At 41.7% G+C, this 72,089-nt stretch overlaps 1 protein-coding gene across 4 annotated transcripts; it reads right to left on the reverse strand.

Moving 5' to 3' along the window:
• Nucleotides 1-37,375: 37,375 nt before the first annotated feature.
• Nucleotides 37,376-55,571, reverse strand: meis2b (Meis homeobox 2b). Of its 4 annotated transcripts, XM_034076470.1 has the most exons (13): nucleotides 55,560-55,571; nucleotides 55,063-55,295; nucleotides 54,356-54,497; nucleotides 54,026-54,076; nucleotides 53,706-53,756; nucleotides 53,434-53,580; nucleotide 51,867; nucleotides 49,321-49,428; nucleotides 42,150-42,289; nucleotides 38,916-38,992; nucleotides 37,981-38,039; nucleotides 37,656-37,745; nucleotides 37,376-37,464 (listed from the first exon to the last, which is right to left on the reverse strand). In XM_034076470.1, the coding sequence occupies exons 1-13, from the start codon at nucleotides 55,569-55,571 to the stop codon at nucleotides 37,406-37,408; spliced, it is 1,170 nt and encodes a 389-aa protein (XP_033932361.1). In that variant the 3' UTR covers nucleotides 37,376-37,405. The 4 variants fall into 4 exon arrangements, with proteins under 4 accessions (XP_033932361.1, XP_033932360.1, XP_033932359.1 ...); XM_034076469.1 differs by lacking the exon at nucleotide 51,867 and having other exon boundaries at nucleotides 49,321-49,435; nucleotides 53,443-53,580; XM_034076468.1 differs by lacking the exon at nucleotide 51,867 and having other exon boundaries at nucleotides 49,321-49,435.
• Between the last annotated feature and the right edge of the window lie 16,518 nt (nucleotides 55,572-72,089).

Genomic DNA, 72,089 nt, shown 5'->3' on the forward strand with positions numbered 1-72,089 from the left:
ATGAATAACGACTCTATATAATATAATGATAAAATACACGGAGCCTCTCTTTTTCCTCCTTCTCTTCGGACAGCGTCAGTGTCTGTCTCATGCAGCAGCTGATCCAGTAATGAGTGACCCGGCCGACAGTAAAAAATAAACATATTTATAACTAGTTTAGGGAGTTTGAGAGGTAATTAAAATAGCTAAGGGTGATGATCTGACTTGAAGTGTGTGTTTTGCTGCAGCGGGAGGAGCTGTAGGTGGGCAGAGCTGCGTGTCTCCGTCCTGTCAGATTAGACTTCACTCGCGAGAGAAAGATAAATAATCTGAATTCAGGATGCAGTTTACTTTGACGTGGGGGTGAGCAGCAGAGGTGGGGAGAGGCGGGGCTATTGCCTCATCATTATTGCTGCAGATGTTGCACAAACAACTGTAGCATGGTCAATAGCGTCCGGAGCACGATAGCAACTCTGCGATCCGCCATTGTTATTGTTGTTGGTGGCGAAACACTTCAGCACTGGCGCGGGGTAAGCGGAGGTGAGCAGAAGAGGTGGGGAGAGGCGGGGCTATTGCGCAATCACTATCAGTGATCTGAAAATGTCCGTATAGGGCGCACACACGGAGCTGTTTGACCCCCCAGAGAGTGGCGTATGCATTTCTATCCACCTTGGGACCCGTTGTCGTTTCCTCAGTCGTTTAGTGCCATATTCGGTCGTCCTCGTGTGGCCGAACGGTCTATATGACACTAAACAGTAACGCAAACGACCGAATTCGTCCTCGTGGGGCCGCAGCCTTAGAAAACAAACAAACATTCTCTCCCGATCCCGAGTCGAGTGCCGCGCCTCTTCCGGTTTGTCAGTAATGAAAATGATAGAGGTGTATGATTCTTGTTATGCAGCATGTTGATTATTCTCTCTGAACTAGCTAAATACATGTGTCTGGGGAGAGTTCTTCAGAATTGACGTGGCAACTCTACCGTGAAGTCAGAACCTCTGGCTCTTGGACTTGTTTTGTGAATTCTCCGGCCGACGCTCCAAACAAACCCATCAGTGTTTGACATCAAAGCTCCAGCTCTCCTCGTGTCTCCTTTGAGTCGGTGACTCCTCCTGCATTGCTACACAGAAGTTTCCCCCACAAATTGGCGTTGTCGGCAGGATACCAACACATCTTCAGAACTGGTAAGATGACGCTGAAGTCAACACACTCTCACTCCCTAAGCGTCCAATAGCGACGTTTGGTCAGTGTCCGTGGCGTCCAATTGTGACGCTCCTAGGCTCCTTCAGCGTCATAAAGGGACGCAAATAGCTTTCAACTGATTGCAATGTATTCCCATCTGTGTCGGGATTTGACGCTCATGGAAGCACGGCATTCGTTTGTGTCGGCTGCCCTTAAAGGCAATGTGAGCGTCCATTCCCATTGGATAACGGAGAATTGTACACCCGAAGTAAGTATTCCTCTTAGTGTCGATTGATTTTACAGTGATATCTGCACTACTCATCGACTAAAAAACACCAGATTATCGTTGTTAATTACACAACATTGATTGGTTTAAATTGTCTGCAATGCTTTTGTATTTTTCCCCTTCGATTCGGAGAAACAAATATTTTTCCTGAGTAAAGGATGGCAGAAGAAACTACACTACCCAGAATCTCCAGCTATCGTTTGGACTACAACATGTGCTCTGTTTGACAAACCCCGTTTTTTTCACCATTCATTCCGATGGCTGGCGTCTATGTCACATGATCTTCAAATTTCTCCCTGCAGAAAAATAAAACATGGCCGAACTTCGTTTTATTCTCGGTGGAAAATGCCTATTTTAAAGTTAGTTTGGCCATTAAAATGCCTTTTGATGTCATTTGATGCGAGAAATATGAGTTGTTATTTCAGATTATGTGTGCAGTGGATGTACATGATCTTTAGTTAGCTAGTTATTACGATGATTACTTCAGGAAATCGCGACGTTTTCATTGTTACCAAGGTGGTTGCTAGGGACGCTGCTATCGATATTATTTCTGTTATGTTGTGTAACTGTTTAATGGTGTTATCTTTATTGCTACCCCCTTCCCCGTCAATGTATAGTGTTGGTTCACAGCGCAAACATATTAGTTTAACAAAATCCGCATCTAAAGATAGCCTACGTTATTTTCCCCTGTGCAATTCCAGTCTCACATCTCACAGCACATCGTCATTAACAAATACCGGAAACAGACCGAAAACATTTAAAAAAAAAAAAATAATAATACTTTATTCCGAGTGTGCTTGCTTTTCTCTTTGAACGTCATCACATAAAGGCCATATCTGCCGTAGTTCTGTATTTATAGAGCCCTGATGAGAAGACCTCTAGACAAACATGAGGAACTGAAAACGTGACGTGGATCATAAATATATCAGCCATTAAACAACATCTTACATTTATTTTCACACAATACGTCTCCTTGCAGTATCAACACTAATTCGGTTCACTTTTATATTTGATCCAATTGGTAGATAGGCCGTATTTACACCATAAAGGTGCACAGCTGATATAAAGGGACACCTGGTGGTTAAAGCATGTTATTGAATTTAATTATTTTTATTATTAGATATTAATACGATCCCTATAAAGTATATTCAATACTCGTTATTCTCTACTAATAGTTAATTAAAGACTGTATATAATGACTATTTTGCACATCCCTTTCAAGATTTCAAGATTTTCTAAGGTTTATTGACATATCATATAGGCCTACACAACTGTGGTGTAGTTCTGCACTGAATGAAAAACTTGGGTTGCAGGTTCCTCAGTAGTGCATTACAAGACATCTATCAATATTTGTGCAAACCTCCAGCAATGTTAACTATGTTGAAGCACTTATTTTAACTGATATTATACATAATGTATTATACTCTTATAAGATGTATGTAGATATTTCATCTCCGGCCTTGTCAGGTATTGAACAATAAATAAATAAAGAACACAGAATTGTTGAATATAAAACACAGAATTTGTGTGATTATACTAAATGATTTTCAAATAAACACAACTGCATATTTAACTGTTACACATGCTGATGTAACGCAAATGTTCCAACTTGGGATCAATAAAGTATATCTTATCTTAAGCTGATCGATGGCTACTGCCATATTTGCAAAATGTGCCTCTGAACCTTGACAAGTGCATGTTTCAGGCTTATCGATTAATGTAATGTAATGTTATCACAGGGGTCACAAACATAAGACCAGCTGTTAAATAAAGCTCTTCTGACCTTAGCTGGCATGTGGGTATATATATTAATACTGCCCATAATGGGCACAAGCAATTTTCACCCATTTATTAATTATATGTTTTAAATGTGAGTGTTGGGGGCGGTGGTGGCGAAGTCGATAGGGACTTGGCTTGGCAACTGGAAGGTCTTCCAGGATCTTCAAAAACTGACAGTTTAAACATTGTCATAGCTCACAGGATAGGTACCTGTCAGCCAATAAGACATATGTTGATTTCCATTCAACTGTCTGGTTGATCTGGTGTCTTGCCTCTGTTGCATTCACTGAACACGGGAAGTTACATACCTGCCGTCCTCTCTAGTGTCATGATGAGGTTCAGGTAAAGCACGGTTAAAACCTGTTCCACCCTGAGCCTGTTTTTCAGGTCTCAGGCTCGAAAATGACATTCCCAGAACAAATGACCATATCTTCCCTTCTAAAATGGTTAAATTAATAATCTTTGTTCTCAAAGTAATTATAAACCTGTGAGTTGGATGTAGAAAAGTCAGAATCAATATAGATGTTGTTTATTTTAAAGAAAATTCAGATTGAATATAGTAAAAAACTGTAAATTATAGTGTCCGTCCAAAAAATATTTGTTACTTATAGTAAAAACTACCCTTGGATGATGGGTTAGTAGACTAAAAGCTTTAGGAATCCAAAGTACAACATATAATAAGTACCCTGTATCAAGATTGATGCAAAACAAGTGAAATTTGACCTTTTTAGAGAGATTTAGCAACAAAAAAACCACTTCTGGGTAATTTGGGTGGATTTTCCATATCTCTGGCCCCCCTTGGTCGATTTTGACGATTGAAATCTCTTATTAACGCTAGAGCCAATGGAATCGAGGGTAAGTTCTACACACACAAACACGTTACCAAATAAGAAGTGAGAGTGACGCATAGCCAAAACCGGAAGCTGCATACACTCTGGTGGCTACCATTAGCAGCTAACTTTTTTTCTCCGATTTTTACATAAAAATGGAATTATGGATTATAAATATTGTTTTCAAAGCGACAGGCACATTATTAACCTATGGATTAACCGATTCAGCCGCGTTTTTTCTCGTTTTAATGCCATTGAACGCGCCTTTTGATCAGAATAACAGCTAAGGTGAGACGATGTGCCGTTTTTGCTCCATAATGCTACGTGTTGTGATGTCTGTATTTCTTCCCCTGTCGCGAGTTCGGATCGCTCAGTGATGATACTATACCTATATAATCTGTGGAGCCTCAGCTTTAATCGGATATATTGTGAAGTTACGATAAGTAATAAGGGTATCTTTATCTTGAGTTCTGGGCCAAAGTCAGTTTGCATTTTTTCGCTCAGGGGTCATTTAGACGCTTCTTATGAGACTTGTGTTTTGTTTTGATAAAAACGGTTCATATCTTCAATTAGCTGAGATTCTTCCCGTTAATCTGGTGCTACGCATGAATAGTTTCATAAATGTTAAGAAGCCCTGAGACATAGTCTCGAAAAAAAGACGTTGGGGGGGCTCCAGGGCTTAACAGGTGTTAATGTATTATATTATTGACTCAATAATATAATACATGACTTTGAGGGTAGGCAATCTTGGCATATTAACAACATTAATTAAACATACTTATCACGGCGATGGTGTACTGAGATCATTATTTTATTTTCATTTTTATTTTAAATGTTTCATTTTTTTATTTTTTGCTAGGGGGCCCTTAGTGGCTGCGGGGCCCTAAGCAGCCGCTTATGTCGCTTAATGGGTCAGGCCGGCTCTGCATAGCGCCACTAGAAGAAAATAAGATTATATTGCTTTAAGAATACATTCTTAAATTGTATTGCTGGTATGTTAAGATATGTTTGTGACCTTGTACCTATACCCCGTCCTGCACCCGAGACCCTCAGAGGCATCACTGCTGGTCGTAAACAACCTTCCTGAGGAGGTCAGGGTTGCAAAATCTGTCTGCGCTTTTAGGTCAATGTTGTATTATTTGTTTCATTTATTCTTAAATCTATGTATTGTATAGTAATAATGAATAAAAAACGTAATGTATTGAACACATTCCGAAACAAAGCTGATAAGGCAGAACTAGACTCAGACATAAGACGAATTATTGTAGAAACCTTTTACCCTGTTGCTGCAAAATGGAAACTTTGTTGATTATCTATTCCAACTGGCCACTGGAATCAGATAATTAATATAAGTTGAAGTTCAATTACAGTTTTAAAATTATTTCTCGTATCAACCAATTTGGTATCCATAAACATTACTAAAATTCAAATAGTTGTTAAACTACTGACAAGTTTTCTGAAACAGAACTTATGAACAAAAGAGTAAAGGTCGCTGGTTAAACCAGGATCAATATATTTGTTGACGTTTTTATTGTATGCATAATAAATGTGTTAAATTAATTGAGCAATTCTTTAAAAAGTATAATGTTGCAATCTCTTTAAAATAAGTAATTTAACAAAGTTAAAAAAATATGTTGTTTTCCAAGGGCCTCTCCTTCACAGGCCCACACTTTAAATCATGAGACTTTCAAATCATAACAGACAGATATCAGTATCACTTTGTGTTGCAAGCCAAATGTCAAATGTATTTAATTAATGTACAGTTGTTTTGATTTATTTTAAATTCTCCAGTCGAGCTTCCTTCGAGTTCAGTCTAAGCAACATATTGATTCTCATAACATGTGCCTTACATTCTCACTGCTGTCCCAAATGTGTTATCCTTGTTTTGTGTGTGTGTGTGTGTGTGTGTGTGTGTGTGTGTGTGTGTGTGTGTGTGTGTGTGTGTGTGTGTGTTAGTAAAGTACATTTAAATGTAATCCTGAAAAACAACAGTGTTTTTTGTCTTGTTTTGTTTCACTTTATATAAACCATGCTCTAAAAACTGTGTTTATAATCTGGGATCAAATCACTTTCTCTCAAAACGTCATTGAAAATGCAGTTTTGTTGTACAGTAAGGGAACGTCATTTAAAAAGATAAAAGGTTGGACAGTGAAGAGAACAAAAGCTTATGAATGTGTAACTTATTAAGATGCAGAGAGAGCCAGGTCAGCAAAAAGTGAAATAACAGATAAAATGCATTATGTACATCATCATCGTCGTCGTCGTCGTCGTCGTCGTCGTCTTCGTCGTCTTCGTCGTCGTCGTCGTCGTCGTCGTCGTCGTCGTCGTCTTTTATTTGAAGAGACTCTTGGTCCATGATTAAAAGACATACAACACTCAAATATAAATTGCTACAGTATAAAGATACGTGTAAACTGCCATATTGGTCTTACTATGTGTTGTTTATGCTTTATTGTTATTATATTGTAACTGCACAACTCTTTTGGAAAGAAAGGGAAGACTCAAATGAAAAAATTAAAAATCCTTTTGTAACTTTTTTAAAATGTTTATACACTCCAATAAGGTAAGGCTTAATGATACTTTTCAAGCACCACATCACTTATTTAGACAAACACTGAACACACTGAAACGTTGACTTGAATTAAATGTATCATGTGAACACATTTCACATAACTGTATTAGGTTAGTAGACATTAAGTTGAACCTTATATTTGTTATTTAAATTAATATTATTGCTTGCAACTAACCTACTACAGTTTAATACATTTAATTAAAGTCAACGTTTCAGTTGTTTCAGTTTCGACATAGGCTACTGTATATTCTACAGCAGGCAACCAACATCTTGTGTTGCGCCACACATGATGAGGAAGCTATCCTGATGGAGCAGCGATGGGCTCCTTTCTATTTTTGACAAATTGAAAGTGAGATTTTTGTTTACAATGGAGAAAGAAAAAAAGAAGAAGCTCCCTCCCCACTCCCTCTGCAGACTGCCCGTGGGACATGACAATCCCCGGACTCCATCTCTGTGGAATGATGCAAATGATGACAAATTCCTTCATCCCTCATCATGCGCGTGAGGCTAATCGCTGTAACCCACAGGGATGGGCCGTCTTGGCACTTAGCTGAGGGGCTGATCTGCCTGACTGAATCACTCAGCGGGGAGGAGGGGCTATCAGACCGCTGTCAGGCCGCTCGGCACTCTGGTCCGGGCCTCCGCTCCTTCAGAGGCAGCCCTCACCTCCTCTGTGATGATGGAAAGCATTATTCCCATTTGTCACAGGATGAGCCAGTCGATTCCTTTTAGATGCGACACGTGTCAAAGAACTGTGCTTTTGATTGTTATCAATGGCTCCAAGGCTTTGGTGTCCCGAGCTAAATGTTCCTGTAATGTTTCTACATGCTTTAACAGTGTCTGCTATACTGACTTTATATCTCATATGTAATCACATTATGATCAATCAATCAGTGGAAGTAAATCATTTCAAATGTCTTTCAACGTCATTTTAAATTAAGGACGTGTCATGTTCCATGTTTAGTTTATGCTGTACATTATATACTTTGGTCTAGCTTGTAAATGGTGTTTCTCACATCGTTGAGAAGCCTTGTCAAGTGGATAGAATATTTACACATATGGTTTTTGATTTGATTCAATGAAAAAAAGAAAAAGACCACATGACCAGTACACCAGCAAGTTCTTCCCAAGTAGTGCCAGCTGCTATGTGTGATAAGAAATGTAACACAACATTGTTAGCTAAGAATCCCTTTTCCTTTAATGACCATGATTCATGATGATCCTTTGTCTACTTCTTGTGACATCAGATAACACACAGGCTTCTATTGGCTATCGCTCCAACACATTGGACGTGATGGCCAGCTAACCAATCAGAGCAGACTGCGCTCTGGTTTCAGACAGAGGGTGAAAAGAGGTGCTGCAGCACAGGCAGTATGAGACAAATAAAGAGCTTTTTGAACATTAAAGCATGGAGACATGTCCCGGGTAGAGGCACACAATATAGTGTGTGTGTGTGTGTGTGTGTGTGTGTGTGTGTGTGTGTGTGTGTGTGTGTGTGTGTGTGTCAGCCGAGAGGTTGTGGCCTGCCTGAGTAAAACACCGGTGGCAGGAACTTGGCAGTGCACAGTAAGCATTTAAAAGTCCACTGAGAGCATCTTCCATACGTCACACAGACTCTGTCATCTCTATTTACCTTGATACCGTGCTCCTGCCGCACAGACGAAGAAGCCTTGAAAGCACCAAGACAGTTGAGGGTAGAAATGTAGGCCATGCCTGAGCCCTCCAATGTTCAAAATGTTGTAGTCTTTTTGATTGTTTTAGCCTTTACCAATAATTCAGTCAGATGCTCCATAACATTACACACAAAATATGTTGCAAAAACAAAACTTTCTCTTCCATTATTATTACATATATGTTTTTCTTTCACATGAACTTCAAGACTTTCTATGACTTTCTCTCTACTGGTTCTAGGTGCAGGATTGTACAGACTGATGGTGTAGAAATAACACGTATTTTCTTTATCCTGCACAGTCATGCTGCTTAGTTCTGTTTCGAACAAGATTGCTTTTTTGCCTTTGGGCATATAGTATTGTAAAGAGAAATTCAATAGCTGCCAATAATGGACACTTTGCTACAGGTTGTACACACTTTTGTTATCTTTACTAAGTCATGGACAAGCTTGGCTAACCCTAACCCTAATGGTGTTAGCATACAACATACTTGTTATTGTCAAGCATACTTTGAGTTTTATACCAAACCTAGGTTTTTTTTATTATTAATTTGTTGTTTATTTTGTATCATTTGACTTTATTTAAAATATGTGTCCCCTTGCTTCAGGTGCAGGACTCGGGACACGTGATGAACCTATGTTGGGCTTCACAGGCAGGATGTATCACCAGAGGGCAGCAGCAGGACGTCACTGAGAGCGGCCTGCACTCGGATGAATCACACAAAGATAATGTCATCATTTAGAGTGAAGGAGAAAAAGCCACTGTCTCATTGCTTTATCATCTCTCAATAAGTCTCTAAAGCAACAATGGGAGAAGTTATTGCACTTTTAATGAGATCTCACCATTTATAACACGAACACATCATTTGTGAGGAGATTTCTACCAGCTAAGGAACTGTCCTTTGCATGTTGGGGTCTCACACACTGGCTCCACCCGATCAACTCACTCTTGTCCTTCCAATTAATTCTCCCCCATGACCAGTCTCATCTCCTGCGACATGGCAGGACAGGGCCGGTCGTGATGGATGTGACATTAACGGGAAATGAAGCCTGGGAGATGCAACGCCCCAGTCCAATAGTGGCATTCGTCACTGCCCGGGTCATGCAGATTGGGCCAGCCTCGCCCGCTGACTAAGATTAATGATGACTGTGGTCCTGTCTTTGTCTCCATGTGTGACTTCCCCAAGCATGGCACCGTCTCCAAACATGACCCGCCTGATATTAACCCCGCACTGATCGGAGGCACAACACGCACCCTGACATGGAAATATTGGCTCCTTTCACATCTGTTTCTTTCACATTAGCTTTGGGAGAATGGGGACGGGGAGATGTTACCCTGAGAACAAGAGGATAGTTAGACCGATCTAACCTTTAAATGGTTTCTGTATCCCGTGGGAGGCAGTCCTTTGACAGGCTGTAATACAGGAGTAATATTGGTATTATATAGGCATACTCTTAGTGTTATAAGTGTGTTTTGGGTGTAATAATGTTGATATAACAGTGAAATATGGGTATGAAATAGATCAAAAATGGGTTTAATAATAAATAAATGTATGACCTTAACGTCACATTTTTAAGTAAAATCAGGTCTAGCCTATACATTAGAACAGGGGTGTCAAACTCAAGGCCCGGGGGCCAAATACGGCCCGCGACTTCATTGTATGTGGCCCACAAGAGTTTGCAAAGAACATAATATGTTTATTATACACTTTAATAAACATATTAAAGCGTTTAATATGTTTATTAAACTGTTTCTTCATTGCAGGGTCCTTCACGTTGACTTGGCCATATGGACAATGTCTGCACGCGCATGCACGTTGCCCATGAACTACATGTCCCACAATGCATCTCAAATTTGACTTTTTTTCTCAGAATTGACATTTTTGTCTTAAAAATAATCCTTATTTCTTAGAATTTGTCTTTTTCTCAGAATTTGCCTTTTTTTCAAACTGTCACTTCTTTTTTTTTATTTGGCCTTTTTCTCCAGAATTTGGCTTTTCTTTTTAAATCATTTTGTGACATTCTCACTGAAGAGACTTGCAATGACTTGCTCGAGACTTCTGCTTTCAGACGTAGTTAATTATGAAGTTATTACCGTATCCGATAATGATCCAATGCAGAGGCAATACTGTCATATAATACATTATTGTTATATATAATATATATTTATATATGTATTTTTATATAGTCTTGAAGTTACAACCGGCCCTTTGAGTGCGACCTTAAAGCTGATGTGGCCCGAAATGAAATTGAATCTGACCCCCCTGCATTAGAAGAAAGCCATTGATTCATTTTCCAAATTATTTATATTATTAAGGTTTAATTGATTTATTACAACTGATGAAATGGAAATAGAATGATTTTTTTTTCTAAATACATAAACAACAACATGTAATCAATTGAGATGGACCATTTTACATCTGATATGATTCAGTATTTGTATATAACAAATATAATTTACATGCCACACACCTACCTTTTTTTTTAAAGTCACTGTAACTCTCGCTGGACGTTGAAGCAAATTCACTTAGTGGAAAAATAGTGGTAATACACAACCGTTCTGTGACATCCTCTGTGCCCAACAGCTTTTTTCCCAGGCACGTATATTGGGAAAACGACGTAATATAATCAGTGAATGATCTTTTTGGAGCCTAAAAAACTAGCCAGTGGGAACATTTTTATAGCCGTTATTTAAACCATTAGAGTCTAAATGTTGTAAAATGCGCTGAAAGCTGAATCCAGAGTTATTTTCTATTTCCATTCATTTAGATGTTCTGCCTCTAATGTGACATGTCTCCATGCTTTAATGTTCAAAAAGCTCTTTAGTGTTCTCACACTGCCTGTGCTGCAGCACCTCTTTTCACCCTCTGTCTGAAACCAGGGCCCAGTCTGCTCCGATTGGTTAGCTAGCTAGCTCTGTTGTGATTGGTCAACTGCTTAGAGATTTCACGTACAATGTGTTGCAGTGCTAGCCAATAGAAGCAAGAGTGTTAAATTGTGATTTCACTATGTTCGGGAAGTAAAACAAGGAGTCAAATGGAGGTGTTTCAGGCAGGGTGTGGGAACACTGGGATTATTGCCTTTGCAGACATCAACACAAACCTATAGAACACGACAGGACAGGAAAAACCCCAACAAGAAAAATCTCCTTTAAGGAAAACTAAAGTGCGCATGCTCTATCGGCCCAAGTCCCCGGATGATCCGAGTATACTTTTTTTAATCTACAGTCGATCCATTCTGGGCTTCATCCGCACTGAGCAACTACCCTCATTGGACTAACTGGGGCCCACCTCTGAAGATGTATCCAGTTCTCTTGATCCATCCACGTGTCAGACGCACGCTACCAATGGAAACATAATGGATTCACGTTTACTGATAAAATAATTTGAGGTCAAGGCAACAAACTATAATATTACATTGATATAATCCAAAAGTAGACTGCGAACCCTGGAGCACATAGCTACATCAGACTCGTGATTAGGGTTGGGTACCGAGAACCGGTTCCGGTTCGGAACCGGTTCCAACATTTCGATTCCAACGGTATCATTTAGAAATGTGAATTTCGGTTCCGCTTTTCGATGCCTGAGGAAATGTTTCTCGCTGCTCTCCGTAGCCTACTGGATGACTGCAGCGGGGCGGGAAATGTAGCGTTGTACCTACACTTCCTACAGTGTAACCTGAGACCAGGGCCGGCCCGTTGCACTGGCGTTATAGATGTTCGCCTAGGGCGCCAGATCTGTGGAGGCGCTGCGCTGGCAGCTCTGGGGAGGAAAAAAATTAGTTTTGACCGTTGGTGCTCATCCTAATTTTCGGCCTTGATGTAACAACATTCATAATTAAGTAAATGTAACACCCTTTTCATCCCGGTTACAATTTTCATTTCCCCTGTACGATGGGCGCTGTAAGTGATGAAAATGGGGGATTTTGGCTTATCTGGCAACCGCAGCTCACAGCCAAAGTGCCAGTGAGCGAGGGAGAAAGGGAGGGCGCTGTTGTTATTAGCATCTGGTGCCAGCTGCTCTAACGGAAGAAGAAGAATATGTTTCTACAATAATATGGAGGGAGAGTCCTCTCCAGTCAGACTGAGGCTGATAACTACAGCTCAGTGAGGTAAAGGACTCTCAGTGTTTAGATAGTTCACTTTAGTCTAAGTTATCTCAGTGGGTCTCAAACGTTTTGATCACAATTTACGTAAACACATATTTCCAAGGCTCTCCTTTATAATTATTGGGATAAAACAGGTTTGAAATCATTCCAATGTATACTATAGGACAGTAAACCAGACATATCGTTTTAAACTGGAGAGATACAAAAAATATGCATAAATAAAATAGTAAAATAAGATATGAATGAACAACACAAATAAAATACGTTACATGTATTTGTTATTGGCTATGGTAGGTTACTGGTTATGCTCACATACTTATTTAATTATTAAAATGTTTTTTAAATCTTTTTCATATGGGTGTTTGGAGTTGTACCCCCTAGATCTAGTCTCTAGTAATTCTGCTTAAAGAGCACCAGATTGAAGCATTTTACTTTAAAATGTTCAAACCTTTCTTCCCGGTATGCCTGAGAAGGCAGATGCTTGTTTTTCTCAAAAAGAACTGTTCTTTAAAAGTTGGACTGTTGCACTGTTGTAGCTTCAGTGGTTCTCAGGTTACAGTTACATAGCAGTGAATATAAACAGACTGATTAATGTGAATATTACTGTAAACTAACCTGTGTAAAAGTTTCTCGAATAAATGTAATTTTTTTGGTGGAAGAAGCATGTATCATTTTTTTTACCCTGCCCCTCAAAGAACCGGAATCGAGAACCGTTAAGAACCGGAATTGAAAAGTAGAATCGGAATCGGAATCGGAATCGTGGAAATTCAAACGATACCCAACCCTACTCGTGATGTTACTATACTCAAATACACAATTTAGAGTGTAGATGTAATGAATATATTTAGAAATATCTAATTTCAATATGGCAATTGTGGCTGAATAAGGGTCGAAACACAGAAAGGCATAACAGAATTAAAGGTGCTTTATGAAGCAGCCGTGAGTATTTGAACGAGAGTATACCAGGAGGACCACATCCTGGTTTGCAATAAAGAAATGGAATAACCTTAAGCACCATGCGCCGCTGCACAGAAAATGGCTTTTCCCTGACAGATGAGGTGGCCGGGGAAGGCTCAGACGGATGGGGGATTGGGCCGGTTGTATCAGACTTCAGGGATGCAGCACATTCCCTTGGTCATCCATCATTCGCTGACACATCCACTTATATCCGCACCACACATACATACAGATGGATCCTCTGTTTGATCAGCAATCTAGCCATTCCTACACAACGCACGCCCTGGCCTGCTCTGCCCTGCATCTGTCTGAATGTATGCATGATTTGCGTTGCATTCATGTTAACCAATCAGAAACAGTTTGACTCGTAGACATGGTGTTTCCCATACAGTAGTTGTGCTTTTTCTTATTTATTTCACCAATTTGTATTTAAATGTTCATTTTACTTTTAATTAAATGTTTTCTTCTTTGTTGCAATTTATTTGAGCTGTATGTCTATTGTCTATTTCCCTCTTAATGTTTTTCGAACTGTGAGCAACAAAAACATTTGAAATGATTTGTGTACAAATACTGTCATTAAACCTGTTTCGGAAGAATCAAAATGAAAGCAAAGATACTTGCTGGTGTTGATTAGCATTTCTTTTTTAAAGTTACATTTGACTTAATCTATGCCATAATAATATAAGCTAAAATAACTAAATGGAATCAAAATCAGTCAATTAAAATATGTAAATATCTGTGCATATTTGTTTTATATTACAGTTATTCTTTAAGTTATGCGTGATACTGTTGGCTCTGCTTGTTTATGATAAATATGTGTAATGTGTATTTGTAAAGCGCTTTGAGCATCTGGAAAAGCGCTATAATAAATGTAAGGAATTATTATTATTATAACTTAAGATGCAACCGTGGATACAGTTATTTCCAAAAGCTCAATTATCCACACACCTCCTGTGTGCATGAGTGAATAAAACAATGTCACTGCCTTAAAAAAAGGTATATGAAAAATGACCAATGACTAAAACTGTCAATTGACGGCAGCTTCTGTCTGAGGAAACATCGCCATTACAGAAACGGGCTTAATGACAGGTTTCTCTGGTTTTCAACTAGTTCAAAACATTTACTTTAAAAGTATGTGTCTCTTGCCAAGTACCGGTATATCTAATATTAGCTCGTCAGCATGTGCTAGTTTGAGGAACTTAAGTTTGAATATGTGTCTTTTGGGGGAACTATTATGCTTTATGGAGTTTCTCTTTCCTGTAATGTGTTATATGTAAATGTGTGTGCATGTAAATGGTCTGCAAAGGCTAAAAAAAGCCCCCCCCCCCCCCCTGCCTGGAACTCCTCATTTGGAGTCCTTTGTTTACTTCCACAACATAATGACAATACAATAACACTAATGGCCTGTCCACACAGCTTCAACGCTTTTGCCCAGTGACTTTGAATGGGGTGACGTCACGCTTTGCCGAACTGCATTGTGGTCGCGTCGCTTCGCGTTGCTCGCTTCAAAAGTAGAGCAATGTTCAACTTTTGCGTCAGCCAATCAAATCATATGCCAGTACAAGCTCTAGCCAATCAAACCGCGTGCTTGTGTGTCCGGGGCGGGAGATTCACGTGATTGGTTGTTGGTCGGGTTTCAGACACGCCCGCCGGCAAGCTTCAGCGCACGCCGCCGTGTGGACGCTGCGTAAGGAGTGGGACATCTCCAAGCAGTTCAACAATCACGACACAGCTAACCAATCAGAGCAGACTGGGCTCTGGTTTCAGACAGAGGGTGAAAAGAGGTGCTGCAGCACAGGCAGTATGAGAACAATAAAGAGCTTTTTGAACATTAGCATGGAGACAGCATTTGGAGTCACAGTAGAGACACTACATACTAATATGAACCTGAAAATAAGCAGTATGTCACTTTAAGGACAGCTATGTAATTGCCAGATGTGACAGATGTCCAAGTCTCAAAGGACTGTTCTGTTGCACTGAAACGTTGACTTTAATTGAATGTCAACACATTTCTTGTAACCGTATTAGGTTGGTTGAAAATAACATCGAGTAACGGGATGTGACAAGCCCCCTAAGAGATGTTGACCACACTATTTGTCTACGTTTACTAAATAAACAGGTTCCTACCCAAAGATAGAGTCGAACACCCACCTTATTGTAACCCTCACCCCACTGGGCGAACTTCCTCAGGGAATGGCAGCGAGGGGAAGAGCTGCGGAGGGGGGGAGGTTCTTAGTATTCTTGACCTCTTTGTGGTAGGTGGATCGATCTTTCTCCCCAACCAACATTACCCCTGTGCGGATGATTTGCCACCGCCATGTGCACTGCAGGAAAAGTGGAGGGGGGAGAGGGGGGGTGACACCATCTCCAGCAGAGTTTGGGACAAGGTAAACAGAGACGGCTGCCAAGAGGGCCCAGGGGAAGAGGCGTAATGCGGCTGAGGTGGTGGAGCAGAGAGATCCCTCTTTGTCCCAGGGGGATATGAATGTTGATTAAACATGTGCTCAACCTTGGATATTGAGTAATTGGACGTGGAGCAAATGTCAAGCGTTTGTTAATTTCGGCGTTGTGTGAGGGGTTTGTAGTCTGTGATCAGTGGAGGGAGCCGGGCTGAGAGCCGATGGAGCATGACTGGGGCGTCAGAGGGCCTGACAAACGCTCGCTTATAGGCAAACTCCTGCTGCCCTAGGTCGTTAAAAATGTGATAATTGTGTAGCGATACCCTGAATGAAAGTACTCTGTGTGTCTCTGTTACATATCTGTTCACCACCGGCCACTAACGGAATACTTTGACTTGTACTTTGGGCATTTTATTGAAAGCTGCTTGGGAAAAAAAGAAGAAATTGTACAATCTTACCCAAAGTGAAAGCCTGTTACTAAAGGCACATTTCCCTGTTCTCATGCAGTCCGATGCTGCCGTACCTGGCCTGGTACTGCTCGGTCCACCTGTCTTGAGCACATTGACTGACTTTACTGTTATTGTCATATGTGGTCGTAAGTCTTCCCAAATGGCTCTTGCTCCTTTACTTGCGATTTCATTTATGGTATGTTAAAGAAATGGATTGAATATTTTGAAGTGGGTTTCTATAAGGTACTCATCTATGATCAGTGTATTCAATTGAGTGTATTTTTCTAAATAAATAATATTGTTAAAATATGTTTTCAGCATATTTCAGTGAATATGCGCTTTTTATTCACAGAATATGATGTTAAATATTCAGACAGAGATAAATACTGTATGTGTGCTATGTGTACACAAATATAATAATTATTCAACTATAGAAAGTATTGTCTTTGTGTTCTTTGGGCAGAATGCATTTAGAGTGTAATTATAATTCAACCGAATGCTACAAAAGAAAAAACAGTGCAACTGGCTTATTGAATGTACTGATCGGTTACCGGGACTCCTTGTGCGCAATTCACTGCAAAAAGTTAAACAATTTCCAACTTTGAGGTTGGTTGCACATCGCCACGGAATACAAATGGTTTCTTGGTAAACATACTTACATCATGTGGCGGCTTGCCAAGTGTGAATTCAAACCTTTCCTCCTTGATAAAGTCTATAGTTGGGCTTGGTTTTGGTTGACATAGGACCGGCCCATAGTTTGCTTCTTTAGGCTTATGGCACATTTCCACTGCAGCGGGGTAGCCCCGTTTAAGCGTCCCTAACGGTAGGTCCACACAGCAGCTTTTCAAAAATCTTGAAAAGCTTGGAGCTGGGCGTGTCTGACAGCTTGGGGATTTTTTGCGAGCAATGCGACCAACAACCAATCACATGAATCTCCCGCCCCCGACATACAAAGCAAAAAACCCCGGGGATTTTATGCGAGCAATATATATATATATATAGACTCCCCAAACAGGTGAAAACCTACCAGTTCCACCCACTGTCTCTGCCACCTCCCTCCATGCCTGGTTCCTCCGGTTTGTATCCCGTTAATAGTTCTGGTCGTAAAGAACCGGGTGATTTGCTACCGTAACTTCTCGTTTGGAATATGAGGAAATGATCTGCGGTCTGGTTCTCCCTGCTTACACGCGGTTTGATTGGCTAGCGCTTCTACTGTCAGATTTGCATAAACGTGTTTGATTGGCTGACGCTTCCAGCTCAGCTTCAAAAGTTGAACATTGCTCAACCTTTGAATCCTGGAAATCCTGGACATCCTGGAAATCTTCGCTTCGCTCCCCCACAATGCAGTTCGGCGAAAAGCGAGGCAAAGTGACGTCATCCCCATTCAAAGTCAATGGACAGAGAAGCGTTGGAAGTTTCTTCTGAAGCTGCTGTGTGGACGTACCGTAAGCGTCCTCGCTCAGGCCTCTGGCTGCCACGCTGGCCGTCCGAGGCCGTGGCGCATTTCCATTACAGTTTAGGACCTGGGGTAGCAACGCAGTGTAGGCTCCCGCTGGATTTTATCATCCCCAATGAGATGTAGGAACGTCGTCACCTCCTCGGTCGACCACGGTGTGCTTTTCTTTGACGTTGCCATTTTTGTAGCTCCTCTGTTTACAAAAATGCTGCAAGCTTGCTTCTAGATCTATGCGACGCTAGGGATGATCTCGCGCGCGATCTTGTGACGATTCTCTCTGACCAATCAGCAGTCGAGAGAGTTGACGTCACTAGTTCAGCCCTGGCCCTGGTCTGATAGAACCACGATTTGATGGGGCCGGAAAAAAGGGAAAAAGTACACGCTAGCCGGTGCTGCGCTATATGGAAAGGCCACCAAAAACTGGCCTGGCCGCTTGAGGACGATTAAGGACGCTTAAACGGGGCTACCCGCTGCAGTGGAAATGCGCCATTAGACTCCCGGGGGACTTTCACTGAGCTCCTCTCCCCTCCCTTCTCTCTCCATGTGTACTCCCAGCGTCCCCCACTGTGCCAGGCTCTGCTCAACGTGTCTTCCCAATAAGGTTCAGTTTGTTCTCGCCACTGTTCCCATTAGGAAATCCTGTTAGGGTCTCTGTTAAATGATATTGCCTCGACCCTAGGGTCCTAGCCAACTTCTGTTTTCCTATGAAGCAATATAAATCAAGTGTACGAGAGAAGTAGTAGAAATGTATTTGATGCTAAGATTACTGGAGGACCCCGAACTGGCAGCATCACTTTACAATCAATGTTATAAGTGTCTGGAATGTAGTGTTCACATTTCAGAACTGGGGACACGCACTGAGTTCTCTTGGTCACCTTACAGGAGCTTTAAATAGGACACACAACGTGTTACTGTCTTTTTGTTTGGAGACTACAATAGAGATATTTACAATAGTCCAGACTGATGGGAATGATCATCTCGTCTGCACATGAGACCTCTAATGGTTTTTAAGGATGTATATCAGGCGAGTTATGCTTTAGTTGAATCTGTCATTTTCATGTAATACCTTTATCAGTGCAGTGTCTTCCACCAGATTGGAATCTGCCCAAAAGAACAATTAGCAAGTTCTCTGTTTAATAACGCTCATTCTTAAGTTAATTATAACTTCAATTCTTTAATAATGAACCACTCATCAAAAAACATGGATCACTTCTTGATTTATTAGGAATCATTACGACTTGTAACTGTTATCTCTGCACATAGTGTGCCGTGAAGCTGCTCACATGCAGGTGCACAAAAGGGCCTGGTTGCTAGATGTCTATTCTGTAATCTGCATCTGGGTTATCATATTTACTTACATTTAGCAGAGCTTTTACACAAAGAGTCTTTCAATAAGTGCAATAAACCAGATACAAGTTCATCCATACCTTTGTTACTGCTGGTATTACCTTTAAAGTACTGCATCAGTTCGCTGGAATGTTCCAGGTCCCGGTGTGTTTCCAGTCTGGAGGAGGTTGTAAAGACTTTCTGTCAGAAACTTCCTTTAACATTATCTTAAGAGCTTTGCAACCAAACATCTTCTACATTATGTTCTTAAGAAGATCCTGCAGCGACCCTTCTGCGTCCATGTTTAGCCCCAGTGGGAATAATTAGGGATGAGGCCTCTTCTACTTCCACCTACAGAAGTGCACGCTCCTCACATTTCTATTGTCTCTAATGTCTCTGGGCTCTGCGTTCTAAATGTGAACCCTGGACTTGCTTTTCTTCCAGTCCAATCTAATGAGCATCATCTCTGTCTAGGGATGCTGGCTGAGGCTCCCCGGTCTCCTTTGTGTGGCTGGACAGGTGTCTAACTGAATGATGAATGACCCTGTTTCTCCGCACATAATTGGCTCCTCGCTGTTTGGCCTTAGACTGGCTACATGTCTGCTGGGCAGCCACCTCCATCTGTCAATCAACAACCTGCTGCTGCCTGGCTGGACCTCCGATAGCTATGCTAATGCGCACTCCTCGCGCCCCATTGGCTGGAACCGCGCTGGTCCAAGCTAATCCATTAAAGCTGTGACAGTAATAATCTCCCCCCAAACACAGGGTTCCCAGTGTGCTAAACGTTATTTGACCGTTCCTGTCACGTTGGTGCTGCCAGGCACACCGGCGGGGTGATGGATGAGCCTGGCCCCGGCTCGCTCATTCATCACCTGCTGACTTGTGTTTGTGTGCTGTTTCAATAATTTAATGATAACTGTGATTTTTGATTAGTTTCATTTAAGACCTGTCCTCTCACCGTTGTCAGATCTGCGAAGCTCTTTCTTGGGTTAAAGTCGCTTATTTCCATATTCATTCAAGGATAAGGATTATACATTGGAAGAATGTTGTTTTTGATAGAAGTCGAGGTTTAAGTGTTGAAATATCAGTGGCTGGAATCAAATGTTCTGACAGGCAATAACCCCAAATGGACTGCTGACATGTTTAGGTTGCGGAGTAATGGCGCTGGCTCACTGTGAACACTGGCATCAGGATCAAATGGCCTCACCTGACAAGACCACATATACAACCTGTGCACTCTGGAGCACACCCATTAACTCCACTGGTTTGTTTTGCTTTCTCTTTCAGCAGCTGGGAGGGACGACCCCACTGTTCCCTACAAAGACTCACAGGCTGCCATGTGTGACAACGGATTTGACCGTTAGTGTTGCTTGAAAAGTCTTAAAGTGTTAATCAAAGCAATAATCGACACTATAAAACAAATTAGACTCGTAAACTGCCGCAGTGGTTCAGTCTGTAGGGACTTGGACTGTGGACCAAAGGGTCGCCGGTTCACGTCCTGATCAGGCCCAAGAAATACGGAGTTTGGACTGGTTCTGGAGAGGAGCCAGTTCACCTCAACGCCGAGGTGCCCTTGAGCAAGGCACCAAACCCCCTCCCTGGCGTCGGCTAGACTGGCTTCCTCTACGCTCTGGATCCTCTGTGCATGTGTTCAAGAACATTACTGTGTATGTGCGTGTACTTACTTGCACGCAAAGTCCACCTTCTTCTTCTAGATTAGGACATATTTCAATAAACCATGTTTCTCATCTTTAAAAATGGTTCTCACAATTTCTTTACATAATTATATGCATCAGTATTTGGAGAAACCTTCTGATGTACTGTCACTTTCATAGGATGTCAATCTAAAGGTTATTACCTAACATGAGTTTGCCAGGACTGTTCTTTTACGCCTTTATTTATATAACGTACTAATCGCTGAAGTATTTGTTACCCTAAATCAGGGGTTCTCAAAGTTTTGATGAGTGAGGGCCAATTTAGGTACCCAATATTGGATTGAGGGCCGCCCAAGAAAAAACGGAACACAAAATAATTCCAAAACAAATCCTTTCTTTATTGTACTAACCAATTACCGCAACTCACGAGATGCCTAGTTGCCATGCAACCAGTAGTCTAGCAAACTTTCCACAAGCTGTCATTCATAATTTAGGAATGACAACCCAGGGGGCGCAGTTTTACCATTCTTAAATTCCATTCTAATTCTTACTAGATACAACCATGGAGGATTAAAATATAACGCATGCATTTCAGCGTGTCACGTTAACTATCGCGGGCCGCCAGAAACATTTCCGAGGGCCGCCATTGGCCCGCGGGCCGCACTTTGAGAACCCCTGATCTAGATGAACTGAAACTGACTCAGGGCATGGTTCAGCAGATGAACAGGACCAATGATTGAGCGTGACGACCCCTCAGTCACACGTCCTGTAACACTGTTCTACTTACGACAGCATTGCTTTTTTGTTGATTGATTTGTGGACTATTAGCCTTAGTGGTCATTAAATCCCCAGACCAATAACAAACCATTTTATAAACAGTTGACATGACTTTAAATACACACTGCTGATCGCGATGTGTTGTTTATTACAGGCCTGTTTGTTCAATGTGTGGTGGTTGGCGTTCTCTATCATTCAAACACATGATGTTGCAGTGTGTGTGTGTGTGTGTGTGTTTGTGTGTGTGTGTGTGTGTGTGTGTGTGTGTGTGTGTGTGTGTGTGTGTGTGTGTGTTGTAGTTGGGCTTTGGTATAAGTCAGGATATGTATGAAACAAAGAAGCTTAGCTTAATTATACATAACATGAGTTACAAATATGCCCAACCACATGCCTTTTTAAAGTGTCGGAGCAATGTTTGGGGCCTGAGTTCAGTGCCTTGCTCAAAGACACACCCCCAGGAAGTGCCTCCTCCAAATAAAGAACCAGAACTAGACCAGATCCAATTGGTTTTGAATTATGTTTGGTAGTCGAACACATGGGAATTTTCCCATTAAAAAATCCCACCTCCCACATAAGCATTACGAAGGAACCGACCATGGGCTAAGCAATGCTACGGCCCTGGTCAGAATGCAATAACAATATATTTCTAAAATTGAAACAACATTGCTAAACCAGAATAACTTTCATTCAGACAGGTTGGAAACACGTTTTATAGTTTACCCAGATGATCTAAATATGTATTTTTAATGGGTCAAATGAAAGTAAGAGCCCCTATTATGTCCAATTAATCGAACAAAGTATACATGTATTTTTTGTTTGTTTGTTTTGATTGATGAAACCCTCATTTTGTTTTGTTCCCATCACTTCTAAACTCCCAATAAATAGCTTATTGACTGTGTTTTTTTGTATTGTAATTGTAAATAGTAAAGGGATAATTTATGGGTAAATATTTGAATTGCGTCAACATTTGCAACGTTTTTGAAGATTTATTTTTGGTGAGTTTTCTGTATCGTAAGACACTGTAATAAACTAAATAACATACGTCTGTTACTGTCACGATCATTTAGAAAATATTCTGTTGAGCATGCAATAAATGACGCAAAAATGCACACACTGATTTGATCCTTAAAATAAAACAACGTCATATATACAAAAGAGCAGTAGAAAGTGTATTAATCTGATAAGAATGTGAGATTCATGTGAAGAGAGTGGTCAAGACGCACGTCCTCTCTGAGATGACCCTGTCAGGTCTCATTGCAGGCAGAGGGCGGAGGCGTTGCCACCCGTGAGAGATTCTCACTAAGGAACTTCATTCCATCCAAAAGAGGAGTCATGGTTGATTCTGATTTCTCCCAGCACGAGTCCACCCGTGACTCCCCGGGTTGAAACCGGAGCAGTTCTGAGGACAACTGGCAGTTCCTCCACGTCAGAGTTACAGCACAGAGGCCGCTTTCTGCTGCAGAACTGTCTGAAATCTAATCTAATAAGAGCCGAGGATTTGGTAACACTTCAGTGCAATGTAATCACACCGACCCGGACGGCTGCGTGTCAGCGTGGCGAGCACTGCTGAAATCTGAGGATGGAGAGGCGGCTGAGAGTTTAAACAAAGTGTTCCACAAAGTCAGACCACATTTTGAACTAACAAAAAAATAGCACTTCACCTTGATCTTGTAAAATCATCTTGAGCAATGTTAATGAAATGAGACTTGTGGGCTGAATATGCAAAATATGATATTGTATCCTATCAGGCTGTATGGCTTCGTATTGTATCGTTCTTTATCGTACTGTATCGTATCATATGGTACTGTGTATAGTATTGTACGGCATCACATTGAACTGTATCGTATGGTACTCTATCATATGGTACTGTATCGTATGGTACTCTATCGTTGTATCGCATGGTACTGCATCGCATGGTACTACATCGTATGGTATACTGTGTCGTATGGTACTACATCGTATGGTACTGCATCGTATAGTACTGCATCATATGGTACTGTATCGTATGGTACTGCATCGTATGGTACTGTATCGCATGGTATACTGTATCGTATGGTACTGCATCGTATGGTATACTGTATCGTATGGTACTGCATCGTATGGTACTGCATCGTATGGTACTGCATTGTATGATACTGCATTGTGTGGTGGTTTTGGCGCAGTGGTTAGAGCGTTGGTCATCAGATCAAGGGGCGTTGGTGAACTCCAGTTCGAATCCCGTTCGAAGACACTTTAGCCGCATTGCTCCTGTGGGTAAAGTCCGCAGTAATGACTCTTACATGTCTAACATGTGTAATGTGTACTTGTAAAGCGCTTTGAGCACCTGTAAAAGCGCTCTAATAAAAAATGTAATAATGCATTACTGTATCGTATGGTACATGGTACACTCAAGTATTTTATTAGGGTGCTATTTTTGAAGAAATTACTTTTAGATTTGTTTTGATGATTTAAAGTTAAAAAGTCCTTTCCGATTGCAGATATAAAACATTGACCCTTACCTTACCCCTAAAGTAAGGGTTAGGGTAAAGATCAGGACTTTGATCCACTGTGTATAAGCTCCAGAGTCATGAACATGAAGAATGATCCTGGATGATGTGAATGGAGTCGTGTGATAGAAACCTGAGAGAAATTCAAATATGTTCCCACAGTTGTGAAAGCCTCCACCTTGAACTTGTGATAGATTGGTCTTTTCATCATGGTGAAAGCGACACTGTGCCTAAACACGCCTCACATTCAGTCCCTAGCCTCACCGTGGACTCGCGAGTCTGACTGTTCGTGACAGATTCAGCCAAACACAGGGTCCCGCTAATCACAGTTGTATGTGTGTTCACGGTTGGCTTCGCTCTGACCTTTAATTTCTCTTTCATTTATGCTGACATACGATATCTCATTTGTCAACGCTTAGTCAAGGCACCCATTTCCACATATGATAGTAATTAATGTAAAGTATGTTAAGTATATTCCTCAAAATCAACGTCAGTTTCTAAATGCAAAATGACCCTCTGGTGGAAAAACTACAAATGATGACACACTGCTTCTGATGCGATGTCCAGCGTTCCCAAAAGAGTGGGGCGGTTCTGATTCGTAAAACCCAGAAACCAGTTTGCATTTTAGTACTTCCGCTTCCCTCGTCTCAAAGACAACGGTTCTTTGAACTTATTTTGTATAGGGTCTGTGGTAAATACAGGCTTAAGAGATTCTCATGTTAAGTTCTACGACATAACATTTGTCAGTAAATAACCCCATTGAGGACATTCTTAAGATTATACTTGGCTTAAAAATTGCAGCTGGTAACAAGTGACAAAATGAGACTCCTTAACGTCATCACGCCCAACATTAGCAGTGGGGACGTGAAGTCATGCAACCCCTGAAAGACCAAGTGTTACCGAGGTGTCCCTGAGCAAGGCACCGTTCCCTACACTGCTCCCCGGGCGCCGTACATAATGGCAGCCCACTGCTAGGACACTAGGATGGGTCAAATGCAGAGAAACCGTTTCGTTACATGGTACCTGTACTACGTAATGACAATAAGTTGAATCTATCTATCTATCTATCCATCTATCTATCTATCTATCTATCTATCTATCTATCTATCCATCTATCTATCTATCTATCTATCTATCTATCCATCTATCTATCTATCTATCTATCTATCTATCTGTTGTAGTTCTGTATATCCTGCCGTTAACTTTTTATATGGTGATTGCATTTACTCTTCAAAAATCTCAAAGTGGTGTTAATATGTGGAGTCATCGTGCAGAACAAAATGTGTAAGTATTATAGCCACGTGTTTAAAAGATTTTACGCAATATTCAGAAATTCCTTTCGTTTTTTGTCGGGGGCACCACTGAGATGCTGACTTTCAGGTTGGCATACAAACACATGTCATCACTGACCATAAGAGTGAATGAAGGAAGAATAGAGACCTTATGAGTGAACTTGTTTGCAGTGTGCCCTCTCACCGATACATCTAGTGGTGATTTGCTCACAGGCGGAAGAGCAGCAGAGTTGGTGGGCAGCGGCAGCAGCAATGGGACTTGGATGTGCTAGCTCTAGTGCGAGGCGCTGTCACACAGGCTGGACAACAGTGGCAACACACATGTCAGGTGAAAAACCTGGGACGACATGTGTCACTTTGATTCCAGAGCAGAGGCCAGTGCTGCAAGTTCAGTGTCCGGCGTGCCTGTCCGGATCCTCCTCTGCCTCGCTCTAATCCGGAGGAAAACACTTGTGTCCAGAGTGAGATGGACAGAGCTGCAGGGAAGAAGGGCCGGCTGACAGAAAACACTGATTTCTCTGTGAAACTAAGGGAGTGGGACACTCTGGGTGGATTTCAATCCATCTGCTTTTATTCTCAATAACACCTGCGCGAAAATATAAAAATTCTCTTTATATCACATGTTATGCTTGGTTGAAAGGCGACACAGTGCAATGGAAAGTCACTGTGCAAATACATCTTGACTGACAGCATGCGGAGTATCTCAAATGTCCACTCAATCTTACTAACTTACTAATGCTCGAGAAAGGGTCAGTAAGTAAAGATTGAAATGTTTAAAATATCTTTATACACTTTTGTTTGCACTGGGTATTTCCATGATGTAAAGGTAGCAATGCCTTAGACGGCAATACAATTAGCTTAAGGAGTCAATAGTAAAGCTCCATGTTGAGTGTATAGTCCAAAGTGACACACATATATCTTCATCTTTTTTATTGGTACAAAACCAAATAGTCAGCGGCAACAATGGAATTTGACCAGTTATTAATTTAGCTTTCTCGATTTTGACTTCATAACAAAACACAAACTTAACAGACAATCCCACCTGTGGGCTGCCGGGCTCTGTCAAGAACCCCTTTGTTATGCCACCTTCAGAATAAGGGTTCCCTATTTCTGTCTTTGCAGGTTGAGAGCATCCTATTGTGAAAATCAATATTCGATTTAAATAATTATGTAAAGTTATAAAGCATCACAATCTAGTCCGTTGACATTGAGCATTGTGCCTCTCATCACACACAATTACTTTCACATGTTAAGGTCCTCTTAACTCAAATCCAGTGTTTCACTCTAATGGTTTAGACCTGTTTCAAACCTTTTTTGTATTAACGATAGTAAGTTCCTCTTGCATATCTTCAAACAACCTGCTCTTGCTTTTAACTACACGTGACATATGGAATATATATGTATTAATTTGTGCATGAGTCAGTTGGAGTGAGATAAGAAAGCCTACGATGGTGTTGTCTGCACTGTAAAATATTACCACGATTTCACAATATTTAGCTGTAATATTTTACAATAAATTACTGTTTTACCACTTTACAGTCTTTACCTGTAATCTTCACAATATAATACTGTAATTTTGAATTTCACAGTGAAATCAATGCAGGCAGTTAATGACTGTGAATGTACAGGATCAATGATTACCAGGATTGCACAACATGTTATTGTATTACTTCACAGTACAATACTGTATTCAGACCATCCTCTGTGATAACACAACAAATTAAGTGATTTTCTTGCTTTTATCGCTCTTGCTTGGCTTTAAATACTAATTTCTTTCTTTGGTGCAGGTTTTACTTCAATTGAAAGGGGCACCGCTGCATGTGCCTTAAAATAAACGATGCAACATATCAATCTATGTAAAATTGAAATTGTTGTCTTGGCTTATTGTTTTCAGGTGCATCCTGGGCATTAACCCTGAGACGGGCTCGAAAGCCAAAAAGAGGCATGGCAATTTAAACCCCCATGTGAGCACATTCTTCAGAACAATTGTTGACTTCGAGTGGATGTCTGTGTAGACAAGTGTTAAGTGCTCCCCTCCTTGTTTTCTGTCTCCCTGGCTCCGCCTCTGCCCAGGTGCACCTGGTCTGCCCCTGGCTCCGCCTCTGCCCAGGTGTTCCAAATTCCACTCAGCCGTGTATATATAAAGAGAAGCTGGAGGAGAACGATGTCTCGCCTATCCTAACGCCGGGAGACACTCTCCTTAGAATACCTCTTTGCCATTTTGAGCTGGGGGCCACATTTTTGCAGATGTGTTTATGTTTAGCCTGGAGGACCTGGTAGTCCAGTTTTCGCAGCTTTATTTTGTTTCCCATAGGGTTTATAATTGATTTCTGGTTAGGGGAGGTAAGCTCTGGGTCCTACGGCGTGTGGCTGGCTCGGGTTCCGTCCTTCTGTTTGTTCCTTTTGGCCAGTCCTCCAGACCTCTTTTTGTTTCCCGTTTCGCTTGTGTGAGCAAACGGCTGATTATCAATAAATGCTCGTTACCAAGTACCGGTTATTGCGTGTATTCTTTCATGTTGCGGGTCTCAGCACGAGCCACTCGCGGAGTAGAGGTTGGGGCCGTAACAACATTTCCAAGACACTGTGAAATGTACTTTGCACTTCAATGGAGTAATACAAAGTTTAAATGGGCATTTTCTTTGTTTTTCTTTGTTGAGTGAGCTGATTGAATTGTGTAGTTATGGTACAATCCCAGTCAAATACAATATATTATCGTATTATTTAGATTTGTATGTTTACAGTAAATTACTGGCTACTGTGTTGCATTACTTCTACAGTAATAGTGTGAACATACAGGTAATTACTGTAATTTATGTACAGCAAGGTACCATAATACCACAGCTCTGTACTGCTATATCACAGGGCATGGCAACTGTAAAGTCACAGTATTTAGTTGTACTTTTATTACTGGTAAATATTTACAGTCAATTACTGTGAAATATTTACAGCAAATTACTGCGAAATCAATGCAACTAGTAGCCAGTACTTTATTGTAATTTTACAGCCAAACATTTTCCAGTGTGTGAATGTGTGTCTATGTACTTCCATGTGTCATTTTCTCTGTATTTTTAATGACCATCTTGCAAAGGAGAGGATTTATCTCAACGGTTTATCCAAATAAAAATCTCTCTATTCCAACTTTCGATTCCTTGATTGATAAAGGTTTAATACATAGGTTTGAAATCGTTGTGACTGTGTCGGTGTCCATACATCTCATCCGATTGAAGACAGAGTCCAGAAACTCTCACTTAGTTTTCTGAAATGCCAAACATAGCCTGAAGAATTTTGAATTATTATTACAGACACATTTTTGACAAGTTTCAAAAAGGAAATGCCAAGCAAGTTTATCAAACATTTTAACTGCATCAAAATCAAGAACAAGACCTAAGATTTCTATATGTGGTCCTTTTTTTAAATGATAAAATATACTTTCTATATATATTTATATTTGTCATTCTGGACTAACCCATCCTGCAGTTCAATTGAAGATAAGAATTCTAGATAGGAAAAGAAAAAGACATAAACACATTTACAACATATGGTTTCCTTCCTGTTGGAAATGGCTATACTGACATTCATGTAACATTATAATATGTCATTGTTGAGAGGCTATGAGACATCGACAGACTGAGTGTCTAAAGACTCTGAAACATCAAGTATGCTTCCCAATGAGCCTAATCACTGTAGAGAAGAGCGGTGCCGTGATGATGTTTTTTGTAGGTCAACCCGGAAGTTAGCATCACGAGGGATCCTTAGACAAAAAATAGGATTTCAGAAGATTGCAGAAAGTAAGCTTTGTGGCAAACACGCGTTTATGACACTTATATGTTTTTTTCAGCAGGAGAATCAGAATTTTCTTTTTCAAGCCTAATTGCAACCACCACAAGTAAAAAGTTGATGTTGGGCTTTCAACGAACTGCATCAAAGTCTCATGGCATCACATCACCACCGCTAAGCTAAAGGCGGCTAATGTTCTGCGTGATGATGGTGAGTAGTCTCATTTACTTACTTGTTAGCAACCTTCGTTTTTATGACACATAGAAGCTTTTGACTTTCACCACTGGGGTTTTTATGTTGAAGAACAAACCGTTCAGATCTCTTCAGCTTGCGTTGACCACAGATCTTGCTTCAGGCATCTAACCAAAATCGTTGACTTAAATACGGGGAAACCAAAGGTGGTGAGGTTCTTTTCACATAAGGGTTTCGGTACTCATTCCTGCACCACTGTATCTGCCACTTTCTCAACTCTGACCTTTGACCTCCTGCATGTGGTGCGACAAATAAAACATTGTAAAGAACTTACTTTGCTCCTGATTCTCTTGGTTTTAAGTGTAAACTGTGAGTAGCTTAGCCAAAGATCCATCTCTTGTGAGTTTACGATCATCCATGCTCAGAGTGGATCGTGCTTTAGAGGGGGGGGTATAGTTCAGATGTAAAATAGTGTTTGACAGGGCTGACCCGGAGCTTTGGTCACGCCATGTCTCCAGACATTAGCTCCATTTCTCCTACCTGCCACTAAGGTGAAGTAATCAGGGAGCTTTTGTTACTCAACACTAGAACATTAAAGCCATTAGTGTTGAAGGGAATTAGTTGGTCCAAATGAGATTTGAGTGTGATTTATATCTTCGCTCACTGACAGAGAAAGTTTGTCATTACATGGAAACCAAAAATCTCTTTATTGATTTAGGGGACAGAGCTCAAGAGGCCTGGAAGGAACAGCAGAGGACACACAGAGGGAAAGAAAAGAGACCCAGAGAAGAGGGAGTGTGTAGCAGCACACACACCAGTACCTGGACGACGAGGGACGGAAAGTAACTGTCAGGTTTTGAGGTACTTTAATTTCCATTTGAGTTGATTGTAACTTTGTAGATTAAGACTTAACAAACAAAGTGTATTATCATTCACAAAATACGACTCCCTGCTATGGATAAAATATATTTAAAAGAATAAAAAGTAGTTATTCAGCATAGTATTTTTGGAGTGGTATCACTACTTTACTTCTACCTTTGTATTTTTTTCCCTTACCAAAGTGAAGCATTTTATTTTATTTTGAAATAAATTATTCCGCTGACAGTATACATATTAAAGGAACATTTCTGATAATCAAAAAGTCCTCTTAACATATTTGTAGCTATTGTTCTGAACATGTTGCTCTACAGCAAAGCTGGGAACATAGCACCACTGAATATATGATGTGTACGAGGATATTTAAAATCACTGCCGCCTTCAGCTCCCTGCGTAGAAGGTGGCTCTTTCTCTGGTGACAAGCAAATGGAAATGTAGACTTAGAATTATTTGTAATTTGTGAAGTCACACAACAGTCATTTTGACATTAGCTGAAAGTGGTGTCTTTAAAACGTTCACACGACAATTCAACGGGTTATATAAAGAGCTGTACTAACACTGTTAAAAAGTCTAATGTATTGAATTCGTACTGGAATCAGCTATTTGCACAAAACACATGGAAAGCATTACCTCAATGTCTACAGCCGGCAAGACACGTTGGAAGCCTAAACAAAGGTGAATATTTATAATATTCTGGCCACGCGTATCCATGTAGCCATTATGCCTTATGTATAATGACAGTGCCTCTGTTTTTAATATATACATGTTTCTTATATGGTTGGCCTCCCTCTTAATATCACACACATTTTAGCAGTTTATGGTTACCTTCTCGTAGCTAAAGACCAATATTCATGTAATAGCAAAATAATAATGTGTTGAGACCATAGACTGTATATGTAAAGGTTGAGACCATACATACAGTATTCGAAAGCATTGTAGTAATTGTTTCTATGATATTCCTGTTGAACTTTTTGGGAATGTGATATTTCAAATGCCAAAAAGTGCATCAGAAACATGATGACACTCTCCAATAGCGTGGGTGCGCTGCTGTTGTTGGGAGGGAGTGTGTGCACGAAGCAGAGTTTGTGCATCATGTGATGCAGCTTCTGCGGGAGCTTTGACCCATATTTCAAGCGGAGAGGCGCTCGTTTCCGGCAGCCTTCAGAACGCGTTTATCTTCAGCTCAGTCGGCAGCGCTGAGTGAATTAGGCCTGCTCATATGCGAGAGAGATGCAGAGAAACCCATTCCACTCTGCATTTGTCTTTATTCTGCTCTTCGCTTGAAAGAGATCTATGATCCCAACGGACCACTCTGGTTAAATAAAGGTTTGAAATGAAATGAATTGACCTCTGTGTTGCACAGAAGATGATCCACATGTGTCCGTTTGGCACCGTAACAGATGTAATGTGTAGTATTTATCTGCTGAAAATATCGAAAGGGGTAAATTGTGAGGAAACTGCAAACTATTGCTGTTTTTTACAATCGAATTATGAACGCCTTTGAGACAGCACTGAGCAGAAAAAAGAACCAGCATCGTGTCATATTTGTCGAAACTAAATGTAGTTGTGTTTTCGATTGCATTCAGCCATCTGTTTCTGGTGTTTACACTCAGGGAAGGAGAATACTCGTTTTAAATGTATTACTCATTTTATGTCGCACCATTTAAAGGGCCGAACGGAATGTAAACAGCCTCGGAGAAGGCCCGGTACTCATCCAGGCCTGCAGCTCAGACTCTCCGAGGCTAAACATCACGCTTTAAGCAATCACTATTTAAGGCACAAGTCATTATGTGCTCAATGGAACGATTTAAAAGGTGAATGTGGCTCAGAGGCTGTTTATGGGATGGCAGTGTGACAGCACCTGGCGGCAGGAAGTGGCCTTTAATTGGACAAATTGTCATCCCCTGTAAACATCACTTTTTTAGTTAATCAAAATACAATAACCAGTATAGTAATCACAATAATAGTAGTAGACCTAGTAATAATAATAATAATAATTATAATTATAATAATGACAATAATATTACATATTTCTTCTCCCTTTTTTTAAATGTATATAGACAGCTTGTAAAGCAGTACATCTCCGGATATGAAGGTCTAAAGCTATGATGGGTCTGATCGATTTTTTGTCGATTAAAATTCATATTTATTAATACGCATCCAGGGACATGTAGGCCTCCTCCCGCCCAGACAGCCTCCTCTGGCCCGGCTCTCTTCATCATGCAGCCCGGAGGATCGTTACCGGCTGACAGTGATTAATGAACCGGCCCTGGTGCCTTTATTTATTCATTTCCCGGAGTTTCTGTGTTCATTCTGAGCTTAGAAAATACTTGAAAAAATCAGCAGTGTTTCTTAAAAACGAAAATGTTTTAATTTCTATGGAACAAAGCACCGTTTTTTTGTTCATCTCTCTGAACCCTTTTTCTCCTGACACGGATTCCCTCATCCAGCCTGAATAAGCAACAACAGTCAGTGAAAGCTGCCCGCTCTGATTTCCCCTGAACTCTGGAGCCAGGCCATCCATCATCCCTGTCACCATCAATCGAATAACGCGAGACAATCGCAATCCCGTCTCATATCGAACCGGAGAACGTGACCTGCAGCACAACTAATGCCGCTTTAAACCGTTTTCTCCGACGCCTACGCTGACCTTTCTCCTCCGGTTTTTTTACAAGTGAGACCTCAGGAAAATAACCAAACGAAAACAATCAGACCGATCTGCTCCCGCCATTAAATCACGCTGTGTTTTGTCTTCCTCAATTGAGTCTTTATTTTGGTTTTTAGTGCAGACTTCTTCTGTGTTTTGGTGCTAAAAACTATTTTTAAAAAAAAAGGAAATTCCATGTTTCCTCAGAAAGTCTTTTTAAATGTATAAGAACACAAGGAGAATGAAACGGAAGAAAGAGATGCAGTGCACGGAAACAGAGATGACTTCCTTTAAAAATCCTAATTGATCTTAGAATAAAAAACAACATGTCATTGGTGAAAGCTCACTAGTGATCACAAGCGCAAACATGGATGGAAACAGCCAAATAAACACACAACTATACAGCACAACAATTAAAACTCTCACCGAATACTCATATTTAAAAAAAAAAGATATTCACAGTGTTTTTTGTGTTTTGTCCTTTAAAGGAGAGGTGTGTTTCTATGTACAATGTTTATTTGGAAGGGGTAGGCTATTTAGGGGTAAAGCTTTACCTAAAAAATAGGAAAAAGAGAAAGAAAAGTCCCCGTGGTCCGCCGTTGTAGAAAAATAAATAAATAATTTAAAAGGGAATGGAGATGTGTCACACTGCTTCACTGAAGTCCTTTCTCTTGTCCCGTAAAAGCCCCCCAGTTCAGGGGGAATGTCAAAGTTTGTGGGCGGCCTCGTGCGCAGGTTTGGCGTTTCCATGGTGATCCTCTGCACACGCACCGTGCAGGTTAAGGTGGAGGTGGGGGGAGGTGGTCAGGTGGGGTTGACGTGCAGAGGCAGCTCCGGTACTGAGCTCCACAGCCCGGTGGAAGAATATCCCTGAGCCCACCATGGAGGCCTGAAACCGGACAGAGGGGGGAGGTTAGCACGGTACAAACAGAAACACCCATACACTACATTTAATAAATAACTAATATTTCCATAACAATCAGAATACTTTATTTATCCAGAGGACATTTGGGTTTGAGACAGATCCTTCATTTTATTATTCTGCAGGTCTCCCTTGAAAAAGAGATCTCTAATCTCAAGGGACAATCTGGATAAATAAAGGTTTGAAATGAAATGAAGTAATTACAAATATATTGAAAATAATTGTAAAGATAATGAGGTAAAGTAAGAACAAACACATAAAGATATATAAATAAAGAAATCAAATAAAATGACCAGATAAAAATATTATATTGTACAGTAATAATTAGTGGATCTTTCCCAACAATCCGAAATCCACTCTTTTGTTAAACATAAAAAATAATATTGTGTCATTCATAATTGCCACCATTGCCAAACACATTATTTATGTGTTTGGCAATTATGAATGACACAATAGTATTTTTGTAATAAAGAAGATTCCGGTTTATACCCAGTTTAAACAAAGAGTTATTATTATAATATATTTTTTCAAGGTTAATGTAAAAGCTGAATGTATTTTCACCTGAACCTATTATTGCATGTTGCATTTTATTCAGTGCTTTGGAGAGACACTTATTACAATAAAATACATAATCAAAACATTTACATATTTAAATTGTGCATATTAGAGTATTTCAGGGTTTTGTAAAGCCATATCATTAAAACTGAGACTGTTCAGTCATCCATAAGAATGGTTACTTCTTTACCTCTTAAATCACAAAACTATATTACACATCGACAGTATCTTCCTCTTGAATAGTGCTGCTCACAATACACACAGAATAGCAGTTCTGAGGGAAGCAACATCTTTTGTCTCTAGATAATTAAGATGTGAACTGTGTTGTCAAATCTGACCGATTGACTACTTTCATCAATCATAACTTTTTAGTTTTACATTCGATTGCATTAAGGCTTCATGATATCCTTCACAGCAGACATTTGAACATATACAATTGCTGATCACCACTTTCATTGCATTTTGGATGATTTAGTCAACTTTGTAACACACACACACACACACACACACACACACACACACACACACACACACACACACACACACACACACACACACACACACACACACACACACACACACACACACACACACACACACACACACACACACACACACACACACACACACACACACACACACACACACACACACACACACACACACACACACACACACCACACACACACACACACACACACACACACACACACAGAACAATTTGACACATTTCCCGCTCTTATGTGCCCCTCCCCCCACATGGATCACACCTGGCACACACAACACATGTTCAGTGTCTATTCTTTGTATATGTACTGCAGTTCTTCATGTCTACCAGTAGTCTGATACAATATGTACAGTTTGAAAGGGTGTTAAATGAAATGTGGTGATGATTAATGGTTTTTGTGTTAATGTAATAGCAGTTAAAACAGGACACCAAAGTAAGGGGGGGTACGGAGACAATAGGAGGGCTAATATACATGTGAGTTCTATAGGGGAAGTTACAATGCATGTATATGTACATAACAAATATATCTATAAAATATGAAATAATACAACCAATGCCATTATAAGATACTTAAAGGATTTGATTACCATATACATTTACTTTTTTGAAAACCATTGCATTCTACATTCTCTTCAAAATGATGATGTACATTCGTGGTTACATTTTGTCTGACAGTCCATTTTTTTCTTAATATTAATATAATACAAACATCTGTGCCCCATTCCTCCTCTATCATATTGCTTTTGAAATGTGCTTTCTAGCTATTCTCTCTAAAACACAGACACTTGAGATGAGCGGCAGATGAAAAGCATATGGTGGAGTCAGCTGTATTGTGCGATGTGCAGCAGAGAGGAGAGTAAAATAGTGCAGCTCCAGTCATGTATTCCATAATGGTTAAATGTTATGGCTCGGGTTTTATCGTGCATGGAAAACCCTCATATTACTCCAAACACGGCTTCCTGCCGTCCTGGGGAGATTTACTGCCGCAGTCAGTCACAGATCAAATTAGGGGGAGCAAAAACATCCGGCTCTACTGAGCTATTACTGTAACTCAATGATCATTCAATGAGAAATAATTAGATTAAATACTCTCCAAAATATATAGGCAGCATTTATTCAGCCTGATGTCTCTATGCAGATCTATTTTTTTTTTTCCCGAGATGAAGCGTCACAATCTGCTCTTTGAACTTCATTAGCAAAGCTGGGGGGATTATCAGACAGGGGACAGGGGGCTGTGTTGGCGAAAATTGGCCCTAGTGAAAAAGAGAATGAAGCAAAAGCAGCCCCTATTTACATATAAAGAGCTCTATTAATCAAGGTAAGTGTCATTACAGCGTGGCTCATTGAGCAGTGGAGAGTGGGTGTTAAATAAAATTCTCTGTGCTCGGGTGCCTCCGGCAGGCGATACGTCTTGATTTGAGAACTGTCAGCAGAGGTGAGGAGCTGATAGTGGCTGGAGGAACAGGGGGTGGAGGAGGAAAAGTACCCCGATTCTTAATCAGATTGCCAGGGGAGAAGAGATGGAGGAAATAAAATGGAGGAAGAAGAAGATAGAGTGATGGAGAAAAAATGAAGTGGTGTGAGTGATGAAGAGGAATGTGAATCCCACACAGGGTTTTTCTATCTTTAAAGATAGTTCCCCCCACTTTGAAACAGAATCTGTTTATAGGCCAGGTATAATAATCTTAATTATTCTTCGATTTGCTAGTCAGGACTTAATATGGTGCAGTGAGGACATACTGTATTTGTGTAGGCCAGGGTTTCTCAAACTTTTTCATACCAAGGACCACTTAACCAATAAAAAACAGTCGCGGACCACCTAACTCTACAAATATAAAAAACACATGGTTTTTCTAGAACAGATTACAAATCGCCTGAAAATGGTACAAACAGGTGGCAACATGTGTGACGAAGGTGTTGCACTGGGCTATATCATGCAATCAAAAGTGTAACTTAAGCTCGCTCCATTGCGGAGATATTCCCGCGAGAGTGCGGAAAACTTAAATTTATTTATTTATTTCAAATGTGAAATGTTACCAATATACTTACGGACCACCAGTGGTCCGCGGGCCACACTTTGAGAAGCACTGGTGTAGGCCCATCAAGAATTTAGCACCGCAAAGCCCCCTCAACAAAAAGCAATGGTAATTTTCCATTAGATTTCAGGATATTGCTGAAAAGCCGGATAATCTCCACTTATTAACAATCCTTTTTATCTTTTTCAAAGCGTAAATGCAATCCCCAGAAGTTAGAAGCTAATGTTTGGCCATAAACAAACTAATGGTGGCTAATGTTTGGCGTGATGACGTTTAGTTGTCTTATTTACTTAATTAGCAACAGCTGTTTTTATGACACATAAAAGCTTCATACATTTACCAGTGGGGTAGTTACTGACATATTTTATGTTGTAGAAAAAAATCTTAACCCTAGAACTTATTTCAGGAGTCTAACCAAAAACACGTCCGAAACACAGTTGACTTCAAGACGAGGGAGCAGGAAGTGCTAAAAGGCTATATCTTTCTCCGGGTTTTAGGACTCATTCCTCGACCACTTTATTCTAGTGGGGAGATAATTCATCCATTAGTGGTTGCATTGGAGTCAAAGTATGAATGCAGTATGAATGCAGTGGACAAGTGAGTGATAGTGAAATTGGTCCTTTTGCTACAGATGAAGCCAGAGATGGAGTACTCACTTCACCCTGCTTTTCAGGCGTGCCTCAGTGGAGTGGATTTACATGTAGTGCCACTGTCCATCCATTCCCATGTTCATACCCATGCCACCTATCGGCCCTGGAAGGAGGAGTTGAAACAAAAGCAACAAGATGACGGACTACTCAGAACCCTGTTGAGGCCATTATTCAGCTGTAACAGTATACTACCGTATGCATTTAGTCATTATAGTTTGTAACCAGGCTGACCACAAGCAGAAGATAATAGATGTTGCCTTTGACAGTTTGATACATGTACGAGCGATTGCTTACCTCCAGGTCTGAGACCCATGTGCTGCTGCCCATCAAGAACAAAGCCTCCCATTGGCTGGCCATCTGGACTGTAGGCGTTACCCTGACTCACTGTGAGAGGAGAAGCAAGACTGTTGAGTGAGCAAAGCCTCCTCCACTTTCTGTACCGCCTCCTTCATACTATCCATACTCCAAAGTTCATATTATTACAATTATCTCTTGTATCATTCTTTATTTAACTCTAGTAGCCACTCTGTAGCTGCAGTGGATTCAACATTATATCATTAAGACAACTCGGTTGTACACAAATACACATTTTACAACACTTGATGGACTGCATCTTTACCTGTTCTGTTGGACTGGTCGATCATAGGTTGGACTATTCTCCTCCTTGCGTTGATAAACCTGTGAAAAGAAAAACAGTATAACTATGCTGAGCAGGTGAACGAGTCTCAGGTGGAAACAAAAAAAAGTCAGCATACCTACATTTGGAACGCACATGATTAAATACTGTGAGCTTAAGGGTTCTGGGTCTTTACAGTATCCCACCAATTCACTTTGCTAATATGTCATAACCCTGTTCCCAAAGAATATATTTTTGGTGATAATTACAAGTTGAATTTACTAGGGGCCCTACGTAAGTACACTCTGAGATATAATAGTACCCATATTACAGCCTTAAACTCTCTATGTACAGCTTTTGTTGAAGGAATCAGATCATCAGTAAAGGTCAGCTGAACCATCTAATATTTCTGAAAATAAGACATTCAAAATAAGTTTCACATTCGATCACATCAAATATTTTAACAGTCCCTTTTGTTCTTTTTGGCACACCCTGCTTAGTCGGATATTGGTCTTATTGTAAAAAGAATATCTGGCGTTTACAAAAACTGTACATTTTATTGGGCAGCATTTGAAGAACTCGACCCCACTGTGTGTCTCCAGGGATGTGAGTAGTAATCGACTTCATTCCTATCGACATAATCTGGGGCATTAGGAGAAAGTGCTCCCTTAAAAAATGTATTGATTTGGGTTAAGCCTTATAGCCTTAGGCTGTGATGAGGCTAACTGCTTTGCCAATGTTATGCCATCGATACAGTCACCAACAGACAGGAGGCAGGGTGCATGCTGGGACCTGTTTTGGAGAGAGTCTTCACTGAAGCCAGTGGTTGCTTTCAGTAGTGTAAAAGAGCTGATAGACTTAAAAAGCAAACTCTTCGGTAGATTTTGACAAAGGATTAGAGCGGCACAAAAATATCATCTCAAGTTGTATGGATTTACCAGTTGTTCACTTGAAGGATGGTGAGGCCTGTGTCTTGTGCTAGCTGCTTTTTCTGTTCCTCTGAGGGGTACGGGTGCTGTGGGACACACACATATAGAACTTTTAATAATTGAAAATCAACAAACGTCTCCATTAACCAATGAGGATGCGGCTTGCATTCATCCAGGTGTGAATACTCCCACTCAGGAAGAGCGGTATTATTCTGTACCAGTCTGTATCGTGCACAGGTACTCCTGAAGTTCACAATTTGGCTCTGGAGAAACAGACGCTGGGCACGGTTTGGCCCCCCGAACACTTCATGCAAAAAGCGCGTGCCATTGTGTGACAGTATTTGACATTATTTGACATTGCTTGACAAACGATCGGGTGGGATATAAAGAGGCACAATGGTGGCTTTTGTTCGGGGCCCCGATAAGGTTAGGCCCCCTGTCGCCCTCCAACCCCTCCCCGCCCGGCTTCATGTCCCTGTCCTCCGGCCCTGATCCCATGGCTTCTGGCTCTATGTGGGAGTGTGTGTGTGTGTGTGTGTGTGTGTGTGTGTGTGTGTGTGTGTGTGTGTGTGTGTGTGTGTGTGTGTGTGTGTGTGTGTGCGTGTGTGTGTGTGTGTGTGTGTGTGTGTGTGTGTGTGCGTGCGTGTGTGTGTGTGTGGGCAGTGGGAGGAGGGCGGCAGATGGTAGACAGAGGTGATCCCTGTACTGGGAGTAGGGTCGTGGGCCAGTCCCCATTCTGCTGCTGTCAGGCCAGCAGCCGCCTCCTGTGGTCATCGGTGAAGGATGAGCTTCCAAGCACTTCATTTTTAAACCGCCTTTCAGGCTAAGTGCACACACACAACACACAAACACACACACACACACACACACACACACACACACACACACACACACACACACACACACACACACACACACACACACACACACACACACACACACACACACACACACACACACACACACACACACACACACACACACACACACACACACACACACACACACACACACACACACACACACACACACACACACACATACATACAGACATGCATATATATCAATACACTTGCATATGCAGACACTCATTATCGTGCATTCATACACGCCAAAGCACACATATGCATATAACAAAAGCAAGAAAAGGTGTTCAAATAGACACACACGTGCGTACACACTAATGTTAGCTATAAACACACGCATAATGTGATGAGTGTATTCTGGAGCAAATCAAAAAATGGCCCCGAGCTCAGCAGCTGACAGATTACTGGGAACTCCTCCCTCAAGTCAGAGGTCCAAACAACGGAATGAAAATATTCCCTAAAACATTTAAAGACACACTATTACTTTCCTAAAAGTGAGCTTTAGATCTTCAGTCTTTAATACTGAGTTTTTAATTCTTTCATATGTTGCTCGTTTATCGTTGAACATCAAACATACTGTATATTCTGAGCCTTGAAAGTCAAAAAGCAAGAAGATAATGAAAGCTACAGTAGTTCTTAGTCCTACCAACTCCTAGCACACTGGGCGCTCATTGGTCTCATCCTGTCGCATGTTGATGACATGTCAGTAAGCACAACAGCTGCACATGCACACGTGTCTGGTCCTTCTGTATCCTTCTCGAGCCGCGCTCAGATCTCTGACGCATCAGGATGGATGACTCACATGTATACACAATAACACCAGGGTCTGTTTAAACGGCAGCACGTGTTCAATATACAACACTGTCTTCCAGCTGTCACACACACACACACACACACACACACACACACACACACACACACACACACACACACACACACACACACACACACACACACACACACACACACACACACACACACACACACACACACACACACACACACACACACACACACACACACACACACACACACACACACACACACACACACACACACACACACACACACACACTCACAGGTGTCAAACATGAAACCTCATGAGCACATACAACATAATGCTGTTAGGAAAATACTGCAATCAAAATTTGGTAAATTTTTTTCTCAAGATGCCGCCAGAGACCTCGTCTGACGTTTGATGGTAAAACCAGTAACAACACGCATGTAATCGTGTTTAATCAACTGAGCGGCATCCAAAACAAATCTGGTATGTCCTCCATGTTCTATCTAGATGCATGACTGTTACAGAAAAACAACCAATTACATCTTTGATCTGAAGTGAGAAAACAATGGCGTTTCAGCTGACTCTGATACCACACTTGTGACCTCGAGGGGATCCCAGGTTTGCTCCCCAAACTCTTTGGCATCAATCCTTTAATGTGGATAAATGCAGGGTTGCATGGAAACCAACAGTTACGACGGGGCTAATGGGCCGGTAATGAATAATATAATGAATCGAAACCTTTCACAGCTGCTTTCTCTATAGCTTCCTCAGAAGGGGATCTGTTAAGGGTCTTCAGAATGGACAACAAAGGCAGGAGGCTACGGCTAAAGGTGGACAGAAACAGCCCCCAACGGCCGTCCAACTGCGGGCCTCACACTGCAACGTCTGACAAAACATAATCCCGCTCTTTTCACACCCTCAACGACTGATGAATGCTTGATCGCTTGGGTGTTGCAATGGGCCTTTCAGGGGCCAAAGTCCCCGTGCACACTTTTCATAGACACATCCTGCCATGGCAAACACTTGTGCTTAACAAATTAGGCCTGAAAGGGAATGGGGAACAGAGAGGGGATAATTCAATTATCCCCCTTTTTCATCTGGAAAATCTAAAGGTGGGTTTTGGAAAGGAAAGGATTACTCCGAGTACAGGACCTGTATGGGCCTTTTACCAACCAAACAACTGAGGGGTTATAACACATCTAAAGCGGGACAGATAGAACACTGATGGGGCCGTGACGGTTGTATCTTTTGGACTTTGGATAAAGGGTAGCGCTCCCCTCTTTGCGTCTTGCTCCCCTCATCTACTGAATCAAAGGCTTCTGATGTTGATTTCTGTTCAAACCGTACACCGGTATTCCTCAAAGGACCGGTGGTTGTAAGTTTGTCTTCGTTCTATTACAAGATTATGCAATTCAAGAAATCCAACCGTGGCTTATTCTTGGCTGATGGAGATGCTAAGTCGAGACAACATTTCTAGCATTTAGTTGAACCAATTCAGATACAAAATGTTGTTGACATTTCTAAGAGGCGATAGCCAGATGTAGCGTGTATAGGACAGTGATTTACACAAGGGACTGGGGTACATTCCCTTACCGTGAGGTGCTGGAAGAGCCACGCTCTCATTATATTTGTGGCTACTTTGGGGAAGATGCCTCGTTTCTTCTGCCGCTTCTTGTCCTGGTCATCCTCGTCTCCCGTGCCCGGAGATGCCAGGCTGTTGTCGAGGGCGTCTCCTGGGATCAGAGAGAAGAGGAGTCACATTATGAGGAAGCTTTCATTCGGCCCTGTCGCCTTCATCCTCCTCCACAAAGCGTGCTGAGGAAAGGGCAGAGGAAGATTGCACGGCAGCACAAGACTCTTCCTCTCACCTCCTCTTGACTCCCCGGCCATCGGATAATGAAGAGGAGTTTGTAGTGTGAGAGCTCAATAAAACCCTGAGCTATTAATTCAATCTGAGCCACGCGTTTGACATGAGGTAATGACTGCGGGAGCTGCGCGCCTGACATGAAATAATGAACGTCCAAAGTCTGACTCAGTGCTATGTACTGATATTTTTACGTGACCTTTGTTTGAAACAAGAATACTCATTACCTTAAAAGGAAGGACAAACAAAGCCTGTGATGAAATACTAATCAAACCTTGTGCTATTTGATATCAGAAGCAAGGAGTTCATTTGAGTTACTAAGGCAGAATAGAGTGGGGGGTGGGTTCCCATGTGTGTATTGCCCCCCCGCCCCGACCCCAGACTGACAACATCAGTTTTGGATTTCATCCCGGGCTTCCGATCCTGCCATTAGCAGCATCCCTGTTTGATTTCAGCCAGATCGAGGCTTCCTTTAAACTCAGACTTCCGCCCCTGCAAGCTAACGCTCTCCCTCTCGCAGCACGGGGCGCTCCGCTCCCGCTCCCTCTCCACCATTAATTGTGCATCAGCCGAGATGATTTACTTTTAACAGTGGTGGTTATTTTTCTTGCCCTCGAGGCAGAGAAGCCTTGAAAGCTTGCCTGGAGGGCATGTGAATAATGCATCTGAGAGACTCCTCCCCCGAGGCGGGACAGGAACCCTACTTTTCTTAAGATTTGCCCTAGCATGTCTTTTTGTTTTTGGAGATGCATCAATCAAACGCGCCTATATGAGCCATATTCATGCATAAATATTTCAGCTAATGAATATTGACATTAAAAAGGATGAGTTCTCGGGTCGTGGGCTCTGGGGGTGGTGGGAGTTTTGACCGATGGTAACCAGCTTGAAGTCCCGGACAGGGTACAGGGTTTACGGTTCCTCTGTCCCCTAGTGTGTTCTGTCCTCCACCTCTTCTAGCCTGTGGATAGTCTTTCTGGGCAAATGTTCCCTTAGGTAAGTTAGAGATCAACAATAGGGATGTCAACTTCGTAAACACTTCACTATTGACTTACATCAATGCTAGCTAGCATTAACATTGACCGAGCTAGATCAATGTAGAGAAACACAGACATTGCAACTCACAAAGATAGCAACTTTAAAATGTAGATATTAGTTTAAACACTATGTCAAACGTGATTGACATATCAATACTTTTAAATTGAATTAACCACCACACTTTTTTTCAAAACCTTTTTCATAAAATTCACGAGATAATCAGTTAGCATCTAGCATGATTCTAGCTAGCATCTCGAGTTCAAGAGTAAAAGACCACTTGCATTCTAAATTGAGCTATAGGCCTACTAGTATAGTCTTTGTTCATCTTGATCACACAAAGACAAAGTTCATGGTTACACAAAGGATCATAAAAAGTAAAGGATGGGAAGAAAGAAAGAGAAGATGAAACAGAACTTGCTCAGCCTAATTATATCTGAGGAAGGCACGCTGTCCTCCCCTCCAACCCCCACCCTCGACACCCCACCCTGGTCCACCTCCTCTCCTCTCTTCATCCCTCTTTCTTCTGCTCCAGAGAGGGGAGAGCCGCAGGGCAGATCCTCCGCTACACTAATCGCTACTGACTGTTCCCCGGCAACTCGGCCAATCTAACCAGTGTGTGACGGTGCAGTCTCAAAGTCATACACCCGTGCAAGTGTCCCCTGCCCCCCTTCTCCCCTGCCCCCCTCTTCTCTCTCGAAACCCCCCCACCCCCACCTCCCACTCCACCATGCCTGCCAGTGTCTGCACAGTAGGTGAAGGGGGGGGGGGGGGGGGGAGATGGAGGGCATTACCGCAGGGATGGCTGGAGTATTGCCCCGGGGCTATGAAGAAAACACGCACACAAAAACAGCACCTCGAGATATGAAGGGTCTGCCTACTCGTCCAGCCTCTGCTGCTCATATACCTCTTTTCTAGTCTCGAGCATTCCATCTCAGTGTTAATACTTGTTTCCTTTTTTTGCCATTTGATATTATAAACACTACAGAAATCTACGTCTTCATTTTGCTTGATTTCGATAAAGAATCTCTTACTCAATTAAACATTGTGGCTTTTTGAGCTATGTAAAGTCTTTGCCTAGGGGCTGATGATGATGATGTACAGGTCTGACTTCACCATCAGCAAGCTAACGTCTTTAAACTGTGCAATTTAGCATTTATTGATACCAATACACTGCTGTAAATATTGTAATATACCTGTTGTAGTGCAATACTATACATATCTTTGTTTTATTGTATTTTTAGTGCATGCTATTCTTATTTAAGTTCTTATTTTACATAAATACCTTTTATGATGAATTGTATAATAAATATAAAAAATAAAAACAATTATTCCAAAATGGAACAACTGTCACGAAAAACCAACTTCTCCCGGGATTAATAAAGTATTCTCATTCTGATACATAAAGAGACTATAATATATATGTTTGTATCTTTTAGTAAGCTATTTATTACATAGTATGTGTGTCTTCAATTGATGTTTCTTTTTCAAATGTTCAAGAAAATGAAAATCTATGAATGCACATGCAGGGATGAATGTGTTGCATACTCTTGACATTTGAAACGGTTTCATTTCCTCTCTCGTCTCCTCTCCACTCTGTGCTCTGTTGGTGCTGGCTGAGGTATCGGTGGATGAAGCGTCCGTAAGACGGAGTGCGGAGCGGCTAGCCGAACTGATTGCGGCTCTCCGCTGCATCAGTGATGCAAAGCCAGCGCAGCCTGTCTAATGAGCTCAGCGGGGCATGATCCATCATCAGTGACACCTCGGGGCTCCTCCCCTTATTAGACATGATACACAGCTCTGAATGGAGCAGCCTGGAAGGGTTCCAAGACAGGAGGAATCCTCTGTTTGAGAAACATGACGATAAGACGCAGCTGATGGGAAGATGCAACTCTTTAAAGCAAGCGGATGATGCTGGCATATTTAATTTATAAATCCAATACAAATTGAATCTATTTGCATTTGTCATTTAGAGATGTATCACACTTAAGGGCATTATTGGGCAAGTATCATAAAGACAAGGATTTATATAAATATATGGGAAAATCTAATTTGGGCATACACAGTAATTGTACAGCGGACGACAGGTCATGAATTTGATTCTTTGGAGAAAAACTGACTCCCTGTTTAGTTTTTCTATGTAACAAAACATTCATAATTGGGTTTGAAAGGATTGGTTAAAATAGACAAATTACTTGAATCTGTATCCCTAACCTAACCCTAACCCTAACCCTAACCCTAACACAGAAGTACGTATGTGATGTTTTTTTATTTTTTTTTAATTTTTTTTAATTTATTTATAGAAGGACCATGCATACAAAAACATTCATCTCAGCAAATTGAAGAGATGCAATATGCCAGATTATAGCTAATAGCTCATTTCCATCTGTGGTCCTCAGACAGGTTGACGTTGATGTTGATGTTGACGGCATTGAAAACCCTAACCCTGCACAAATGAAATTCCATCCCCATCCAATGCATTGGAGTTAAAACAATACATATCGCTAAAAATGTACTAAAAAGATACCCTCAAATAATGGTGAAGACCAAACAAGCCTATCAGACATCAGACTTTAAGTCAAATACAGCTATTTATCCTTTGTTTTCTGTGGGAGCATTCACAACAATGTGCACATTTCTTTCCCTTTACACCCAGCATTCATCCCTTTCTCTTCGCTCCCTTTTGAAACATTTCTGACATCCTCAGCATGACAGATGCTAAAGGGACATTAGCCCGCGGTGTCAGTGGAGCTGTGATGTCATCGGCATGTCAGCACCTCCACCTCCCCACATTCCTGCCCCTGACCGCGCGGGCTCTGGATGTGACACAAAGATGCAACACATCCTGTTCCTCACATCTCATTTCTCAACGCGAATGTGCAGGATATTTCCGAGTCACTCCCACTGCCTTTTGTTTTATTTGGGTCTTTGTGATGGACATCTCCAGCCCCCCCCTGTTCTCCCCCCTTCCACACATTCCTTGAAGAGCTCTGCCCCCTTTTGCTGTGGTCAACAGCCGTCACCCTGGGGGTTGAGCTATCAAAGAGAGCCCTCTCTGCATATCACACAGCTTACAAGGCAACAACCAGAACCTGTGAGCTTCAGAGGAGCCTCAGCCCAAACCACCAGCAACACATCGAGGATCCTCTACTTGTGGTTAGCCGGGCTGGGAGCCACATCACCACCACTGAAGTGTTCCCTAATGACAGTGGCTTTTAAAAGGTTGCATCAGACCATGGGAGCATTACTGACAGGCCACTCGAACAAACTCGACAATGACTTCCTGTGCTCTGTCGGAGTGACATTACATTTGTAACTTTAATAATGATTTTGGATGAAGCCTTTTGAGGACATCGTGATCATGACTGTTGTTTGTGATGGCCCACGTGAAGCTTGACGACCATCCAACTTCTTCGAATTTACACAACGGCACACTATTTCCTGCACTGGCAATTCAATTGGATCCGATTTGTTTTATTGCAGTTTGGTGAAATATGAATCAGATTTGATCGAAATAGCAATATGGAATAGTGCAGTATTCAACTCACGACTCACGACTTTTTGTCGCTGCTTTTAATTGAACTATTCATATTTTAGACTGCACTGTAACTTTTATCCATGTATTTTTCCTTTTAATGTTTATTTTATTAGCTTTTCTTTTTTAATGCTTAATGTCTTTAGCACTTTGAATTGCCTTGCGTTGAAAAGTGCTATATAAATAAACTTGCCTTGCCTCACAGGAAGCATTTGTCAAAAGCCTTAGTGTTTAAATAGCCTTTTTGAATAAAGTGTGTGGAGCCGTAGAGATATCCTGGCATGTATTTGTGTTTGGTACAGATGTTACTAAAGATCAAACCACAATCATGTAATATAAAACTATGATAGTAACTACTTACTAAACAGTATTGCAACATCACTCAAAAATAATCGCCATTAGTTTGTTTCTCCAAATGTTTAAGCACTAATATGAATGCAATTTCGTGAAAATGTCAATGCTTTACTGTAACTTCCTATACTACATTTCATTATATTTAAATATTTGTATTCCATTTTATTTATTTCATTCTAACATGGAGCAACTGTCCCAACACCCAACTTCCTCAGCGGTTAATAAACTACTCTGCTTCAGAATCCTTCAAAGCATCAAACTCCCCTAAACATGTGATGATCTCCAGATGACCTCTATCAATAGAGGCCATCTACCTGCTCCAAATGAGATTAGCACGGCACGCCTCTAACTGTCCTGTTTGGGCCTTTCAGGGTGTGTGTGTGTGTGTGTGTGTGTGTGTGTGCGTGTGTGTGTGTGTTCCCCGGCATGAGAATAGACTGGAAACAAGGCAGAGAGGCCCGGGGAGAAGCAGCAGGTAGCATGCAGCAGATCCTGGAGCAGCAACCACAGCTCTGATCATTCTGCCTTCTTCTCTCCCTTTGTTCCTCATACATAAAGTACTCTGTCCTTACATCCCTTCAGGGGGCCTTCTGCACTCCCATCCCCTATGCATTCTCCCGCAGGTCAAAAGGGCAGAGACCTTGGGTTTTCCCCCTCTGTTGTTTAGAAGAAGCCCAAAGGAAAGAAGCTATTCACCCTGTGGCCTTTCTCGCCTCGCCTCAACATACACATCCTGGAAACTGAATAGTTGGATTAAGATTTACCAAAACTAACATGTCAAATTCTGAGGGTGACTTGAGTTGAGTTGGGAAGGTTGGATCGTTTTCAAAAGATCCCTTTCGGATGTCTCTTAATCCTGAGTTTCTCTTGTCTTGCAAAGCATCCTCCTATTGTTCTCTGCAATGCTCTGCGCCTTGATGCCTGATGGGCACAGGGTGGAAAGTTGCTTCTATCCAGTTGCTTCTAGTCCATTCTATTTTTACTGCGCCCAAAGGGGAGAAAAACAAAAACAAGCCATAAAACCCTTATAGCCTCCAATTAGCACATCAGAAATCACATTAAGCGCAGGAACAGCCGGGCGACCCAAGGAGGAGCGGGCTGATGCTATCCCAGGGACGGTCTTCATCAGCGCTAACTGACCTGTCATTGAGACCATGCCATTGTAGCCACAATTGCATGTTAAAATCAACATGAATAGACCTGTTGATGTTTTTATTACGTCAAAGTATAAATCATGTTCTTACTGTCAACACATCCCATTAAAAAAGACAGATTGTTTCGTAATCAAGAGGTTTCAGAATGAGAGGTGTGATAAATCAAATCATGACCAAATAAAAGTTAGAAACGATTTAGAAGAATTACCAGGATTACACTTTAGGGAGAGTAGGGAATCTTTTGTGCATTTTTGTCCATGTGTTGCTGTAGAAAGTACATTTGAAAGCAATGAATCTAAAATCACGTTTTTTTACCAGCTTTTACGAAGGAATTGGTATTTACAATGTAAATGTTTTCCTATATGATACAATGTTGCTTGGACTCCTAACCTTGCATACGAATATATAAATGCCTTTCTGTCCTGATTGGTAGAAGTTATCTTGATACTTCTTTACTTTCTCTTAGCGGTAGCACTCAAAGCCTATTGGTATATACAGAAGAAAGACATGTATAACATATACAATATACAGCTTCCTTTGAAAAACAAAATGCCTAGTCATTTCCTGAGGCAACGGCAGTCTTCAGCAAACAGGAAGACATGTATCAGCGACTTCTTTCAGCTGCAGATTGACGCATGTCAGGGTTACAGTAAGACTAAAGCCCTGCCTGGCTTCCGATGATCTGTGTCTATCAATGCAATCAAGATAAAGTGATTAAGTGAAATGAGTGCATGACCTTTCTTGAAAAGGACCCCCCCCAGTCTCAGAGAGAGGTCACAGGAAAGTCAAAGCTTTGATATGAAAGAGGACGCAGGAGGCTCTTACCGAGTTCACTGGTGTTGTCCCCGCTCTGAGAGACGTGTCCCCCGCTGGACGGACCCGGGGTGCCCACAGAGGGCGTGGAGTGGGCGTCATCCATGTCTCTCCAGGACGCTGGGTTCTGAGGTCAGGAAGAGGTCCGCACACCAGGGGACAGGAGATAAGGAAACAGGGGAGAAGAAGAGAGGACAGGGGGAACAAGATGAGGAAGGTCCATTAGGGTCCAGTATGAGGTCCATTATGCGGTTTCCCAAAGACACAAATACAGCTGCTTGATTAGCATGGACTGAAGACACAGAAATGTTGACTTCAATTAAATGTATTATGTCAACAAATGTCACATAACTGTATAAGGTTAGTTGAAAGCAATAATGTGAAGTTTACATACAAATAATGTAAGTTCAACTTAATATTATTCCTTTCAACTAACCTGATACAGTTTTGTGAAATGTGTAGGAAATTGGTCAAAAATCGAAGACATTACCATTCTGTTGCAAAATGAGCTTCAAATGTAGTTTCCGAAAGAGAATCAGCAAGTCTTTAGAGGATGGTAAACCTGCAGCATGTGCACCCTTCGGAGTCTGGATGTGTCTGTGACCTGAGTCGGGGACAGACCCTGTATTTATTGTGCCGATGGGCCTGGCCACTCAGACAGGCTGAGCCCAAACCAAACAGCAGATCTGCCTCTTCAGCCTCTCTCCGTCAGCTGTTTGCCGGATGGTGATCAGATGAAGAGCTCGGCAGATGACAACAAGAAGCGCGGGGACAATGGCGCAGTGTGAACGAGGCCTCTCAATGATGGCCCCTCTTTTCTTACCCGGCCACCCAATAATTACAACTCCTAAGTACACACAGCTACTCAAAGAGGCGCCATGTGTTTCCACGTTTATCAAGCTAATGAAGGTCTTATTTCTCAACACCCCATCTGTTAAAATCCAATTAACAGAAATGGAAAGTAGTGTACTGCCGGGATCTGAATGTGTATAAGATTCATTCACAAATGAAGATAATTCTACCAAAGAATAGTGTTAACTATACAGTGGCAAATGTCCTCTCTTTGTTATCCAGCACACTCTCTGTAAAGACATCAGCAAACTAGAGATAGTAAATGTACTAATGATAGTATACACAGGCTTTATCTTTTTTTCCAAACATGGCAAATATTGTGATTAGAGGTATGTTTTTATGTGAGCAAAATCCCGACTCAAACTGGGTGGGATTACACATTATTAATCTGCCATGTATGAAAACTATGTTAGAACTGGTTTATACTGTTCTTAATGATTAATAAAGTGTTTACAACCTAATTCATAACCTAATTATAAACCCTTTATGAATCCTTTATAAGCGTAGTCTTATTGTAAAGTGGTACCCATATTTCTTGTAACCAGGAAATGGTTGAAATGTATATTTTTCAAATATTGAAACACGGGCCAAAAAAGTGTTGAATTAATAATCATTTCATCTGTCAGGTGTATTTATTTTATACCAATATAAACTAACTTTGTACACAGTGCAGTTTCTTTTGATTCTGTTGTTTTCTAAAAAATAATTACGCCCTCAATTAGTTTCTTACTTGTTTACAATTGGAAACCTACACACAGTTACGGCTGGACTTCTGATTTGAGGAAATGACATTTGCAGACTCAAGAGAGTAAATGTTTCAATTGGGATTTTTTGCTGGGATGGAAAAGTGAACAATCAGCTCTTTCAGGCCAAATGAGCCTTTGCCGTGACGACGGGTAGCACCTGGCCAGGCCATCACACGCATCATCAAATGTCGCTTTTACACACAACCATACCTGTAACCTGAAACACGCTGCTCTAGCCCTTGTGAATGATTAGCAGATTGTGGTACACTTAACGTTAGCATGCATGTACGTTACACAGATGTGTGTGCATGTCTTTGGACCCAGAGGAGAGCGGCGGCACGTCCATTATGCAACAGCCGTTAGGAGGAAGGCACTACAGCAGGAGTGTCCCGTCACATCAACTGGTGGCCTCACACACACACACACACACACACACACACGCACGCACACACACACGCACACACACGCGCGCACGCGCGCACGCACACACGCGCACGCACGCACGCACACACACACACACACACACACACCATGTATACATCACTTCAGGGGACATTACATTGACTTACATGCATTTCCTGGAGACTTATCCTAACCTTAACCATAACCAACACATGCCTAACCCTAACCCTAAACCTAACCCTAACCCTAACCCTAACCCTAACCCTTAACCTTAACCTAACCAAGTCTTCACCCTAAAATTATTGATCCCCCTCATGGGGACCTCCAATTTGTCCCCATAAGGGAGGCGAGTCCCCACACGTGACTATGTAAACAGATTTAGGTCCCCCCAAGTATAGTAATGCTAGGACACACACACACACACACACACACGCACGCACGCACGCACACACACACACACACACACACGTAAAACATGTGCACGGTGTGTGGCTGCTTGATGCATTCTGAAGAACAAAGAAAATGCATGTTGCTGAAATAACCAAAGTCCATGCTGACGCTTCCACTAAAGCTCCAGACTTTATTTTGTATCTTGTTTAATTCAAAAGAGTCTAAAACAGCCTTTCAGCCAGGGTTTTATAGCCTCTTTTCTGGCACGTAACATAGCGCTACTGTAGGTTTCATAATTCTCTTGTTTTTTTATTCTATTTTCAAGACATCTGTAAGTAGCGTTGACATTCATTTTACAGAAAATATAGCTTTTTTCAAGTGTTACACTTATTATCCCCATCCTGAATATTTAAAAAAGGATTAAGATGAACTAAAACACATTACTCCATTCAAAACTGTAGAACCAGAGCTCAGATTACAGTCTATCATCTATGGTGGGATTTCCCTTCAAAAGGGAATGATTCTAGAACCGCTATCCGACATGAAACATTAAATATAAAGTTTGAAGTTTTCAGTGTGAGTTATAGCATTGTGCCGAACACTGCTGATGCTGCACTGTAACTCACAATCACTTCAACATCTGAATTTGGTTCTTTGAACACAGGTGCCAAAAGTAGGAAGGACTGTTGCCCACAGCGGGGGGGCCGCCTGACAAAGAGCCCCCGCACTGTCGCTATAATAATCCTATTGGCTGAGAGGGGACTGAAGCCCAACAGCAAACGCAGCACTTGCAGCTGCACTTTGTGCTATATATACAACAATCATCATCAACAACATCATCACCATCATCATCATCATCATCATCATCATCATCATCATCATCATCATCATCATCATCATCATCATCATCATCATCATCATCATCATCATCATCATCATCATCATCAATTGTGTCTACCTTATAAATCAATAGACAAATAAAGTTGCAACACCTCATTCAAATAGGATTCAAACCACATCTGTACTGCTCCCGTGTGCTGGGGCTCAGTCCCTGCTGTGACGGATGCAGGTTTGAATCCAGCTTAAGGCTAAACTGGCCCAAAATAATCGTGAACAAAATAAATCTCAACTGTCCATATTATGATTCTTTTGAACAGAGCTGAGATCTCCGGCTAAGGCTCTGCACAGCACTTGGTTTCATTAAAGCCACCAAGACCACCCAACCCAACAACTGCACCCTGTTTCATTACAATGATCAGATATTGTAATAGGTTCAAATACCTTTTGGTGTAAGGGTAAATATTTAATTCTAAAAATAGATGCTTCAGGAGATTAAAAAATAAAAAGGCAGAAGGAAATGCTCGAGTTGAGAAATGCATTGGTCGACAGCGAGTCTCAAGCCTTTTGCTTTATGACCTCCGAACATGAAGCAATGTCTTCTTGCACCAGAACAGGGGCTTTTCACAATTTGTAGAATCTGAATCTCTCTTTGAGGCCTGGAGCATTTAAACCGTGATGTAAGCGAGTTAAAGCAGAATATTATTCAATGTGGCAAAGCATCCCCAAATTGCTCACAAGTAGTCATGATAACATTTTAGTAAGGACCACTTTGCGATCAGAAGAAGGCCCGATGCAAAACAAAAAATCCTCTTCTGCTTCTCAAGACCTGCTACGAGAGAGCGCAGTGAAGTAGCCTGACACTTTGTATGCATGCTGGGCAGGCAGGTTGACTCACATGTTCTGCGAGGTTGGTGGAGGACCCGGAGAGGTCGTCAAAGTCAGACTTGCAGACGTCCCGGTCCTCTATGACCAGGTCGATGGGCATCTTGCCTTTCAGGCAGCTGATGTACCGGTGGCAGAAGTTATCGCAGAGCTCATGCACCTGCAACATCCAGTGTTCATTTAGATTCTCAGTCTGAGCATCAGGACCATTCAATATGATATGCAATGATATGATTACATATGGCACTATTTTCATTTATAAAGCTTAACCAATAGCCTGTATACCTTCTCTAGTTCCAGGAGATGAAACCGTAAGACTTGAATGGCTTGAATCATCTGAAAAAATAAGGAAAACATTTTTTAAATGAAACTCCAGAAGAAAATGAGATGATAACACAATGAGAAATGCTATGAGAGAGGTGCCTGGGGCGCCACGATACTTACGAGTGTGTGCAATACCAGCATCATGTAAATATGATTTGGTTTTAAAAAACCTGTGGCAAATTAAGATATGATGAGGTTGCCTTGAGCCAGTCTGTGAAGTCCAGACCAACACATAACAGGAGGATGACACGTGAAAGAAAGAAAGAAAAGGAAGTGCTCACCAAGTTATCCAGCTCTGGATTCGAAGAGAATAAAGGTTTCTCTGCGCGGATCTGAAGAAAGTAAATAAATAAAATGCGTCAGTTGGTGTCTTTTATACTGATTTACTTTTTAGATTCACCATCATTTTCAAGGCTTCATTATCATTTCCACATTAGATACAGTGTAGATGGAAAATAGATAAAATAGTGCAAGACAATGTTTTGAGATGTGCAAGTAAATAGAAATGCAATAGATCCATATCCAAGTAAATGAAATATGGTGTAAATAAATAATTTGGAGGTGTTTCTTGCGTATTTGCGCACTTGGCCCCGATAAGTGTCGTCTCCTACCTGTTTTGCAAACACAGCTATGTCTTCATTGAAGGAGTCCGAGGAGCACACGTCCCCCCCCGCGACCCCCGGCTCTCGGGGCGTGCAGGTCGCCAGCTCGCACTTCTCGAACACCAGAGCCAGCAGCGGGAACAGAGGGTGTCTGCAGCAGAAACACAGGCCGTTAGTTAGTCTGCAGCCATTGTGAGGCCTGAACTATCGCCTACTGTACAACAAAGCTGCGCAGATAACAGCTCACATTGCGCTGGGGTTCGCAATAGAACAGCGCTTTGCAAACTGAAACACACATGTGTATTCCTTCTTAACTCAAGAGGAGAAATGCAGCGCTGATACGGGAGGTTATATCTCATTTGTTTCCAATGCAAACAACCTCTTCAGATATTACAGTTTGTCTATGCCACTATTGGTATTTTGTCTCGTTTTATGCAGTGAAAATAATGATATAATTACAACAGGAAAGAAAAGTATTTGACAATTCATTTTAATGAAAACAAATTACTTAAATATAAAAAATACGGGAAAAACTAAAATGTTAACGCGGAATGTTTGGCTTTCTGTGCCTATTTAATTATATAAATCCAACATGTGCAATTGTTAAGTTTCTCTCATAATAAAAATAAACACATACAATAATAATAACAATAAATAATACAAATAATAATAATAATAATAATAATAAAATATAAATAATAATAATGTGTCCATACCCGTAGATTTGGTCCTTGTCTCTCTTCAGTGCGTCGTTCACGGCGCTGCCCATGCTGCTGGGCATGATGTTGTGCGGCGCGTGGGCTCCGTAGTGCTGGGTCGGGTGGGGGGGCGGCCCGTGGTTCAGGTGGTGGACCTGGGGCAGCGGGCGAGGGGCGTGCGGGTCTCCGTACATGGAGGCCGGGACCCCGACTCCATCCATGGCGCCTCCGTAGTGAGCCAGCTCATCGTACTGGGGTGAGAGTGGGAGATGACATGATGTGACCGAAGAGGTAAAACAATAACAACGGTAACAGCGTGGATCATTTTATTATTAAATGTGTGTATTACATCGTTAAAGGCATTGCATTTGGGTTTCATGAAAACACGTGAAAATATGAGTAGGCTATTGGGTGAGCCACTTGCTTAAGGAGCTTTGTTTGCATCAACTATACATTAAACGATGCCCGTGTTCAAAACATTTGATAAAATAAAAATGCACCAATATAGGATTTACCCTTTGCGCCATCTCCAGACGATCAGAAAAGTTTGGTGTTGATGAAATAGATGACTTTTAAAATCCAAGCGGGAGTTATAATCCTGCCCTGTTCTGTAGAAAATCAATAACGCTTGAAATCAGAGCAAAGTGCTCACAAACAGCATTTGTCCTCGCGTCACGAGTGCCAAAAGGCGCACTGGGAAAGTGGCACGCTGCTGCCCTGGTCCTTCAACGGGAGGATCAGAGCTAATCTGTCAGATGTGTTTGATGTTAGTTCCGAGCATCAGTTGTCTCTGTCACAGGAATGCTGGCGGTCCGCGGCTCAGTCCTCTGATCAGTGCGCTCTCGTGTCCATGTCTCTGCGCGACACGCTCTCTGTCCGCGGCTTGGAGAGGGAGCTGCTTATAGCCCGCGCTGATCTGCAGGACGCGCTGATGACGGAGCGTGGAGGAGAAGGGTGGGCGCAACCAGTCCCTGGCAAGTTACTGTGTCTTTAAAGGGGGACTTCCGGTCATTACTTTCAAAATAAACCCGGACGAAGGTATTGATTCTGTATAGGAAAGATACATGTTGATCGGATTCATCAGGGAATCAACATGTTGTATTCATCCCGGTGGAAAGTGGGTTTTGTGACGTCATTTGAGAATAATAGATAGTGAAACATAAGGAGTAATGTGTCATAAAAAGACCAAAACATAAAGATATATGAGAAGGTAAGTCAGAATGTTTCATAAGAAAATACAAATAAAATCACAAGGAATTAAAGAAACTCAATAAAAAAGATAACAAATAAATAAAGATGTGAACAAAAACAATAGAGTTGAAGTAAAAATATAAAAGGAAGAACAAGAACAAGAAGAACATTGATCCCTTATGAAAACTGTTTAAACACTATGCATTTGAAAGAGAGACACAATGTTTCAGTGTAATTGTATCCACCATGCTCTTCATGCCATCAAGTCAAATGATTTCACGTGTAGAGTAGGGGTTAGAGTTATCTTGACTGACATCCGGTTCCAGGGATCAGACCATCAGACCCTGATCCTGTAATATGCATTCAAAAAGCTAGAATGTGCAGTGTCTGTTTGGACTGCATGTATCCTTTTCTGATGGCAACCCCAACTAAATGAAAAGGACCAAAGTGCTGTTATGCAGTAGGTATTGATTCTGTAGGAAATGGTTGATTGATCCATTATTTGGAAAATAATTTGTGCTCAACATTAACACCGACACTTTTCTAAAGCATTTAAAGATTTTGAATTAAAAATGTTTCCTTCCTTCCGATTATTCATCGGCTTGAGGTGATTTTATGAGTTCATATGCAGTGTCAAAGCATTTGCAACACTTCAAACTGGCTAACTGTCACAGTGATGTCAGGTGTCAGGTGTCAGTCAGGTGGTTAAGTTAGTGTGCAGCGTATCGAACCTTCAGAATGATGGTCACTTGGGCAAACAAGTCATTCAGCCCCTCTTCGTGGTTACGTAACATGTCACTTAAATAATCTATTTTTTTATTTTTTTTTCTTATCAAGCTCCACATTTGTGGAATCAGCTTCCAGTTTGTGTTCGGGCGGCAGACACCCTATCCGTTTTTAAGAGTGCGCTTAAGACCTTCCTTTTTGATAAAGCTTATAGTTAGGGCTGATTAGATTCAGCCCCTAGTTTTGCTGATATAGGCTTAGTTTGTCGGGGGACATCTTACTTCTTCCTTCTCTCTGTCTATACCTGTGTACTCTCATGTTCCCATTAACCCAGCTTCCCCACATGTCTCTCTTTTTGGTGTCTATATACGCCGGGATCCGGAGTCATGGATGATCCTGCGGTCCTGTGTCTTGGATCGCGAGCCCTGGATGGATATCCTGGTGGATTCATCTTCCTATTATACACACATGCATTTCCAAACATCTGGACTACCTATGTTGCAAATGTATTATCTTTTCAATGTACACATGGCATCTATTGCACGTCTGTCCGTCCTGGGAGAGGGATCCCTCCTCTGTTGCTCTCCCTGAGGTTTCTCTCATGTTCCCTTTAAACTGTGGGTTTTCTTCGGAAGTTTTTCCTTGTACGATGCGAGGGTCTAAGGACAGAGGGTCTAAGGACAGAGGGTCTAAGGACAGAGGGTGTCGTATTGTCATACTGATATTCTGTACACACTGTGAAGACCACTGAGACAAATGTAACATTTGTGATATTGGGCTATATAAATAAACATTGATTGATTGGTTGATTGGTTGATTGATTGATTGAATGCAATTTCTATCAGGGCGATGTCTTCACGGAGACAGTTATTCTCTTCTTGAGTAACTCCCTGCTGGACCATCTCTCCGTAAGACCCAGAGGGTGGTGAAAACTGCACAGAACATCACCAGGACTGAGCTGCCATCCATGGAGGACCTCTACTCCCAGCGGCTCAGGAAGAAAGCCCTCCGGATTATAAAAGACCCCCATCACCCCAGCCACACACTGTTCAGTCTGCTGCCGTCTGGCAGGCGGTACCGCAGCATCCGGACTAAAACCACCAGACTCAGAGACCGTTTCATCCCACAGGCCATACAGGTGATAACACCTGAGCTTGCACATATTTTCATTCAAATCTAGGTCTCTTAATTGCACTGTTGAGGAACCTGTTTCTCATTCATTGTTTAATCACCGCTAACCGGAATGCTTTTATGAGGTTGGTCCTTCCAAAGACTAAATAACAAGGACAAGCTGAGATGTTGACTTAACGTTAAATGTATTATGTCAACACATTTCAAATAACTGTATTAGGTTATTGGTAAAAGTAATAATATTTAGTTGAACCTAATAATATAACTTAATATTATTGCTTTCAACTAACCTAATAAAGTTCTGTTGACATAATACATTTAATTAAAGTCAATGTTTCATTGTACTTTCTGCATAGTATTCATATAAACTGATCACCTCATTAAGGCTTTAGCGAATGATAGCTTATTTTGATATGAAAAGTTGGGACTTCAAACTTCTACACATTACCAGGTCGCTCACCTCGCGGAGGGGGCCTCACCTCGCGGAGGGGGCCTCACCTCGCGGAGGGGGCCTCACCTCGCGGAGGGGGCCGCACGTAGCGGAGGGGGCCGCACGTAGCGGAGGGGGCCGCACCTCGCGGAGGGGGCCTCACCTCGCGGAGGGGGCCGCACGTACCAGAGGGGGCCGCACGTAGCGGAGGGGGCCTCAACTCGCGGAGGGGGCCTCAACTCGCGGAGGGGGCCTCAACTCGCGGAGGGGGCCTCACCTCGCGGAGGGGGCCTCAACTCGCGGAGGGGGCCTCACCTCGCGGAGGGGGCCTCAACTCGCGGAGGGGGCCTCAACTCGCGGAGGGGGCCTCAACTCGCGGAGGGGGCCTCACCTCGCGGAGGGGGCCTCAACTCGCGGAGGGGGCCTCACCTCGCGGAGGGGGCCTCAACTCGCGGAGGGGGCCTCAACTCGCGGAGGGGGCCTCACCTCGCGGAGGGGGCCGCACCTCGCGGAGGGGGCCGCACCTGTGCGTTTATGCGCCGCCATTAGGGTGGTGCGGCATGGTTTAGCCGCTGAACACAACACACTCTCACTCCCTAAGCGTCCAATAGCGACGTTTGGTCAGTGTCCGTGGCGTCCAATTGTGACGCTCCTAGGCTCCTTCAGCGTCATAAAGAGACGCAAATAGCTTTCAACTGATTGCAATGTATTCCCATCTGCGTCGGGATTTGACGCTCATGGAAGCACGGCATTCATTTATGTCGGCTGCCCTTAAAGGTAATGTGAGCGTCCATTCCCAGGAGTAAAGGATGGCAGAAGACACTACACTACCCAGAATCCCCAGCTATCGTTTGGACTACACCATGTGCTCTTGACAAACCCCGTGATAGTCCTCAAGCTCTGTGATTGGAGAGTGTGCTCCGAGGGTTACCGAGCCTCGAACAACACTTGAAATGGGATGGAACCACGGCAGACTGTCCAAAACTGGATTTGAACGGGTCCACCGCGTCCCCCCTCCCCCACCCCGTCCCCAGAACTACACATGCTGGCTATTCTGTTTCGCAACATGTTCTCTATGGCACGTCTCTACTGGGAGTTGTAGTTTTAAAAGACGTTTTCGTATTTCCCATAATAAGAAGTTGCCAGTATTAAACTGTGTACATCCCTGGAGGTTTAGGGGACAGGAAACACTCACATTTAAAACATATAATTAATAAATGGGTGAAAATTGCTTGTGCCCATTATGGGCAGTATTACTATATATACCCACATGCCAGCTAAGGTCAGAAGAGCTTTATTTAACAGCTGGTCTTATGTGTGTGACCCCTGTGATAACATTACATTACATTAATTGATAAGCCTGAAACATGCACTTGTCAAGGTTCAGAGGCACATTTTGCAAATATGGCAGTAGCCATCGATCAGCTTAAGATAAGATATACTTTATTCAATCAATCAATCAATCAATGTTTATTTATATAGCCCAATATCACAAATGTTACATTTGTCTCAGTGGTCTTCACAGTGTGTACAGAATATCAGTATGACAATACGACACCCTCTGTCCTTAGACCCTCACATCGTACAAGGAAAAACTTCCAAAGAAAACCCAGTTTAAAGGGAAAAATGGGAGAAACCTCAGGGAGAGCAACAGAGGAGGGATCCCTCTCCCAGGACGGACAGACGTGCAATAGATGCCGTGTGTAAATTGAAAAGATAATACATTTGCAACATAGGTAGTCCAAATGTTTGGAAATGCATGTGTGTATAATAGGAAGATGAATCCACGAGGATATCCATCCAGGACCTATGATCCAGGACCACAGCCACGACTCAAGATCCAGCGCTCGCGATCCAGGACACAGGACCGCAGGATCATCCATGACTCCGGATCCCAGCGTATATAGACACCAAAAAGAAAGACATTTGGGGAAGCTGGGTTAATCGGAACATGAGTGTACACGGGTATAGACAGAGAGAAGGAAGAAGTAAGATGTCCCCCGACAAACTAAGCCTATATCAGCAAAACTAGGGGCTGAATCTAATCAGCCCTAACTATAAGCTTTATCAAAAAGGAAGGTCTTAAGCGCACTCTTAAAAACGGATAGGGTGTCTGCCGCCCGAACACAAACTGGAAGCTGATTCCACAAATGTGGAGCTTGATAAGAAAAGGCTCTGGCTCCCATTGTACTTTTAAAGATTCTAGGAACAACCAACAACCCTGCATTCTTGGAACGCAATGCCCTAGTAGGACAGTAGGGTATAATGAGTTCTTTAAGGTAAGATGGCGCCTGCCCATTAAGGGCTTTGTAGGCGAGAAGAAGAATTTTAAATTCTATCCTGTGTTCTATAGGGAGCCAGTGTAAGGCAGCCAGAACAGGAGTAATGTGGTCCCTTTTCCTAACTCTGGTTAGTACACGAGCCGCAGCATTTTGAATCAGCTGAAGCGACTTGATTGACTTCTTGGTACTCCCTGATAATAAAGAGTTACAATAATCCAGCCTAGAAGTAACAAATGCATGGACTAGTTTCTCTGCATCGTTTTGAGGCAAGATATGCCTGATTTTTGCAATGTTACGTAGATGGAAGTAGGCGGTCCTTGAAATTGATTTTATGTGGGCGTTAAAGGATAAATCCTGATCAAATATAACACCAAGATTCCTTACAGTCTCACTGGAGGCCAAATTAATGCCATCCATAGTTAGTATGTCTTTAGATAATTTGTTTCGTAGATTCTTCGGGCCAAGTACAATAACTTCAGTTTTGGTCGTGTTTAACATCAAAAAGTTTAAGGTCATCCACGTTTTTAAGTCCTTAAGGCAGTCTTGAATTTTATTTAGATGATTAATTTCATCAGGCTTGATTGATAAATATAGTTGAGTATCATCCGCATAACAATGAAAGTTTACAGAATGATTCCTTATAATATTGCCTAACGGAAGCATATATAATGTGAACAAAATAGGTCCGAGCACTGAGCCCTGTGGCACTCCATGGCTAACTTTGGTTTGCGTGGAAGATTCATCGTTAACACGTACAAACTGAGAGCGTTCAGATAGATAGGACCTAAACCAGCCTAAAGCAGTTCCCTGTATGCCAACTAAGTGCTCTAGTCTTTGCAATAGGATATCATGGTCGATAGTATCAAATGCAGCACTAAGATCGAGCAAAACAAGAATAGAGACAAGTCCCTTGTCTGAGGCTATTAGAATATCATTTGTGACTTTAACCAGAGCTGTCTCTGTGCTATGATGTGTTCTAAAGCCAGACTGAAAATCTTCAAATAAATCATTGTTTTTTAAGTAATCACACAACTGTTTTGCGACCGCTTTCTCAAGAATTTTTGAGAGGAACGGAAGATTAGAAATAGGTCTATAGTTGGCTAAAACCTCTGGATCGAGGTTGTGCTTTTTAAGAAGCGGTTTTATCACTGCTACTTTGAATGATTGTGGAACATAGCCTGATAATAAAGACATATTCATAATATTTAATAAAGAAGTGCTAATTAATGGAAAAACTTCCTTCAACAGCTTAGTTGGAATTGGGTCTAACATACACGTTGATGGTTTAGAAGAGAGAATCATTGAATGTAATTGTTCAAGGTTAATGGCTGAAAAGCATTCTAGTTTACTATCTAGTGTAATATTAGAACGTACGATTTCGGGAGCTGTTGATAACACTATACTGGTCGAAGGCAAGAGGTCATTAATTTTGTTTCTAAGAGTAACAATTTTATCGTTAAAAAAGCACATAAAATCATTACTACTGAGTGCTAAGGGAATAGAAGGCTCAATCGAGCTGTGGCTCTCTGTCAGCCTGGCTACAGTGCTGAAAAGAAATCTTGCATTATTCTTATTCTCATCTATTAATGAAGAGTAGTAGGCTGCTCTCGCTTTACGCAGTGCTTTCTTATATTCATTGAGAGTAATATGCCAAATTAAACGAGATTCTTCAAGTTTAGTGGAACGCCATATCCTTTCAAGTTGTCTAGACTTTTGCTTTATTTTGCGGGTTTCGGCATTATGCCATGGAGCTAATCTATGTTGTTTTATTTTCTTCTTTTTCAAAGGAGCAACATAATCTAATTTTATTCGCAGCGCATCTATAGCACTATCAACAACATGATCAATTTGGGGTGGTGTACATTTTGTATAAGTTTCCTCCCCTACATGCAGACATGCTATCGAGTTAAGTATTGGTTGAATCTCTTCCTTAAATGTGGCTATAGCACTAACAGATAGGTTTCTGCTGCAAGAGCTTTTGACTAATGCTTTGTAGTCTAGTAACAGTACTTCAAAAGTTACTAAGAAATTGATTGATCCCAAGTTGGAACATTTGCGTTACATCAGCATGTGTAACAGTTAAATATGCAGTTGTGTTTATTTGAAAATCATTTAGTATAATCACACAAATTCTGTGTTTTATATTCAACAATTCTGTGTTCTTTATTTATTGATTGTTCAATACCTGACAAGGCCGGAGATGAAATATCTACATACATCTATAAGAGTATAATACATTATGTATAATATCAGTTAAAATAAGTGCTTCAACATAGTTAACATTGCTGGAGGTATGCACAAATATTGATAGATGTCTTGTAATGCACTATTGAGGAACCTGCAACCCAAGTTTTTCATTCAGTGCAGAACGACACCACAGTTGTGTAGTAATAAATATACTTTATAGGGATCGTATTAATATCTAATAATAAAAATATTGAAATTCAATAACATGCTTTAACCACCAGGGGCCTATACTACGAACCTGGTTCAACCTAACCTGGATATGTTTGAGTTAGCCGGTTGGCCTAATCCAAAACATACGCGCTGTCGCTAAACGGTACTGCGACGCGGGTTATCAAGTGGATCGCTCAAGCCAGCCGTGTCCTATCTAGTTAGGTGCGCGTTCACATGAAAGGGGTGGTATCTGGAGCATTCGACCAATCACAAACATGGAGAAGCGCACTGACAGCGCAGCGTCATACTTCCTGAATGAAAAGTCAACTCTAATACTAGTCAAAAATGAAGAAGTTAAACTTTAAACATCCATGACTTAAACACTTGATCCAGGATCAAAGCCACAGAGCTGCACCTGCAAGGTGAATACAGCTGGCAAAATAAAAAGTGTTTGAATGCGTACATTAACAGGTTTATGATCACTGCCCCGTCTAAAACACGATCTGACTTCAATTACATTTGTCTCGAGTGTTTCGTCAACTTATGTGTTGCTTAAAATAATACTTCTGCATACAGTCTGTGACTCTGTGAGTGTTGCACGGCCAGATACGGCTCAGCTGACTCAGATAAGGAGATATGATACATTATGAAGTGATATGCCGCGGACTGTACTTAATGTACTCTGATCCGGTTACTTATGTTGTGGCCGATATTTAAGTAAGCTTTCTTAACGCTAATGTTGTCAGATTGTTCTGAAGATGGAGGTGATATTCTATTCATGTTCACGTTCACACAGTCGGTGATATTTGCCGGCCGTCTTTCCTGCGACGGCAGTTTTTCTGTATTTCCTTTCTCCTGTAATATGACTTGATCGCTTTAAACTCTTTGCTGCTTTCACTGAGTTGAGCTCTTAGCCTGCAACCTAACCTGGTCCCGACCAGGTTAGCTGCTTAGCATATATTACCATGGAGATCTAGCCTGCTAAAAAGAGAACCAGCTTCGGATGACCGGAAAGCCGGAGTTTGCCCTGAATTTAGCCGGCTAAGCGAAAATCCTGCTTCGCAGTATACCCCCCTGGTGTCCCTTTATATCAACTGTGCACCTTTATGGTGTAAATACAGCCTATCTACCAATTGGATCAAATATAAAAGTGAGCCGAATTAGTGTTGATACTGCAAGGAGACGCATTGTGTGAAAAGAAATGTAAGATGTTGTTTAATTGCTGATATATTTATGATCCACGTCACGTTTTCAGTTCCTCATGTTTGTCTTCTCATCAGGGCTCTATAAATACAGAACTACGGCAGATATGTAATATGTAATGCAGCCGAACCGTGTATTACAATGACGTTATGTGATGACTTTCAAAGAGAAAAGCAAGCACACTCGGAATAAGGTATTATTATTATTTCGGTCTGTTTCCGGTATTTGTTAATGACGGTGTGCTCTGAGATGTGAGACTGGAATTGCACAGGGGGGAAATAACGTAGGCTATCTTTAGATGCGGATTTTGTTAAACTAATATGTTTGCGCTGTGGACCAACACTATACATTGACGGGGAAGGGGGTAGCAATAAAGATAACACCATTAAACAGTTACACAACATAACAGAAATAATATCGATAGCAGCGTCCCTAGCAACCACCTTGGTAACAATGAAAACGTCGCGATTTCCTGAAGTAATCTTCGTAATAACTAGCAAACTAAAGATCATGTACATCCACTGCACACATAATCTGAAATAACAACTCATATTTCTCGCATCAAATGACATCAAAACGCATATTAATGGCCAAACTAACTTTAAAATAGGCATTTTACACCTAGAATAAAACGAAGTTCGGCCATGTTTGCTTTTTCTGCAGGGAGACATTTGAAGATCACATGACATAGACGCCAGCCATCGGAATGAATGGTGAAAAAAACGGGGTTTGTCAAATAGAGCACATGGTGTAGGCCAAACCATAGCTGGGGATTCTGGGTAGTGTAGTGTCTTCTGCCATCCTTTACTCCGAAAAAATATTTGTTTCTCCGAATCGAAGGGGAAAAATACAAAAGCATTGTACACAATTTAAACCAATCAATGTTGTGTAATTAACAAGGATAATCTGGTGTTTTTTAGTCGATGAGTAGTGCAGATATCACTGTAAAATCAATCGACAGTAAGAGGAATACTTACTTCCGGGTGTACAATTCTCCGTTATCCAATGGGAATGGATGCTCACATTGCCTTTAAGGGCAGCCGGCATAAACGAATGCCGTGCTTCCATGAGCGTCAAATCCCGACGCAGATGGGAATACATTGCAATCAGTTGAAAGCTATTTGCGTCCCTTTATGACGCTGAAGGAGCCTAGGAGCGTCACAATTGGACGCCACGGACACTGACCAAACGTCGCTATTGGACGCTTAGGGAGTGAGAGTGTGTTGCTGAACAAGGTAATACAGTCTAATGATGTTTTATGTGTGAGTGGTGCTCTTATTTCTTATTATTTTAGATTTGTGTAATATTCTTTTAATACTTTTATAGTAATTCTATATTTGCTTCATTTGACAACTTAAAACATTTGACTGTGTTAATGCACCATAATGTAACAAAGCAAATCCCTTCAAATTATTTTATTTTTTAAAGCTTTGCCTCCATCTTGACTCCACTTTTATGAAACAAATAGTATTATATTAAGTAATATGGAAAAAAATAAAAATCGTAAAATATAAAAATGTTATCGAACTGACAAAAAATGACCCATTTAATAATGTCCACGTTTTTATTTGTTTTTCTCTTTCACTCCATCGTCTGTCTTCCTTATTCACACTGATAAAGTATTTGCTTAAGAAGTTGAATATTTCCAGCACGTTCTATTTTTTCAGAACTATTTTACACACTTTCCTTTGATATGCGCCGTCAGTGAATTATTAAAGGCATATATTTGAATTATAAATACACTAACTATAAGGAAACAAGCAAAACATGCACAATGCCCCAGGCTACATCTCTCCTCATCGCATATCATTTCCATGGAGTCTCTCTCTCTGTTTCCTCCTCTCTACTCTCTCCTCCTTTGTGTTCCCCCCCCCCCCCCCCCACTCCCCCTCCTCCGCATACATCCTCCCACCACCCAGCCCAGCCAAGGTGATCTGAATGGAGGCTGATTCAGGGTGTCAGGCCCTGTCCTAAATGTAATAAATTACCGTTGAGCCCTGGAATAGTGCATCTCTCCCGACACATCACCGGAGAAGGGGCCTGCACACCACCATCCTTGACCCCATATTCCACCCCCACCCCTTACACACACACATACACTAATTTCCCATCTCCACCCCCTTCCCCTCCATCGTCAGCCAGCCCTGGTCTGGCTGCCTCTGTCACCCGTCATCCTGTGCCCCAGTGAGGATCATTAGCATTGTCAGAACTGGCTGGGAAAGGAGGCCAGCAGAGACCTGGGTGGAGGTGTTGGAGGGAGGGGGGGTCCCATGTGTGTGTAAGTGAGAAAGAAAGATTTTCTGGTAGAATGCTGGCTAGTATTTACATGAAGAACATTTTTCACAAATGTTTGTTTTCTTCTTAGGACTGTCTGTGCGTGTATGTCTGTAATGGTAATTGGTACCTATAGAGCGCATTATCAGGTCTTTACGATCCCTCAAATCACTTGTAAAAGCTACAAGTCGTCCACCCATTCAGACCCCATTCATACAGGGCAGTGCAACTTGCTCACACATCACCCTTGGCCATCGGGAGCAACTCAGGGTTAAGTATCTTGCCATGTCGTCATGTTGACTGCACTGGGGTCGCCCTGTGTGTGTGTTCTTCTCTTAGGACCTCTCGCAGTGCTTCATGACACAAGCCAGTATTCACCCATTCACACACTGGTGGCAGAGGAATCGTACAAGGTGCCACCTGCTCATCAGGATCGATACACATTCACACACACACAAAGATGGCGCAGCCTTCGGGAGCAATTTTGGGTTCAATATCTTGCCCAAGGATACTTCAGCATGCGGACTGCAGGATATCGAACCACCAACCCTCTGATAAGTGGTCCTACCTTGTAAACTATAGCCGCCCCATGTGTCGCAGGTCTGAGGTTTGGCCTGATATGAGATGCCGTGTGAGCTGGGCTGCGATGATGCTTTGCAGAAATGGAACATGGGTAAAATCCCCAAAGCACTCGTACAGCTACTGGTGGAGGTTTGTTGATTAGCAATCATTTGCTGATAAATCAACCTGACTGTGGTCCTCCATTTATTAGAAATTATTTGTGAGTCCGTCTTGTATCTGCACTGTTTCTATCAGTTATGATGACATTATACTCACCATAAAATTGTACTTACCCTCACCTTGAAAGTATTGGACAGTTCTGCAGCGCACAATTTATGTCCAATGTGTTAAAAAGTGTTCATTATAAGGAATCTAGGGCTTTGCAATTCTGTCTTATATCAACACTCTCATTTGCAGTGTTGTTTGCGAGGCTTTTCTATGGGTTTGTTTTGGATCAGATCCAAATTCCCTGGTGGTTGTAGGTAATAGTGAAATTGAGCACTCCTGGACGGTGATTGATGTTAACAACAGATACTCGTTTTACTCTCTCAAAAAAGTTTGTTTGTTTGGTTGGATTCTATCCTTTCTGATTAGCACACTGTTTGTGGTTTTTTGTATCCATCAGACTTGATTTGAGTGACATTGACTGGTATGTTCCAACAGGTATGTTTGGCTTTTTACTCCAGAGCCGACAATGCTGTCCTCAGAAACTGAATCATACAGCTCTCTTGGCCCTGGTATGTAGTCAACTGGAGTATGGCAGCTTGGTCTGGGACCCTACAGCGGTAAAGACATTGATGCTCTTGAATCAGCCCAAAGAAAAGGTGAGATATTCATCTTACAGGTGACAGAGCAGTAGCAAGGAAAATATTGAACAGTTCAATTGGATGGAATTGAGTAAAAGGCGCCAATCTGCTCAGTGAGTCCTCTTCTTCAAGATTGTCCAAAACATCTCCTCCTAGAATCTCCTAGAGCGGGATCCAATGTAGTAACTTCTGCTGTTCAAAGATGTCAGGAGCGTATGTCCTCCACTCCCTTCGATGATGCCTGACCTCTTCCCGGTGGTAACTGCGAATGGTCAGGATGAGTTCTTAGAGCATAAACCATCTGCATGTAAGCTGGCACTGTATCCATCATGATTCATTAAAGTCAACACCAGATCAGCTCATTTCTTTGAGACTCCCAATAGCCAGGGGCGGATCTATACGAGGGGAAAGGGGGGCAGCTTCCCCCCCACTGTAGAGCCTTGCCCCCCCCAGCTGCCCCCCTAGCTTTTGTGTCCCTAAAACTGTACTTGTAGAAACAACCCTACACTTATGTCCACAAGCTTCTAAAGTAACGAAACAAGCAGTTCATTCATTAAAAGTGAATCATTTTAAATATCATCTTCACTCAGACCGCGGTTCACACAGCTGCAGAGAGGGAGCGAGCTGTCCCAGCGCCTGAAGGTGGATCAGCTTCTCGGGAAGCATTTCCCCTTCGACTGGTTTTGTTTTTAATAAGGACGAGAGCTTGAAACTAAATATTAATAAAACGCTGCCGTTTAAAACGATAGCGTTTAACAGACCGTCGCTGTTTGGGACGTTACGTTACAAAATACTACGCAGACAGCGCTAGCTGGGCGATCGATCACTTTATTTGCTAAACTATGCGGTACTATTAAATCCACGTATATTACACATCACAGCAATGAGGCCAGATAAATTAAAACAGGATACTCAAACTGGATCTAAACACAGCTGCCTGTGTGCGTTTGATAATACTTTCTGATTTTATATTTATTATAGACTATGCTACATGGCCCTAACGTGTAAAGTTATACACGCATTTGTACCAGTGCTTTTCACAAGTAGACTCTTGCAGGCCAGATTATAGGAGTGATTCAACAACAACACAAAGACATATCTGAGAAGAGATCAGGACGAACAGAAAGAGGAGAAGGAAAAGAGAGATGAAGAGACCAGGAGGGTCAGAGCAGGAGGAAGAGGAGGAGGAGATGAAGAGACCAGGAGGGTCAGAGCAGGAGGAAGAGGAGGAGGAGATGAAGACATTAGTGAAGAAGAAGACATGTATGTGAGGAATAAAGATGAAGTGTCAGAGAGAGGGACAGAGGCAGGGATCCGGAGGCAGAGGAGACTCCAGCTGGACCACATGGGATGCTTTTATTCTCCTCACATATTCCATCACAGCAGCACAATCTAGCAGCTCTTAGTATTGACACATATGTATTGAAATGTGTTGCTGCACAGCTCACCTGTAGCTCTCTTAAGAGATGGGCGATGTCATTTGTGTACTTAATTATAACTAAGTACTTTTACTGTACTTACAGTAAACAGAATTCTAAATCATGAGTATTTTCTGCTGTTTTATACTATATGTTAGTTTGTTTGTCTGAACACCTTGTTTCTCTTGTGCATTAAGAACACTTGTGTTAGAGCAGTGGTTCTCAAACTGTTTTCAATCATGTACCCCCTTTGAAAAAGAAATTCAGCCAAGTACCCCCTGATCAGCGCAACAACTATTTGTTAGGGAAAAGATGCCTATATAAAGAGGTATAGTACAGCGCTGCACCATCAGTGTCTGATTTATTAAAACAACAACAGTAACTGAGAAACACTTAAATGCTACATTTCAAATGTTTACAATCCATCACTAAATTCATGGCAAACCAATTTGAACATCATGCGATAACATTAAGACGACATTAGTTGCATTGAACTGATCTTTTTAATAAGTTGTACTTACAATCAGGGCCGGCCCGTCGCACTGGCGTTATAGATGTTCGCCTAGGGCGCCAGATCTGTGGAGGCGCTGCGCTGACAGCTCTGGGAGAAAAAAAAAAGTTTTGACCGTTGGTGCTCATCCTAATTTTCGGCCTTGATGTAACAACATTCATAATTAACTAAATGTAACACCCTTTTCTTCCCGGTTACACTTTTCATTTGCCCTGTACGATGGGCGCTGTAAGTGATGACAATGGGGGATGTTGGTTTATCTGGCACCCGCAGCTCACAGCCACAGTGCAAGCGAGCGAGGGAGAGAGGGAGGGTGCACCGTACCGGCGCTGTTGTTATTAGAATCTGGTGCTAGCTGCTCTAACGGATATAAGAAGAAGATGTTTCTACAATGATGTGGAGGGAGAGTCCTCTGAGAGGCTCAGTGAGGTAAAGGACTCTGAGTGTTTAGATAGTTCACTTTAGTCTAAGTTATCTCAGTGGGTCTCAAACGTTTTGATCACAATTTATGTAAACACATATTTTCAAAGCACTCCTTTATATTAATTATTGGGATAAAACAGGTTTGAAATCATTCTAGTGTATACTATAGGACAGTAAACCAGACATATCGTTTGAAACTGGAGAGATACAAAAAAAAAAGCATAAATAAATGTTAAAGGTGGGGTAGGTAAGTTTCAGAAACCGGCTCGAGATACACTTTTTGTTATATTCCATGGAATGCTCTTAACATCCCGATAGCAATGAATATCTGAAGTGCTTTGACAAAAAATCTATACAAAAATGTCATCTGTGGAAGCCGTAGTACTGTAAAAAGTACCCTGTCTGTCAGCCTTCCATCTCGTGCACGCACAAATGTATCTCGTGCCCTCATTGGGCGTGCATTGCAGCAGTACTTCAATGACTCGCCAGCAACAGGCGGCCACTTTCACCCGTCTGCTGACGTCATGTGCGCGTTCATGTGTGTTGGAGGAGGTGCTCTGTAAGGAAGTCTGAAGGAAGGGGCGGATTCTTTTCGGCTGTGTACTTTCAAATGTTAGTGCACTCGAGCCGGTTTCTGAAACTTACCTACCCCACCTTTAACTAGGTAAATAAAACTCACACTGCTCAAACTTTGTTACTTTTCCTAAAATTGGTATATTGATCTATTTTTTTTTTTCATTAACATAAAATAAATCTCACGTACAGTGCACGTACGTGCAGTCCTCCAACATACCCCTAGGGGGCCGCGTACCCCCATTTGAGAACGACTGTGTTAGGGCATGATTTAACAATAAATAGGTTATATATACAGTATAAAATAGCACGTACTGTCCGCCCTCCCAACCTGGCATGACCTCCTGCCCCCCCATGTAAAATGTTCTAGAACCGCCACTGCCAATAGCATCTATCTTACCAACACTCTGGATCTGGATGAATATTGAGCAAAACCCAGTGGTATCCCCCTCAGTGGGGAATCGACAATCCCAACTAAATGTCTCTTAACATTTGCCGGAAGCAGTCCACAAACTGTGTGTTGACAGCATCGTCTGGCAGCAAGTTCCACTCTCTGATTGTTCTGGGAAATAATGAGTACTGGAAAATGTTGCTTGTAGCTAGTTTTCCACCAAAGTTGAAAGAAATGGCTCCATGGGGGCACTTCTGACACTCTTGAATAAGAGGACTGACCAAGCCGATTGCAGCATTCCACTAAATTCAGCTGTTTGAGCATGTCATGACTCTGTTGTCCTCGTAATGTCCAAAGCTGAATCTGTTGGACTGATTTAAGAGCATTACTGTCTTTACTTTTGCATGGGTCCGACTGACCTGGCATACTCTAACCCTGATTGGTCCAAATGTGCAGCAGTACCCTGGTCCTGACACAATCTGACGATCATTGGTCTGTTATGATGTGTCTTCACCGACAGTCCATGTTTATACCGCTCACAGAGTTTACCTTTAAAGGAAGGTGGCTTCCATCATTTTACAATCCATAAATCAAAGATGACTTTTTATGAATCTCTCAACTAATGCAGCTTCTCCACATCATTAATCTTTCTGATAATCATCCTCTGCATGCTACCTTCTGTGTAGACACCCCTGCAAAAACAAAGTAACACAAGCGTATAGTCTGTG

This window comes from Pseudochaenichthys georgianus, chromosome 24 (genome assembly GCF_902827115.2).
Source record: "Pseudochaenichthys georgianus chromosome 24, fPseGeo1.2, whole genome shotgun sequence".
Taxonomy (NCBI): domain Eukaryota; kingdom Metazoa; phylum Chordata; class Actinopteri; order Perciformes; family Channichthyidae; genus Pseudochaenichthys; species Pseudochaenichthys georgianus.

Excerpts from the sequence above, each read along its gene's own strand:
- meis2b (XM_034076467.1), bottom strand. Across the intron at positions 54,498-55,062 it reads GACAAGGACCAAATCTACGG|ACACCCTCTGTTCCCGCTGC; the intron begins GTATGGACACAT and ends TTTCTGCTGCAG. Across the intron at positions 37,766-37,955 it reads GATGCAGTCCATCAAGTGTT|TCTTGCTTCTCCTCTCACAG; the intron begins GTAAAATGTGTA and ends CTCACTCAACAG.